This window comes from Aythya ferina (genome assembly GCF_964211825.1).
Source record: "Aythya ferina genome assembly, chromosome: 6".
Classification (NCBI taxonomy): domain Eukaryota; kingdom Metazoa; phylum Chordata; class Aves; order Anseriformes; family Anatidae; genus Aythya; species Aythya ferina.
Genome location: NC_140303.1, coordinates 16,838,715 through 16,910,310, shown reverse-complemented (window position 1 = coordinate 16,910,310; position 71,596 = coordinate 16,838,715). Strand labels below are relative to the sequence as shown.

General features: G+C 40.8%; 1 protein-coding gene across 3 annotated transcripts; it reads left to right on the top strand.

Annotated features, from left to right (window-relative positions):
• Positions 1-28,758: 28,758 nt before the first annotated feature.
• ITPRID2 (ITPR interacting domain containing 2) lies at positions 28,759-70,567 on the top strand. 3 transcript variants are annotated; one of them, XM_084524798.1, is made up of 19 exons: positions 28,759-28,880; positions 29,034-29,306; positions 29,407-29,455; positions 34,688-34,737; positions 35,575-35,631; positions 38,194-38,230; positions 39,460-39,558; positions 40,071-40,279; positions 41,210-41,907; positions 44,987-45,059; positions 51,218-51,309; positions 54,962-56,212; positions 58,610-58,690; positions 59,051-59,178; positions 60,074-60,224; positions 61,343-61,408; positions 62,143-62,553; positions 68,769-68,893; positions 69,308-70,567. In XM_084524798.1, the coding sequence occupies exons 2-18, from the start codon at positions 29,081-29,083 to the stop codon at positions 68,877-68,879; spliced, it is 3,789 nt and encodes a 1,262-aa protein (XP_084380924.1). In that variant the 5' UTR covers positions 28,759-28,880; positions 29,034-29,080; the 3' UTR covers positions 68,880-68,893; positions 69,308-70,567. The 3 variants fall into 3 exon arrangements, with proteins under 3 accessions (XP_084380924.1, XP_084380923.1, XP_084380925.1); XM_084524797.1 differs by having other exon boundaries at positions 51,215-51,309; XM_084524799.1 differs by lacking the exons at positions 28,759-28,880; positions 29,034-29,306; positions 29,407-29,455; positions 34,688-34,737 and adding an exon at positions 35,105-35,269 and having other exon boundaries at positions 51,215-51,309.
• Positions 70,568-71,596: the final 1,029 nt, after the last annotated feature.

Below are 71,596 nucleotides of genomic sequence, written 5' to 3'. Positions count from 1 at the left end.
GGGTGTTTAAGTTTACTCATACCTATGTGCTGGACATCCTGGCACTATAGCAACACTTGTAGAGTAAAGGTACCTGCTTTCTAGTGTGGGCTCTGCTGAGGTGGCCTGGCTGCAGCTGTGACAGCGATGTCTGAGGGACCCCCGCATGGCACCTCGACATACCCCGTCCTGTGTGCCAGTGGTGCCAGCTACTCCAATTACTGTTATGCCTTCAACAAAAATAGTATACAGTCATCTGGCTTTTTGCTATTTAATTCAAAGTCTGTGAGCATTGTACCTTTTTGGTAAGGAGTCCTGTTGAGAGGAAGAAATGTATTTTAAGGAATTAGTGACTTCTGCAGCTCTTGTAGCTCTTCCAGGTATTTCTCTTCAACTCCTATTTCTTCCTCTTCTTGATCCTTTGTTGAACGTTATAATCCTGTGTTTATATCTGTCTGTTGCCATAGAAATAACTCATGTTGCTAACTAAGCTAGAAACTTCCTTGAGGGATAAAGGAAAGGGCTATTCCTTATAATTGTCTCATCTGTGAGAAAATAACAAGTCTCCAGATGGATTTCTCTTCAAAGGTCATGAATTTTAACTCCTCTACCATAATGTGAAAAGTTAGGTCCTTTGGGTGGCATTACACTAGCTTTCTTCAAATTGTTGGTTTAGCAGTGCTTCTGTATCCCGCCTCCCGAATCTGCTTCAGCTCTGCATCAGAAGGACCTAAGGATAGTTCAAGCTTTCTTCCCATCAAAGCTTTGCTTTTTCTGTTGATGCTGTGAATGTCTGTTAGGTATCTGCCTAAAATATCAGTACTCTTTTGGAAGGAGCTAAAGTCAGTGAATGGCAATAGCTCCCCATTGCTGCTGACCCAGTATTTGAAAAAGGGACCTGCCAGCTGATGTCAGGTGTGGTGGCCCCTGCCTGCTCCTGGAAGTCCTTATTTCTGCACTCTCCTGTGCCAGTGTTTTGCCCACACCTTTTAAAGGCAAAACTAAAGTCTTTAGTTTATCTTTGTTCTGCTGGATGAGACAATTTACTGCAAACAACTTCATAGTCTCTAACTTTAAAATAAAATAAAATAAAATAAAATAAAATAAAATAAAATAAAATAAAATAAAATAAAATAAAATAAAATAAAATAAAATAAAATAAAATAAAAACACAACAAAGCATTATATAGAAGGAAGCCACAACAGCACTTACAAATGAAATGTGACTTACAAGGCTTTAAATGTCTTTTTGCCTGAAAAGTAACTTTTTTGCATTTAGATTAAAGGAAACATTAGCATTTAGGAGCAGGGTGGTTTAAGTCTTTTCCACTGTAGGGAGAAACAAAGTGAAGTATCATACAAAACAATGCAAATTTAAGAGGAAGCTTTCGGCCTTCAGGAAGGCTGCTTTACATCCAGTTAGTGTTTGTGTAGCGTGGAAACCATGCTCAGCTTTGGTAGAACAATCTCCTAATTCAGCAACTGCTTTTTAAAGAAGTAGGGCAGCTGTTGCTGTTTGCAGTCTCTGCTCTAACTAATTTTGCATGATCCCTGTCACTTAAAAATAAACTAAGCCCCATCCTGGTGGGCATGGGTGGTTGTATAACCTTTTATCTCACTAGGTTCCAAAGCACCATTTCATCAATCTTTATTTTTCCCTCTTTTTGCCTGCTTTTTCCAAATTCTGCTTGGTATTCTTTTCCTCAGCTGTCAAATGAAGCCCTACCACTTTTACAGTTCACCTCTTCCCAGCCTATTCTATGCTACTTCAGTTCTTGGCATTTATTTTCTTAAAACACTGCAGAATTGGTGATGTAGGTTGAAAACGTTAATATTCATCTGCAGAGCTTGATACTTGTTACAGACAACATTACTGGATTTAAACTTTATGAGCAGTTTGGGAAGTAAATATCCCACATGTGGGTAAACTGAGGTATGGAAGTAAAATTTTTTCAAGGTTGCGAATAATTCAAAAACAAAGAAAAAGAAGCACACACACACACAAGAAAAAAAAAAAAAAAAAAAAAAAAAAAAGATCCTGAACTGACCCTAGGTTTACATTTCACTTCAAGTGTCTGCATTCTAACAACCCACAATGTTCATCATGTGGAAAGAGTAAGTGAAATGAGCAATGTGATACTTCAAGAATCCTTTAAAACTTCACTATTACACTTTGGATGGTCATGAAAATCTGTTTGGATTTCCTGTTTGGTGGTTTGTGTGTTTTTTGTTTTTTGTTTTTTTTTTTTTTTTCCTGAATTGCGTAACTTAACCCCAGAACCTTTAGAATCAGACAGTGGAAGTATTTGATCCCATGTCCCTGCAGTCCTCTAGCCAGGCTCTTGCAATGGGTGCTCCATACTTGGGTCTGGGATGGCAAAGCACCTGAAGGTACAGAAAACCACAGGCACTGGGTTGCCCAAAGTTTCTAAGCACTTCTTTGCTACTGGCACACTCATAATGCTCATGTTTATCTATAAACCCTGCTTGCGAAAACATTTATCTCCAATTGTGGCATCAAATATTTGGGCAATTATAACCTCGATGAAGGCTGAATAGTTTTGAAATCTTCACCACAGCTAGAGGCATCCTTTTTTTTTTCTTTGCCTCACATTTGGGCTGGGGTTAGGAAGAGGGACCTGGGGGTGGAAGAAGGAGAGGTCGGGATGTCTGGAGTGGTGGGGGAAGGATGCAGTGCTTGTCTGGTTCTTTCAGGTCATGTCCAGAGAGGCCCGCCATTCCACGGAGCTCGTATCCACAACCACATACTGACCTTGAAATATCCAGATGTCTCCATATTTCATGGGTTGACCTCTCAACAACAAATGGTGTTGGAAAACACTTGCTTCCTAGCATGTGCTAAAACAACAGTTGCTTTCCATAACTCCAGTTGCAGAGCTTTCTGCTATGTGCATGTTTTTTTTTTTTTTTATTTTATTTTTTACTGTGCCAACCTCTTTAGAAGTAGCAGGATGTTGTGATCCATACTGATTCCTAATTTGACTACCAGCCACCAATTTTTTTTTCAGGAAGTTTTTTGCCAGCTATGTCATAAAGAGAAATCTGCTCTGACTTGATAAAAGAAAAATATCTTGAACAGCAGTGAGCGCAAAATGATGAGAAGCAGAGCCAGCTCGTCTCCAGCTCACCTTCCTGTTTTCCTCATTAATACTCATTTTTGGGTAATGTCTGAATCCAAAGCAACTTGAAAACATCACAGTAGTGCACAAGTCCAACGAGGCCAGGTCTGAATCTAGTCCTGCATCTAGGGAGGGACAGGTTTGTCCTTTCAAAACCTGAGGTAAGTGCAGAATGAGGATATGACTCGGCCTGTCTGTTACTAATGATCTCTCGTAAAGAAAACAGATGTCAAACACAGATTTTCTTGGAAGCATAATATACCAGTAATTTAACAGGCAGGAATTTGGTTATAACATGCTGACCTTTAGCAGTTTTCCCATAATTTCTTGTAACTTTCTTGCTAAAAACTTGTTTTGAATAAAACCTCAAACATTTTTTGTCTAATTTTGAACAGAATACCTCTAAATGAATGCAAAACCTAGTTTTTCTCGATTTTTCCTTTTTAGGCTCACTTTCTCTAAGTAGTTACAGGAAAATCAGAAGCAAGTATTCACTGGAATAATTAAAGCCAGTATTGAAATAGGTAAGGGCAGCAGTCCTATAAAAATATGCAGCTGGAAGCAAAAATAGAGGAAAAAAATATACGTTGCAGGCCATAAAGTGAAATAGCTTCTTCAGCTCTGGAAAGCTCTGGGAGGATGGTGTCTGCCTTGAGGCAGGAAGAACCCAGCCTCCTGCCTTGATCCCACGCTGTCGCTTGTGGGGCTGGGTCCTAGTCCCTGGGCCCTCTTCCCTGGCATGAAGGTTTGTGACTTCTCTTTCAGAGCTTGTTGGTGGATGTTTTAGCTTGTGTTAGAGTATGGTAGGATATTAGATATTTAATATGGTGTGAATATTTTAAAATCTTTTGTGTGGGTCACAAGTACTGTGAAATACCTTAATCTGGGTTTTCACACAGTCAGTGTTGTATCCTGACTGCCCTAGCTGCATTTTAATACTTCAGATTTAAATTCCCCTGTAAGCCTTAATTAATGCACCTCTAAGTCTCAAGGTGATGACTGAAAACGTGTTTCTCAGTCCTTCTCCCCTTGAGGTCAATGGAGAAGGCTGGCTTGATTTCAGTGGCAAGACGTGGCACACTGTGTTTGAGGTGTGCTTGTGGTGGGCTCTGGGGGGCACTTTGCACCCCAGCAACTGTGAGCAGTGCGGCCTTGCCCCATGCAGGGCCTGGCAGTTAGGCTGTTGGTCTCATCACCTCCTGGGGCTCCTGCATGGAGGGGCTGGTGGTGTACATCCCTCAGTCCTCAGCACCTGTCTTCTCTCCTGGAAAGCTGGAGAAGTGTGGTGGAGATGGGAACCCTGCCTTGTTCAGTGGGATGCTTATTCGTAGGGGCACAAACAGTGTTCCTGCAAATGCGCATGGATTTGCACAGACTCCTCTGTGCCAGCTGAGGACACAGGAAGGGGAGGAATTCAAGGTTTGGTATGCTGTTTGTGGTAGGGGCTGTAAAAGGTGCTCCATTCCTTAAGCCTTCTGTTTATCGCAGAAGTACCCCCAGGTGACAGAAGGCTGAAAAAGTGATTTTTGACTTCCTGTGCTTTCAGCAGTGACTTCTAACCCTGACCTACAAATCATAAAGGGAAAGAATCCAAGGAATGTACTCAATGGCTGTGGAGCAAAACCAGCTCATTTTAATGAGAGTGACCAAGTAGCACAAACCTCTCCTCTTCCCTGAGCACAGGCTGAGGGCAGAGACAAGGTCTGAGCAGGTGTTCTCCCCTCCTGGAGCCCACCTCGTCAGCATGGGTCTTCAGCACCATTCTCTGTGAGAATGCTTCTATCTGTTCCACTGAAAAGGGGAGGTGAATTGTTTTCCTGAAGTTTGAAATGTGTTGAAACCCTGACTACAGTTTTGCATTCATTTTGTTGCTACCAAAATTCTTTCAGGCATGTAGGAGTAGTAACTGATGGGAGTTGTGCAGAAATGCTGACTTGGGAGCTGAGAGCTGCTGCAAGGGTTGGGTGCCTTGTCTGCAGGAGAGGAACCTCTGTGCTGGCACAAGGGGCTTACACTATGTGTGATGCTGCCTTGGGATATCTTCTGAGAGCATAGCTTCCTCCTCAGCCTGGTTTTGAAGTCTGTCAGGCACCTGGTCATAGTATAGTAGTGGCCACAAAAAAAAAAAAAATCGTTCTCTTTTGGGGAAAATAAGCAGAAAGCCCTGTGCTCTACAATATTTCATCTCTGCCATGATTTCAGCTGGGTTCCAGTCATTGTTTTCCAGCTCACGCTACACAGCAGGTGTTCATAGTCATTTACCATAGGATAAGCAGCATCTTGTCTCCAAAAATAGTTCACTGTCATGCATAGATCCCTCTTTGCTTTTATTTTGAACTTTGCTTTTTGAGGGATGTTCTCTACCTTCCTGGTTTGAAGCAGAAGACAAAGTTATAAAAGTCTACTCCAGCCTTAAGCATACCGTGTGAGATGAACTAATCACTTCTCTTGGGAATGCTACAGGTTGCTTGCAGTGGAGAATGTCCTGTAATAACATGGGAATTTATATTTAAGAACTTTTAAGCACCTCATTTTCATATCTTAAGATGTAGAAAAATAGATGAACATATGAAAAGCAAACACTTGGGTAATTCGAGTTAGATGGGCGTGCTGCTGGAAACGCTTAGCAGGGGTGGGAATGCTGCGCGGTGGGGGTGAACACAGGAGATGTATGGACTTTGCAAAGTTCAAGTGCAGTAAGCTGGAAAATAGGGATGGGATTTACTCTGTGTGAATAGGGGCAACATGCATCTTGGTGTTGTACATTGGAGCTGAATGTGGTTCACTGAAAAAATTCCAGTAGAACGGAACATTTTAGGCTGATGTCAATTTAATTCTGAGGAGTGCAGTAGCACAAGAAGTACTAAGTAAATTTGCTTGAATTGGAGAATCAGTGTTACAAAAAGCCATATATATTACAGCTACAGCTATTTTTTTACAAGAGCTACCGATTATCTGGTCACAGTATGGGCTTAGTGATATTTGCACTGCTCTCAACCTCAAAAAAGAAATGTAGTTTCATATAGAAATGAGTCTGAGTTAAAAAGTTTAAGTTGTAGTCAAGTCTTGGACTGAGTTGTTCCTGTTGGACTACCTGTGAAATGGCTCTCTAAGCTATAACATTAGGCAGGGGAGTCTCAAAAAAAAAAAAAAAAAAAAAAAAAAAGGGGTAAATGTGTTTAGGCATGGTCCTGCTTCCATGCAGGGATCCAGGTCCCCCTGAACCATTTGCACGGTGTTGGCTTACATCTGAGATCTGCTCTGGAGCAATCTGAACATCTCCGTATAGGCAGAGATGGGCTTTTCTGGTCTGCCTCCAGGTGTGGACAAGAGGATGATGAGCATCAGAAACCAAGTCCCACTTGAACTACAGCTGTGAGCCAGGCTGCACCAGCTCTTTGAGGGATACTGGAGAAGTGAACGGCAAAGCCAGTGTGAACTTCCCCACTGGAGGTTTTGTGTGTTTGCATGTGAGCTGGTACATGCTGGGTGTGCTGGAATGCATCAGAAATTTGAATATTTTTTTCTAGCATACTGACTGTGGGTGCTAAGGCTGTATGCTGCAGGTATAGCACTGACATGGCAGTCAGCGGGGAAGTTGCCCTCATCAGTGGCTGCATCATTACCTTAAATAAACTTGACTGGAAACTCTAGTGTCAAAAAAAAAAACAAAGTGAAGATCTTCATCTGGATTGCTCCCACTAATGTACTTTGCAGCTGTGGGCAAGCCGTGAATCACACAGGAGGAAAACTGTAGTGGTGGAGAGCAAGCTGTCCTGCACAGGCTGCTGTCAGTGGTACAGTGCCAGGTCCTGCACTCGGCTGCTTGGCCATGGCACTGTGGCCTTTCTGCACCTGGTCCTCAGCAGCTGTGAATGAGCAGAGCATTGGGACTTGGAGAGACGAGAAGGGCAAAAGCCTCGTCAAACATGTGGTGTCCATCATAAAGGTGGCAATGCGTTCTGAGACCTGAGAGCTGTGCCATAGCCATAGGTAGAGCCTGGACTGATTTAGTTCTTAGTTCTCCGTAAAGCTGAGGAAATGCCAGAATGTTGTTATTGTATAAAGGAGGATGCTCTAGTTTCTTTAGAGAAATATTCTACTAGAGTGCCTGAGGTCCACACTTGAAGGTTGTCCCTACTTTCTGTCATGTGCCTTATAAACACAGAGTAAGAGCACACACCATATAAAAAGGATTGTGAGGAAGCAAAATGCTATTGATGACTGCCAGCAGTTGCATGGTGCAGGTGACCTGTCTCTGAGCTTGTGCTGCAAAGAGGAATGGGAAGGACAGTTGTCAGGTAGCTCTGTAACTACCTCATCCCAAGTACAGAGACAGCACAGGGAAAACACAATTTTGAGCAGTTGTAAGTTGAGTGAAGGATGGAGCTAACAGAGAATGAGAAAGTAGAAGTTGGAGATGAATCTACAATGTAAGGAGCAGATGAGATAGAGGAGCGCAGGCTCTAGACAGCTTGGCTATAGGATGTCTGTCTTCTGGGTGGCTGTAGTGAAGCACAATGGGCTTTTTCAAGGTGAACAGACATTCTGCTACAGTAAATAAAATGCAGCTGATAGCAGCCTTCATCTGTGTATTTTATCTGTACTGCTGAAGGTCTAGGGGCAGCTAAACCTTCCAAGTAGTTCCTAGGTTCAATCAGATGTTGCTCAGATGTGAAGATGAAAAACACTGAAAATAAGATCTGCATTACATAGCCCATAGTGAGATTTTCTGCAATTTGTTGCTATAAAGCAAGGGCTAGTATCAAACCTTTCTTAATGAGGATTTGCCAGGCTCACCCTGAACTGATGTCCAGATCTCTGTGGGATCTCAAAGCAAGGGAGAGACTAGTTTGGATGGGAAGAGGAAGGTCTGCATAAAGTAACTGTACAAGACCAACTCAGAAATGTGAGTGGATGGGTTGAAAAGACAGGAACAAAGAAACATCTCTTCAGAGAAATGGCAGAATCTTCATATATGGCAATTATTTCTTCATATATAGCAATTATTTAATCAGGCACCAACTGGACAAATTTTTAGACAAACAGAAACAAAGGGGTAGGAATACCTAAACTGAAGGGAAGAAAATACATTTCTTAACAGATTAAAAAATTGGGGGGGGGGGGGAAGGGGGAGAGAGAGAATGCTTTTAGTCTGTTTACCTGTTTCCTCTAGTGCTCCTGTTTCTTCTTGCCTTTTTTTTTTTTTTTTTTTTTTTGGTATTTTGAGCATCAGAATTCTTGCTGTATTCTTGAAGCTTTGAAAGAAAATGGGAAATCACTAGTCCCAACCCTGACCTTATTTCCTGTGCTACAATACAGAGACAACCCAAGGGAACTTTCAGGTTAGTTGGACGTTCCCTATCTTTCTATTTAGATTTTTGTTTTCACTTTCCTTACTTGACCAGCCTCAGTGTTGGCAGCTAGCACAAATTTATTGTGCGATCTTTATCTCTGGCATTGCCCTCTGAATGGTCAGCCCGATATCTCCTATCCTCATAAAGGCAACCTAGCCCTTGTAGATAAAATCTCATGTACTGTGCAGCTCTGGTGTGTCTTTGGGAGTGCTCAGATATACCAGGAACAGCTGAATGGCCTCCTTTCTTCCTCCCTTGATTGCATGGTGGAGGTGCTGCAGCCACTGTCCTGATGGCAAATGTCCTCTGGGAAGAGCACAAAGCAGAGAAGTCTCTTCTGCTAAGGCTGGAAAGTTTCAAAGAGACAGATGAATATCAACGGCCATAAAGGTTTAAACAGATCTCATTAGCTATGTTTCTGCTGGAAAGAAAAATGTGGTGGGAGAGAGGTCTTTGATTCTGTACAACAGCGATCCTAGAGTAGTGTGCAACTGATGTGCTTAATCCCAGTAAAATCAATTGATGGGTAAGGTAGGAAGATGTTATTAGCATACACTTGTGTATTGAACTATAGATTTAGGACAGACTCCTCTGAACTCAATTGAGAATTGACTAGATTCAATTGAATAAACACTTTATCTTCCTTGCTAGCATTATTTTGTGATTTTTCTTAAGCAGAAGAAGAGGTGGTGGTCTTCAGTGCATGCTGCATTTATTGATTGTGGACTTACAAGCAAATCTCTTGATTTCAAACCTTTCAGCTGGTTGAAATTAGTGAAACTCTAAGTGAAACTCTAGGTGAGAGCTTTTTTTTTTTTTTTTAACTTTTAACTGTTGCAAATGAGTTATACTGTTTTATTCAGAAAAGTATATGTTTTTACCAAATGTACTGCTGCCTAATTGGTATCCTATAAGCCTTTCTTTGTGTGTCCTCTGAAACAACCTGTGCAGAGCTTAAACAGATTTTAAAAGTTGCTCACTTAATTATTGTTTGTAGTTTGGATCATTACCTGAAATGTTATCTGTCTGGAATTAAAACATAACATTGGTAATTTGAGAAGTCTATACGGCCTCTTTTGAAATGGCAATTTTTTACTGTTTCTTTTCAAATATCTCTGCTAACAGTCAAACAAATGTACAATTTATGAAGATGCGTTTTAAAGCTCTGCTAATCTACTGGCCAGCTTCAGACTGTAGTTAAAAACATGCCTGGTTGCACCGGAAAAACATCTTCTCAGCAAACTGTCAACTTTCTTCTGGGTTAAAGCTCATAAACATTTTTTATTTATGAAGATTTTAAAAAGTTTGTTTCCTGTTTAGTTTCATAAACCAATCATGACTTAATCTGTTACATACTGCTAAGTAATATGGGTTCAATTAGTTCACTTTTTATGTCAACCCTTTGTCCAGGTCTGCATTTGCAGCTTTGAACTCTTACAGATTTATTTTCATGTATTCAGTTTTTAACTCTGAGACTTGGAAAAACCTAGTGTACAATTTATCACACTAGTAATATTTTTCTCAAAGGTAAAGTAAGACCAAGTAATCTGTTGTATTAACTGTTTCTTTTTAAAGAAAAGGCAATTATGTATTTGCCTGAATTTGACTTATTGAACATGTCTAGGCTGTTATTTCTGGACTGAACAAAGAGTTCTGTGCTGCAGATCTTCAGCTGAACATTGTTTTCGTATAACAACTGAGGTTTCAAGCAAGTAGAGCCTCACTGTGATGTTAACCAGAATATTATCTGTTTGGGTTACAGAATTTTCTTACATAATGTGCTTCACTGTTACTTCCAGGGTTCGGCAGCTGTTAAACAAATATTGCCACAGAGTGTCTGCAGATTTCAGTGTTTAATTTCCTCTGTGCTATTGTTTGTCATTCAACAAAATACAAGTATGTAAAGTTGATCAATAGGGAAAGAAAGTGGCTTTTTTAAGTGGTGTCCTGGAAAAAAACCTATGTATTTCTAATCCATGCATTCTCTAGCTCTTTCTCCAAAAGAGGCAATGTAGGAAGCAATAGTTATTTTTAAGGTACAAATTACTTTTTCCTTGATGGCATGCTAAAAATATCAGGAGGTTCATGGATAGGCCAGCTAGGTAATGATGTCTGTGGTGCTCTGAGGAGCCCAGAATAGGCTCTTCAGGATGGCTTTCCTAGTGGAACACGTGAGTTCCTGTGCCCGAGGCATGATTTACATTTTTTCTTAATGCTATTTACTTGATATTATTTCCTAGTTAAGTAATAGCTTTTGTGTGAATCATAACTACTGTGTTTCAAACTAATAGTGACTGCTTTGTCCCATAAGAATTTAAAAATGGAGTTGATGCATTAAAATAGTAGCAGGCAAAGAAGCTATAGAGGGGAGGCTGAGGGGAAGAAATCCTTCTTGTTGCTAGAAACCCCTGATGGTTCCTTGTAGTTAGAGAAATGTGTTTACAAATTTATTAGGGATTTTTGCCAACTCTTGAACTTAACCTGAAAGGCAAAACTACCACTGCCTTTAGGATTTAAACCTGAAACAATTACACTGATGAAGAGAACTGCCTGTGAATGGAGGACAGGTGTCTGACAGTGGATGGTGGCATTTCACTGGTAAGGGATAAGAGGGAAAAACAAGGAAAAGAAAGTAATACTCTAAAAAAGAGACACTGAAGATGATAGAATGCACTAGCTGGAACAAGCCCTGAACACAAGTTTTTCAAGTAGTGGTCATATTTTAATAGTTTAATAGAAATGAGTAGAAATTCCAACATGCTCAGAATTAATTTGAAAAAATTTCCAAGCATTTCTTTTTCCACAACTCCATAGTAATAGCTGCTATAGGAGGGACATGTAATGAATCTATTGAATCAAGGACTTTAGAAAGGGTATAAATAAAATGTATAGGCTATTTTTTAGACTGCTTTCTAAATGAACAATCTAATCTCTTGTCTGTGTAACTTCATTATCAGTAATTGAAAGGGCTCAAATATTTTTCCTCAGGTTTTAACAGCAGATGTGGACTAGTCCAAGTGCATTGAGACTGTTTTTCCAGTTGCCAAGAGAGTTTTCTTTGAGAATGCCCTGTGTTATGATGGCAGTCTTGGTGCCCTCGAGTTTTCTTAGAGGGTGCAGTCAATGTTCTGGTAACTCTTACCCCTGAGAAGAGTGATGTGAGCTCAGATTCGCTAATGTATGGAGAGCACCAGCAGGCAGCTGCTGATGTTCAAACATGTTGAATGTTAAAAGGCTTTTTTTTTTTTGTTGTTCTGCCAATTACTTTATACCTTCAGGAAAAGGAATTAAGTTTTCATGATGAAAAGAAGATATATTTTATTTGAAGATTGTTTTTTTTTAAAAAAAAAAAAAAAAAAAAGTTTAACAGACTAATAATAAAACCATTCCAAGCTGCCTGCCAGCTACTGTGAACAATTATTTGCTGATGTCGTGAGTGCTGTGGCTGTACTTTAAAAGTTTGCTCCCTGATGCCAGTGATCATGTTGCATTGTTCCTCTCCTATTATTGACATCAGCATGTGGGCCAGGAAATCCTGAGTCTTTGGCTCATTAGTCTTAAGAGTTTAGAATTACGATTAGGTATGAGTTAAGGAGTTGGACTCGATGATCCTTATGGGTCTCTTCCAACTGAAGAGACTTTATGATTCTAAGAATGTTTAATGGAATGATTGATGGATGTTTGATAACCTTTTCTAAGTGGATTACTTTTTTTTAATTTTCTTTACAGTTGTAGGTATTACACTTTGGAACTTAGGTTTTTGTTTTTTAAATCAGTCATCACTTTTGTACATTACTTGTTCCTTCTCTATTCCCAGCTGGCTGCTTCACAAGTGTGACTTGTACATGAGTAAGATGTGGTGATTGCAGTGGGGACGGCAAAAAGCACAGAACTGGCATTGAAGGTTATGGTGGCTTGCAGGAGGCAGCATCATAGGTAAGCTGTGAGCTCACAAAGTAGGCTTGGACTGAAGGTTTGGTCTGTAACTTGTTCTTTGGATGGTGTTAAACTCTGGAGAAGCTTTTCAGGTATTCTCAGTCTTGGATGTTGTGAACCACAGGTGTCAAAGCCTTTCACTGTACAAAGGACATAATCTCTCAGTTCAGGCCTGTGAGTGCTGTTCCTGCAGCTGAGCATCACCTGTACCTTCAAATGGAGCAACTGTCCTACGTGCCTCGGCACAATCTCACAGGCTGTCATCTTCATGCTCAAATAAGCCTTAGTATGAGTTAGGGCTGGAAACAGACACTGTAGTTACCCACTGCACAACAGAAGTGTTCTTGGCACTTTGTAGAGACATATTGTGACTTGCCATTTCTCTGTGAGCAATGATTTTTCTCTGCAAATACCATTATACCTTTTTTTTTTTTTTTTTTTTTTTTTTTCTCTCCATTTTGTGCTGTCAAAGCCTATATCTCTTTCAGAGGTATGGGATACATGGACAGTTCAGCTGAAATTCCATCCTCTCCTCCATATCATCAGACCACAAGTTCACTCTTCAAAAAGTAAATGTGCATCATATTCAGAGTGAGCTATGGGGTCCAGTTACCATGTTTCCTGTGACTCAGACAATCTGACAGAGGAGGCAAAGAGAAATGCACTCTCTGTATTGGTAACAAGTGCTGGCTATCTCTCTATCTAGCTGAAGTCATTAATATAGCCTGCTGCTGGTGCAGGTTCAAGGCATTCATCCTTGAGAATCAGAAATGCTTGCCTTGAATCTACACTAGCTAAATATAAGAAGTGCAATATTCTGTGTTCCTTCACAATGCTGGGAAGAACTCCAAAGGCCTTATTTGAAGACAAGAGATGTGATGTCCATACATGGGGATAAAAATAGCATAAGAGAGTGATTGGAAATAATATATTCAGCCTACAGCCATTAAAGGGAAACAGTAAGTTGAAGCAAATGCCTCTTGATTATTTGCTTATAAGACTTCTCAAAAGTGCTTGTTCTAGCCCTGTCACTCACAATCCATCTTGAAGTTGAGGTTATTAAACCAGGCAAGGGTTAGTCCTTAATGATTCCCTGTCCATCTTTCTTTTAGCTTTGTCCCATGTTTGCCCCAAACTGTAGCTTTCTTAGCAAAACTGCTTATCAAAACTTCTTGAAGAAACATCTTGTTTCTACCAACTCTTTAGTATGAAGCAGCACTTTGATCATTACAAAACCTAACACTAGTCCTGCCACCTCTGTGTGTCTCCCTCCTGCTGCTGTTGTTTTCTCTCTCCAGCTGGAACTCAGCTCCGATTGTTTACCACTGTCCCCCATACATTGCATATACAGTCGTCCTCATCCCTCAGCCAAAGAAAAGCGATTCTGGGGAGGATCTTTTGTATTTTGATCTTCTGAGAGTTTTCTATTGCTGTTAGCTCCTTGACATTTCTCCCTTTACCATGCTTAATTCAAAATGAATAAAATTGCATTTTCTTCAAGTTTTAATACATCCATAAAATGTGAGTGTAACAGGTTACAAAGCTATGAAAGATATCCTGTTGTTAGCTTATTTTTTGTTATTTTGTTTTGTTTTGTTTGAAGGCCATCATATTTCAATTACTACCTTTAGTACAGTCATCGCTCCTCCAAGGTGTGTTATGTGCCACTGTAATGTTTGTGGCAAGAGCTGTCTCAGTAATTAGTGCACAGCAAGCTAATTTTTGTAGTGGTTCTGCAAGTGGTTATAGAGCAGCAGAATGCACACCAGCAAGGAAATACATAACAAACTTTTCACCCATTTCATAACAATGCTGAAAATTACAGGATTCTTATTCTCTCCAAACTTTAAACAAATGACTTTTAGATTTTTTTATTTTTATTTTTTTAATTTTAAGTCATGTCTGAAGGGAACCATATGCTGCAATCTCAAGTCAAATTAACAAGCTGTAGAAAAAGGTTACACAACTATGGGCAAATAGACAGCTGTTTAAGCCACCCAACCAAAGGAGAGCCAAATCTGATAGAAGAATATACCGGAAACTATGCTCATATTTACTCAAAATTCAAATGACCTGAGATTTCTTTTTTCCTTTCTCCCACCCTTTTGCGACCCAGGTAAATTGACTTGGATGCTTTTTGGAGAGAACAAATGGTCCTGAGAACAGCCTGGTTTATGAAGAGGTAAGAGCTGTCTGGAGGGTAGGAGGTGGGGGAAGAAGGCTGGACTGGTGCTTTTCTGCTCAAGATTTGTGTAGAATTGTCCTTGAACTTTTGTTATTTCACATCTTAGCTTTGTCTCAGATTGTGATTATCCAGAAACAAGTGTTGGACACAGCTCATCAATGAATTTGCTGTATCTCATTGCTTTAAGGTTGATATAGGCCTCATGCAAGATGAGTTTGGTGTACAACATGCCTTCTCTAGTAACATCAGTCTGATAGTGACATTTGGTGAATATTCTGTGATGTCCATTTAGCTTTCTTTTCCTAAAATGCTCACTTTGCAGAGAGAAGCAGCAAGAAATATTGTCCTACTGCGAGCAAAAAAAGAGGTTGAAGAAACAATGAGCTCTTGCATTTGTTAGCTCAACTATTGGTTCTTTGTATGTCCACTCACTCAGAGCATAATTGATGGAGCTTGAATCCATGTGCATCTACCACATTCTTCCATCAATCAAAGCTGCACATGTGGCTTTGTACCTGCACTGAGATATGTGCCTGTGATATGTTCCTCAATTGTTTTACTGAAGTAATATGGGAGAATTCAAAACAGATCTCCTGAGGCCAAACTTCAGCCTGAAGAATCATTTCACTAATGCTTGCCCTACTTTTCTTCTCTAAGCCACGCATTAAAATCTGAGGACGCTGTTTTTTTTTTCCAGAGACAGAAAATCAGTTCCTAGTAATTTAATCCCAGTCCTTCATATAAATGCCATAACATCTCTAGGAAAGCAAACAGAATCTGTCTATAAACACTAGAATTGTCCCCAGATCTAAACATTTGTTTGAAAAATATTCATTTGAAAAATCTTGAGACCTTACAGTCTTTTATATAGAGACTGTAAGGTAGTGACACTGATGTTCATTTGCCTTCCACTGGTGTTGATTTTTGTTTTTTCCAAGAGTGCAAAGTATCAAGATTTCTACACCATCTTTTGTGATGATGGCTGAGTTGGATAATTGAAGGGCTAAACAGCTCAGTTCTTCATGCCTTGCATCCTTCACACACTGGTCTAAAGCACAGCAGGACGTTGTTGAGAAGAAATTAAAGTGGGATGGTAGCATTGCTGGAATTTCTTCCTCCAGTCTCCCACTACTTCATTTTATTCTGTTCAAATGCTTATTCCAAATAACCACAGTGTTTCACTCAGACTTTTTCTAGACACATTAAATGTACATTAATGGCTCTTGCATGGATGATGTATTTGTAGCTTTAGGCGGAGGGAAGGCAAGGCCACTTTGATATCAGTTTATGTACCACATAGTTTGCTTCTTGGAAAGCTCTAGGCCATTAAGAGTAGAAACTACACTGGAATATGTTCCATATGGCAGTTTCTCAGGTACTGTGAAAGCTAACCCAAGTTAATGATTAAAATGCATTTCTATCACTCTTTCCTTTTAGATGCAAAAAAAAAGGTTGGAGTTTTCCTTTTAATACTGTCGTCTTTTTTTTCTTTTTTTTTTCTTTTTTTTTTTTTCCTGTGTCACTGTCATCGTTACCACAGCATTCTTGCTTTTTTGTTGTGAAATATTTCATCTCAGTAGACAATAAAATGGGAGGAGGGTGGCTTTGCTCTTTAAGGTACTCTTGTATAAAAATGAGCCCTTGGTGATATCAGTAATTGATGGAGCACTAATAGCACTGGCAGCTTTAAGGTTCCTATCACGGAGTAATACTGGAAAATGCCACATGCTCCCTTCGTCCTTGCTGCACATTTTCCTGCACTGCTGTCTCTCTTTGGGCAGCTGCAAAAGATGCTGTCCTTGTGCTCAGCAGAGTCAGCAACCACTGCACTCACGAAGACCTATTTTGGGATTTGTCCCTGTCAGAGGGACTTTCAGAGGTTGAAGGTGTAGCAGTAACATGGAAGAGAGATTAAGCTCAAAACTCTGTTTTGATACTCTTACATTCTTGGGGGCATTTACTCTCTTCTGTTATAAAGCAGAAGGTTTTAATTTGCCTGCCTGACAGGATGCTCTGACCTCATGACCACTGGATGGTGCATCCTCTGTAATAAGAAGCCTGGAAAGGAACCATCACTATTACAAATATAGGAACCAGGTGTAAACACTCAGAAAAATGAACTTTAAAGATTAATGTACTTCAGGTTTATTTAGTTGTTTTTTTTTTCCCAAAATTGCTCTGACAGGAAAAAAAAAAAAAAAAAAAAAAAAAAGAAAAAAAAATCCACGTATAAACCAGGAGACTTTCCAGTGTCTTTTCCCACTATCACCAAACCAAGGGGAAAAGCTTTGGGCTGGGAGTCACATAAAATGTGGAGAGAAATAAATGCAACTCTCCTCTGCTTGGCAGGGCAGCTCCTCAGCCCCATCTTATGAGATGAGATAAAGCTGTGGACATTTGCTCACCACCAAACTGCAGTTTGTTGGCTCTGATTTGTGACCACCAGAGCTGATATTTACTGAGACCACACAGCCTTGAAAACTTTAAAAAACAATAACAGCAAACTATTTTTCAAAGAACAGGGGTAGGATCAGGTAGAGAGAAGTTCAGGAGCCTTTGCTTGCTGATGCTTTCATGCACTGTCTGGAGTGGGGTCCAGCCTGCTCCCTCTGGCATGTGGGCTGCTTGACTTAACCGTGTGCCAAAGATTTTCTTGTTCTGTGCTTTGTCTAGTGCATGACTCAGATAGCTGTACAGTTCGTGGTGTGATCATTTAGACCTAGTGCAGCTGTGCCTGCTGCTGGAACAGCTACTTTATATCCCAGGCAGGTCACAGCACAAGACAAAGAGCAGCTGTGCTGCCAGCCCATGAGTCAGGAAGCATCTGCATCTTAGAAGAAAACTGTCAATTATACCAACAGATTGGTCACCCTAATCCTCCAAAGTTACTAAAAAGATGCTGATCAGTTCATTTCTGCATGGTATTGTAAAACTGTGTGACTAGAGCTACTGCATAATGCTATAAAGTGGGCAGTACTTTTGAATTAGCATCTACTTTGTGTTTTCACTTTTTAATCTTTTTTGCTAACACTAGAATAAGGAGATGAATTAAACACCTTTGCTGATAAGCATTCATCTGACTTCATGGCTTCAGCAATTCATTTCTGGGGATTTACCAATGGAGCAACTTAATCACAAAAAAAAAAAAAACTAATAAAGGAGAACTGAAAGTTCATGTTTTTCTCAGTGCTGGTTGGTGACAGTATTTTGGCTTGTGATAAAAGGAAACAAATTGTTGGGCTCTGAACATCTTCCTCTTCTCCTGGTACAATTTTTCAGCTATTAAGAAGCAGTTGTTTTTTCCCTCAAATCTTTGAGTGTTTCTGGTCAGAAATGCGTGTTTTGTGCTACAGCCATGTTGTCTTTCTACAAAGACAAATTCCTGAGGCTGGGATACTGGGACTAGTCTGAAAAACATTGCGCATTCTTTCTTCATTTAAATAGAAGAGACACAGAAAACTTGCAGAGGATGGGGGTGGAAGAAAATTTTGCTGTTGACTCTTGTCCAGAAGTGGGTGAGAAATTTAAATACAATCGAAATTTGTATTTTTTTTCAATTTTTCAATTTATTCAATTGAACCATCAATTCAAAATTGATGGTTCAGATGGTCTTTGATGGTACAGATGAAGCTAGATTTATAACTATTTTGTTTCAGTTGTCTTAGCTGTTGAAACCTCATGCAGTCTAGCTAGGGATGAATAGGAGTTCAGCTAAAGTTGCCAAAAGCTTCATATTTGATTTTCCAGCAAGCAGTAAGCTTAATGGATGTGTTTACAGTGTAACTAATACATAAGCATTGATTTTCTAGAACCAATATATCAGGATACCCTTCAACACGCAAGGCTTGCAAGTGGCTACAGTATGGATGCTGTGAAAAAATCATCTATGTTTAGAATAATTTACTTCCTTTTCTAATTGACTTCAGAGGCAGAATTGCTTTATCAGCAATTTGCTGCTGGGAGCGCAAGGGTCTTTTGTGAAGCAAATGGGCTCTGGCCTGGCAGGAGGGGGTGAGGAGGGTGGTCTGGGCCCTGGGCTGCAGGACTTGTGCCGGTCCTTGGCGCTGGATGGGCTCTGCTGCCTTTCAACTCAGACAGAAAACAGGAGCGCAGCGGAGCCACTTCAAAGTGTTTTTTCGGGAACACCACCCTTTGTCAGGCAGCACCAATTCCCTAAGCACCATCAGTGTGTTGGAAATAAACATGAACTCCTCCGCTCTGCTTTTATTAATTGCTAAATGTGCTTTGTGAAAACTAGCTAAAGGGTGTTACCAGCTTACGGCTTTGCCAAGGCAGTAAGGTGGAGTTGCATGTGGGAATGAAGCCTTGTTTAATCAGGTTTTATAATTACAATTTTAGCTAAAGCATGTTGGGTCAAGCAGTTCCTGTTTTAATGTACTTACTGTTTAGTCTTAAGTTTAAAAATTTACCAAACGCCTATTCAATAACCATTCCTTACTATTGTGCATTGATCATCTACAAATATACATGCAATATCCGTATGCTGTATTTTTGTTTCTTCATTTTCACTTCTATAACCAGGTTTAGACATCAAATCCAGTCCACTCAATTTTTTGAATTGGTTTTAATGTTGGTAGCTTGAACTCATAATAAAGATGGGTGATCAGAGAGCAGGAACAGAGCTTTTCCCTCTCTCATACAATGGGTGCAGTTTGGTTTTAGTGTTCTCCTAATTGGCCTGTTAGATAAAGAGCAGGTTTATACCCTCTGTGGTGAGGTGTAGAGAGGAGACACTGTAGAAAAATTAAGAGCAGTGGTCTACAGGTGGTTCATACGCAAGCAGTAATTTAATGTCTTTGCCTAATATGTTTTGAGTCATAAAGTAGAGGGCTAGAAGTGCCCTGATTATAGAAATATGAAAAAACTTCCCAGTCTTAGGAGGAATATTTTCAGATTTGAGACTGAATGACTTATTTTCAAAATTGTGAAAATGTGAAAAGCCCAGCAGAAACTGCTGAAGGCATGAGTGACCAAGCACAGGAGCCAGAGCTGCGGTGCTGCAGAAGCATGCTGGGGATGGTAGCGGGTGAGTCCGTGTGCTCGCACTGGCCCAGCAACTTGCACAGCAGCCACGGAGCTGGTGCCATAAATGTTAGCTATTTATAGGCAATGGGAAGGTTTCTGCTTTGTATTTGTGACTGCAGGTGAGCAAATACATGGAAAAACTGTACATTCATTCATTTGTCATCTTGGCTCAGCTGATAAATCACCGGGTTTCTTCCCCAGTAGCAGACCTGTGCTCTTGATTTCTGGATTTAACATCTCTAACCAAGACATCTGCCAGTAGCTCTGAACGATAAGGTTGGATAGCTGCTTTTGGTTTTGTTATATTTTTTCTAAGGTTTTGAAAACAGCATGTGAAATATTGAGGGTGGGGGATGAGGGGAGGAGGGGGCAGGTGGAAGCAAAACCTTTTCCAAAATCTTTTTTCTCAGAAAGTAACATACAATCAGGAAAAACAAGAAACTCATGTTTGTCAGGAATTAGAGCCTAAAAGGTGGCTTGACATTTTCTTTTTTTTTTTTTTTTCCCAGCTGAAAGCTTCTTTGGAGCCTTAATGCAGGATTAATATTTAAAGTATGTTTGTACTATCATGAAGTTAATCGATGGAGGGTGAGCAATCCTCACTTAAAAGGCACAGACATGGAAATTGGTGCGTTCTCCACAAGAGACTCTTAATGATTTCCTTTCAGAGGCTGTGCACACTATCTTAATTATACAGAAGCCTACGTAAAGGTACCATTGGATTAGATCCAACAAAAGCTAAAGCAAACAATATGACAACGAAAAGGGCACTTGCGTCATTTCACTTTAGCATTTATAATACAAACAATAACTGGCAAATAAAAAGCTTCTAGACTGTGGTGTGCTCAGTAGTGCCAGGATAATTATTCCTTCACATTTAATCATTTAAACAAAGAATGCCATAACTGAAAATACGGGGACAGTCTTTCTTCTGTCATCATTTGTCTGGATGAAAGCAAGACCTTCTTTCAGCAAGGAGGTGTACTTCCTGTAGCTCTTTGCTGCCTAAATGAAGTTAATCACCTCTAAACTTCAGATAAGCCTTTCTGTGTGATCTTGTCCTGTGTGCATGAGTGCACACATCCACCAACAAAAATGTATTGGAAAGGCTGGTCGATAAAGCCTGCAGGGAGATAGAGCTGCTGCAGCTCTCATTCGAGATGCCGTTGCTTTCTGTGAAAGCTAGGTTTTGAGACACCCAGTAATGTTAATTGACATGATCATTGTTCCTGCATGGTAACTCTGGCATTCTGATCAAACCCACCTTGTGAAGCCAAGGCTTTTGGATCCATGAAACTCCAAGCTATTGTTCTGGAGAACTCAGCTTTAAAATGTGACCTTGGCTGTGGCAGTGTGCCATTAATATACTTTGTCTAATAACTGAGGGGGAAAACGTCCAAATCTTTACACACTATTTTCTAAAAGGATACTGATGTGGTATCAAAGTTCAGGCCTCTCCAGACCTTAATTTCTCTGCATCTTTGATTGTTAGGTATATTTCAGTGTTACAAAAAAAAGAAAAAAAAAAAAAAAAAAAGTTATCACAATATTCCTTAGCTCCTTGGAATGGCCAAACCATCTGGATGGTGCTGGGGGCCTTCAGAGGATGGTAGGTAGAGGAGGGGGTCTCCCTCTTCCCTTACCAACATTTCTTACCTTCCTCTGATCACTTTGGTGGCAGTTCCTCAGAAACTTCAACCTTTCGTGGAGGCTGCAATGCAGCACACTGTGGCGGGCTCCACATCCTCAGGCCTTACTCTTGTTATATACGTGGCTCTTTGGCTGTGTACCAGCATGCGTTGAGGAGAGAAGAGCAGCATTTTCTGTGGGAGGGCAGGAGGATGCACAGGCCTCCTCCAGCTTTGTGCACGTTGTAATTTCTGAAAAGGGGCATTTGCAAGATGGGGTTGACACAGACGAGCTCACAGAATTAATGGCTGTCAGTGTGACAGCACTGACACTCCCTACATGTTAGAGGTTAGTGTGCAGCACATGTGGTCCCTACAGCCACCAGGGTATGGGACAGAGGAAGGGAGGACCATATATGACATGCTTCTATATCCAGAACAACTGCCTTCATCCATGGAAGGCTCAAAATTGTTTTAAACATTACTAATGCATTTTGTTTGTTTGTTTGTTTGTTTTTAATATAAAACAAGTTTTCCAATACTGCCAAAGCCTTATATATGAGCAATGTTTGAAAGCTGACTTCTTGCTGGTATCAGGGAACACTGACTGAAAATACTGTGACCCATCCGTCCCCGTGGTGAGGGTAGGAGCCTGCTTAAGAAAGAGCCATGCACCAAAATAAGCTGTCACAGTCTCAAGCATTGTCCTCTAGCAGCAGTGATAAGAGCCTTGGTAAAAGTATGTCATGTTCTTATCCCTTAGGTGTTATGTTGTGCAATATCTGCCCTAATCAAACTAGCTTCTGACTTATTTACACAAATGGCAGAGTCCTTATCTTTAGTAGGGCAGTTTTTTCTCACCCTTCCATATCTACTGCCCACAGTTTTCTGTGTGTGATAATCGGAGCCATTCCTGCAGTAAGTGATTGAGTACTTGGAAAGAGGCACAGATGTTAACGTACGTGCGAGAGCACTCGCTAGCTGCAGGCAAGTGGGAAGTAAGAGCTGCAGAAAGTAAGAGCACTCTGGGATTAACCAGCCTCTTAGGGAGTGTGCAGGCATTGACTATTCCCACTGTAGAGCAAAGAAAAGTTTTCCTCTGGATGTCAGAAAATTTTTGTTTGGGTGTTGTTGTTTTTTGTTTGTTTGTATGTTTTGTTTGGTTGGTTGGTTGGTTTGTTTTTCATACTGCATTCAGACTTTCAGTTAATATTTTAATTTATTAAATGGATGGGAGAATCTCTATCAGAGTTCAGGGACTGGAGACACGTTAGTTTGAATTAATGAATGCTCCCAAAGGCAGTATTAATTTAGTATCTAAAGTGGGCTGAATAGACAAAACCCTCTGATTTAGCACCAGAAGGCTAGAACTTCTATGTAACGGAGCCATTTCTCTGAGCAACACAGGTTCTGTTCCCATTTGTAGGTGGCATCGCTTTCACTACCAACAGTCCTTTCTGTGCTCTTTAATGAGCTATGTTTAAAGTTAATGAGACTTCTGTGCATGAAGAGTTTGCCAGCCAGGACTGTAGACAGCAATGAGGTACCTGATTAGTACAAAATGTGATGCTTTCGTGTCTTGGACTTCTGCCCAGTGAGAGCCACTTCTGTTGGCCACATCAGATAAATTCACATAAGTCACCAAAGAATTGCAGACCAGGAATGGCTGTTGGTTGCTACTGGATCAGACTAGACTCTGACCAGTCAGCTAGGGAAATATCCTGCACTCCAAACACTGGAGGATCCATTTATAAACATTTAAAAATACATGCGACAAGATGGAGCTGTTAGACTGGAATATCCTCTTTAGAATGATACCGCCTGACCATTAAATGTCTATGAAAAAAAGATTTAAATAGCACAGTGACTCACCAAGAAGTTATTGAGCTGGGTAAATAAATCTTTCTTCAGATTTTATTGATCGGTGTGAAAGAGCTCGTGAAGTAAAATATGGCTTTTTCTTTAAGCAGCTTCACAGAGGAATTCTGGCCTTTGCACAGAGTTTTTGTTTTGTTTTGTTTCACTACCCTTAAGTTCAGGAGTAGTTAATTTATGTATAATAGGGGAAAGATGGATTTTTTTCCTTTAATTCAAACGTTGTTTTAATGGGGATAATATACCGATATTTTAAACATATTTTTTTCTTCTGTTTCTTGCCGCAATATTCTTTAATCAACAATCTTTTATTGGCCAAGTGCTAGTCTAAAAGAGCTATGAAGCCTGGACTCCCTCCCTCCCACCCCCCTCTGCCAACGATGGAGTTTATACCGATGGCACTGAGCACTATTGTTTGAACGGATGTCTCAACACCAAGTGGATGTGACTTATACCAAGTAATACAAATACACCAAGACTGCCTAGCCCATCCTAGCTGTGGTTTTACTTGGCAGCTCTCTCTATTCTCAGTTTAGAATTTTATTCTCATGTTTTTTGTCCTACCACTAGTCACAACTATAAGACAACTTGGCCAACGCCTTAAAGTCAATACTATTATCACTCTGGAATTTCTTGTATTTCCCAAGGAAAGGAAATGCATTAATTTTAGAGCTGAGTCAAGCCCATAAATGAATCAGTATATTGCATAGATATATGACAAAACATTTTTGTAAATAACTGGTCTTGCAAACTGGGCTGCTCAGTTCCAGGTGACAATCAAGGGGCATGTCCTCTGTGCTTGCTTATACATATATATTGTGTGGACTTTGGTGATGAGGAATAATCTCAAGTTTATATTTGGTGGGGGTTGTTTTGTTTTATTTAAATTATAAAGAATAACTGTTTATAGAGATTATTTTCCTTTCCTTCTCCAGCCTTAATTTCTGAGCTCACTGACAAATTTCAGCCCAATGCTAGGAGGGAAGAGAACTTAACATTATGTTTCAGTCTGTTTCATAAAGCAGATAGTTGGACAGATAAGTGGCAAAGGCTGCACCATGAAGTCTCTCATCAGACAACAAAAATCTATAGAATAGAGACATTACAAATGCTCCAATGATGGAAGACTCAATGGAAGTAAAATATCTACCCACAAAACCTGAATCCATAGGATACTTGATTGCCTCCATTCTGGAGCTGATGAAACTTCAACTGATACATTGAAAAATAAATAAATCTGTCTGGTGAGTAGAAAATAGTATAGTATGCTGGTCACATCTGGGTATGCTATGCTGATTTGTTTTGCTGTCCTCTGGATCATTGTTAGGCAGTGAACATACTCCATACCTCAATATATGTTAAAAAGTTGAATTATTTAAAATGCAGAGTTCTACCAGTGATTTCAGTGACAGCAAGAATAAGACAAAATATTGGTAGGCTGCTTTTCATTGTGGAGGATAAGATAAACAAATGGCTTTTAAATGCAGGCAAATCTATCTCTTCTCTGTTTTTTGGGTTGTTTCTTTATCAGCCATTTGGAACACAATATTTGAAAAGGATGAGGGAGAACATTATAAGTGAAATGACTGTCTTGCAGTTCTTCAGCTGTAAAAAGAACACAGAACTCTGTAGTATAGGATACATATGCGTAAATGGACACTGTCCTAGAGCCATAGTCTTGTAAGGATGTTGCTCAGGAAGGGAATGATAGTCTCTAAAATTAAAGAAGTCTCTAGAATTAAAGAATTAAAAATTAACAGCATTGAAGGAGAGAATTCAGAGTCAGTTTTAAAATTGAAATGAACCACACTTAATATTCTACATCTGTGGAGTATTTTTCCCTTAGACTGCTTTCTTGGCAAAGATCATATCTTCAAAAATTACAACGGCCCATTGACATAGTTCAGTGATGTGAGTGTGTTTACATCTTGGATGATTTAGAACCACTTTTACTCTCTCCTCTTCTATATGGAGTGGTTTTTTTTTCATACATTTATGTACAGTTGGACTCAACTGCCTCCATCCGATTTGGTGGTGCAGCTGTAATCCTCTTCAGTACAGATATCCGGCTCTTCCTTTAGAAACTTCCTCTTGCTATACTATAGTTCTTGTGAACGCCCTAACGGAAGTGTTTTTTTTCCTCCTTCCTTCTGCTGCAAGAGGTCCTAGAAATACGGGTCACTTTATAAAACAGGTAATATTAAGTTTGAAAAGAGCCCAAAGTGCACTACTATTACAAAAAAAGTCTGTATAGAAACATCATGTATATCACTTATATAAACAAAATGACTGGTAAAGCTATAGACACTGTCTGAACACTTTAATTTATTAGAGTAAAACTGCTAGATGATTTTCCATCCTTTTTATTCCATATGGTTGAGAGAGAACATCTGTCTGGTAACAGTAATGGTTCCAAACCAGTATAGGATTTTCTTCTTTGTAAAGAAAGATACTGGAATGACACTCCAGATGCAATTGCCTTTAACTTGCAACATTTCACTTTAAATACATAATTTAAAAAAAAAAGAAAACATTTTAAAAAATGAAATGCATTATGTTGTTTCATGAGCATCATTTTCATTTAGTATTTTATGGAACATGTGTATTTTATAGGGTGCAAGGAGACTCTCTGTTCTGCCTTAGCAAATTACATTTTCTGTTACTTGATTTAGGTTCCTGCAAGCTTTGATGGTATGAAAAAAAATAAGGTTTCCTTTTGTATGTTAAGAAAATCCTCAAAGGTCTAAAATGGCTGATGCTCCTGGAGTGCTTTGTCAGTATTCTGAGAGAGACAAGGATTTCAAAAGGCTTAACACAATACGATCTTAGAGGTCTTTTCCAACCTTAATGATTCTGTGATTCTAAATAGAGGGTGTCCTATGAGACACAAGAAAATGCTGGTTGATCTTCTGCTCTTGCTAGAAACAGGACAAGGGTGCTGAGATGCACTTGGAGAAGCTAGGAAGTTGCCAAAGCAACTTGAAGAGATATCTGCACCTTCCCAACAGCCATCACCTTGAAGGAGCCTCCAGCCTTTTGCTTTCATTTGCAGATGCATGATATGTATTGGAGAAGTCAGAAGACCAAATTGCCCATCCCTGAAGTGGGCCATCAAACACAGAATATCACAAAAGACAGTACAAGACCTTTCTCCTTTGACACACAATAGCTATTGCTGGTATCTTGCCAGGTTGTCATTTTCATTTATAGTATAACAGAGGCCTAAGTAGACTTTTTTTTTTTTTTTAATAGTCTTGACTCAGAAAGAAATTGCTTAATTTAACACAGTGCATTTACTAAAATGGAGCTGTGGAAACTTTAAAGATGTACATGACACCATGCTATGTGTTTCTTTGCATTCTCTTGCTCTTGAACACACACCCTGCCAAAGCAAATAACTGCACAATATTTATCATAGTTTTGTTACTATGTAGGAATGCTTTTTGTTATGATGTTTGTTAAGGTGAACTATTTGTTAGCTCCTCCTCTCTTCTGTGTGGAAAAAACCAACCACATTGAAATCCAGTTGTAGTCGGGATATATTGCTGACTGGGAACTGCTTGTCCCAAGATCAGACCTACACTAGGCAGCAGCATGAAGTTTCTTCTCTTGTCGAGAGCTGGTTCTCACTGCAATTAGGAAGTCCAATGGAAGTGCTTTTTGTTTGTTTGTTTGTTTGTTTTTTCCTTATAGTATCATTCCTCTAAATGTTCCACCCTTTAAAATTACTCACAGGTCTTCAGTCAAAAGGCATTTAACAGGGTGTTAGCCACAGTATTGGTATGCTCTGAGCTTGTCCTTCAGGGGGATGCTAGGTTCTGCCCTCTGGGAAATAATGAAGGATCCCTTGATGCCCAGATCCAGCAGGAAAGCAGTCTGCTCATGCCCAAAGCATAGGAAAGCATAACTGTAGCACAGCAGGAAAGTGCTACTCATGGTGAACTTGGACACTGGGATGAGTCCCCAGAGGAAGTGGTGGAAGTGCCTTGTTTATGTCTCTTTGAATTATGTAGGAATGATTTTTTTATTTTTTATTTTTTTAGATAATCCTGTATCTGAAATAATCCTCTGCAGGGAAATAAAAAAAAAGAAACCATCTTCAAAGCTTTTTACTCTTTGAAGAACAAAAGACAGTAATTTGATTTAGCAGGATACCTTGGTCTAAATTGTACCTGTGTGTATTCATATATATTTATATACACGTTTATGTATACAGGTCCAATGCCCAGATGACATATGTAAAAGTTTTTTTAATTATTATTATTAATATATTTATGTATTTATTTATTTATTTATTTATATTATGATGCCAAGCAGTACTGGTATGGTGCTATGGTTATAAACCTATTTCAGGAATCTATGCTGTAGTAATTCTTTCTTATCTAGCTACTGCTAATGTATTTTCAATTTTAATAGTTTCAAAAGTAATTTGGAAAAAGCAAGTTGGCCTGTTTTAAGTGACAAGAATTTCTGACAGGATTTTTTTCCCCAGTCACTTATTTCTTTGAAGTACAACTAAGAAATCACCATCTGAAGTGAGAGGAGCTTTCATTACAAAACAAAATCACTTTTTGGTTACAAGTAGAGAAAGAAATGAGAAGCCAGACATTTTCCATAGAAAGAAGACCTACTTAATATGGTGAGTGTGCGATCCTTATCCATATAGAGTCAAAAGGGAACTTTCTGGGACGTGATAAAAAGGTGCAAGTGAGAGCCCACGCCGTATGTGGCAGGCATTGCAGGACTGCATTGTGAAAACCTAGTGGCTGCTGATTACATTTCAAACATTCCTTGAATATGTGTTGTCACAACAGACAAGCAATTATAGGCAATAATGTCAGTAATTTGTGGATTAAGAACTCCTTAAGGATGTATTGGCACAGCAGACAGTAGCCGCTTTTAGCTTGCAACTGTTCAGCCTCAGCTCTTCGCTGTGCCAACGAAACTGTTACTTCCCAGAAGCTATTGTGTTCCCTGAGAAGCAGCAAAACAATCGGATAGTGAAATCTCTCACACTGCTCCTACCACCCACAGGATTCTGCAGCGGCTCTCGCCAAATGTACCAACCTCAAAGATTCATTTTTAACAGATATACCTATGGATGCATATGCATAAAACAGAAATATTGGCTATTAGCTAGAGTAACACTGTGCTAGGCTCTTATGAGCAAACCCAGAAAAATCAGTTTTTAAGACTCCAGGGCTATAAATACACCCGTGTGAAACTTCAGTCGAGCAGGAAGCCACAGCACAGCGTCTGGTGGTGTGGGGCAGGGGCTGGGCCCCTAACTCACCTTGCTGGGAACAGACATGGCTCAGAACATGGCCCAAACTTGATGGGAAAAAAGAAAAATAAAAAATTGTATTGTGTGAGCCTAGTAATTCAGCACCTTTTCCCGAAGCCAGCAGTAAGAGGGACCTGGAAGGCTTCTCTCTCCCAGGTGCCACGGCTGCGGGTGAGCTGGCGGGGCTCAGCGGCAGCCCGCAACCCCCGGGGGTGCGGCGGGGGAGCCCCCGCCCGTCGGCGCGGCGCTGCGCGGTGCTGTGCGGTGCGGAGCGGTGCGGTGCGGCTCCGCACGGCCCCGGCAGGAGGCGAGCTGCCGCCGGCCCCGCTGCCATCACGTGGCCGCCGGGTTTTCTCCCCGCAGCGGTATGAGGAAGTCACAGCCGCCGCCGCCGCCGTCCGCAGCCTCGGCGGGCGCAGCCTCCGCCGCCGCCTCCCCGCCGCGCGATATGTGGGTACCGCGGGTCGGGACGGGACGGGACGGGATGCAATGGGGTGGGGGACAGCGTGTGGGTGCGGGTGGCACGGCACGGCTCGGCTCCTTTCCCCTCCCGCCCCGTCCCATCGCCTCCCCTTCTCTTCCCTTCCCTTCCCTTCCCCGCAGGGTGGCTCCGAGCCGCGGTCGCCTCCCGGCGTGAAGCCGCCGTCGCGATGGAGGAGCCTCCGGCGGCGGAGGAGTGGCAGGGGGCGACCCAGAAGAGGAAGGCCTGGGCCAAGAGCCGGGACTCCTGGCAGGCGTCGGAAGCGGAGGACTTCTCGGCAGCGGCGGCGGAGCTGGCCCGCGGCGAGGAGGAGGAGGAGGAGGAAGACGACGAGGAAGAGGAGGAGGAGGAGGAGGACCACGCCGGCGGCAAGCTGCCGCCGGCCGCAGAAGCAGGTCAGGGCGGGGGGCGGCGGGGCCGGGGACCCCCGAGGGGCCGCCCCCGACGGCCGGGCGGTTGCTGACTGCTGGCTCTTCTCTCCTGCTCTGCCCGCAGGCCACAGCGTGCCCAACGAGAAGATCGCGATATGGCTGAAGGACTGCAGGTGGGTGCTGCCGCTGCTGCTGCTGCTGCTGCTGCGGGGGGCGAACCCACCTCCCTGGGGGGCGTCTGCACCCCGGGATGCAGAGCGGGCTTTGGCAGCGGTGCTGCTGCAGGGCGGGAGGGGGACGAGCTGCCACTGGGCACCTTTACTCTCAGTGTGACATGCAGGGAGGCTGCAGACTTTCTGAAGTCCTCTGGCAGGGGAGCAACTCGGCTCGGGAGAGGAAGGCAGCGTTGTTTTGGAAGCTGCTCAGTGCCCCGCAGAGGGGCTCCAGCTTAATGCCTTGCCTGTTGCCCGGTTCTTGCTCCAGCTTTAAAGAAACTGCTTATGTGGCAGTGGCCTCTGTGCTTAGGGGTCTGCAGGAGCAGTGCAACATAGGCTGGCTGGATTTAGCCAAGTCTCTGTCAGTCTGCTACCGTATGGAGCGACTTCCTTAACTCGAGGTGATTCTGGTGCTGTTACAAAATACGCTGTGGGTGTTTAGAGCAGGCTGACTGCAGTACTTTTTCTTCAGCCTCGGTCACATAAAAGCATAAATGCTACATCCCGTTGCAGCTGCTTCTCTCCTGTCTTTTTCTCCATTCAGTTCTAGCAGCCCTTGGAGCCAGGGCTGGTGAGGAGAAGTGAACAATTAGCTTTACAGTAGTTAACAAAATTTCAAGATCTCCCCTTCTTTTGAGTGCAGCTACTTTAAGATGAAGATTTACCTCTAAGATTAGCTGTGCCTTTATGATCTTTTGATCCAGTAAGCGGCTGAGCTGAGCTTACTTCTGTAACTGAAGTGAGGATTTCATTGTGGTTGGAGTGTCCTCAGTGTAGTTTTCTTCACAATCGCTCCAGGCCGTGCCTTGGGAGGGGGTGTTGGCAGCAAGAGTCTTGAAATCATGCTGTACCCCAAAATCCAATGTTCAAACCAGACAAGCTGTTCTCCCAAAATGCAAAAATGGGAGAAGATTTTTCTGAATTTACCTGAAATTAGACCTAAAGAAGTATATCCTTGAAAGTCTAATGAAGCATGTCCATAAATTTTATAGATTTGGTGCTTTATGAAAACTATTTTTTGAGTTGGGAGAGGAAAAAACGAAGGACCAAAGGGGGAAGAGGCCCTTGAGGGAGAAATGCTTGCTAATGTGGCTGTGGCGCTTTTCTCAGTATCTGCAGGATTTTTGTCTAGAACCTTCCCTGGCACTGTAGTCCTTTCCGTTTTGGTACATAATTTAAGGAATAGCACACTATTGCAAATGTGCAGAACAAACAGCTAATTGATGGTCACAAATCTTGAATAATAATACAGAGTTTGCTCTTTTATTCGTGTCCTCTAGCAATCTGTTGTTAAAACCAGCTCCCAGCGCTTCAGTGGAATGTGTATGCATTGCTCGCAGTTGATTCACGAAATGTGGGAATCTTATTTTACACTCAAATTCTGTATCTTAGCCTTTTGCTGATATAGAGACACAAGCTTTAGCTAATGCTTCTCTGTGAAACCCTTTGTGGCCCTTTCACAGAAGTCTTTTAAAGTGTAGTTATACTGTTGTAAATATTTTCAGAAGAATCTTATGTCTCATCAGAAAGATAACATTTGAATTGTTTTTTTTAAAAGATCTCTTAAACCAAAATATCTGAGCTGGAGTCAGCCTCTGAGTCTGTAGCATGCAGAGGGCACGCAGATACTGCTCATATCATATGAGAGGTACGATCTCAGCTGCCTGAAGTAGCACACAGTTCCTTGTGTTTTAAAATCACAGAGTGGGTTAGTTTCTATGTATATGGTATACATGGGAGCAGTAGTAGCTAGATACGTGCAGGAAAATGATTATTCAACTTACATTGTTATAACATGACTGTATGTACAGAAACCCTGAACTGCTTGACTCCTGATAACAATGTATGTATGAAAAGAGGAAAGTGTAAAAGGTGTCAGAACAGCCCTATAGATACTATGCTATTGTTTATAAAAAGAATACTTGAAAACAACAGTTGTGAAAACTTATGATTGTTTTCAACCAAGATAATTATTATTTAATAACACTGCTTTTGCCGTGGAGCTTTGTTTGCTACAAAGTGTGGGGAATGTATGCAAACTGATCTGTTTCTGGTCTATCACACAACTGCTTTCTTACAAGTTAGCCCTGCTACAAAAATATAACCATTACTATAAACAAGCATTCATTTACTAAAATAAAGTATTTTCTCTGTTACATATTTTCTAAAAAGTCATTCCCATTTTGTCTGAGTTTATATCAGCTTTTGTGAAAAGTACATTAGAATAAAATTGGCACATTTCAAATCCCATTTTCTGGTTTGAGTTGGCAGTAGCACAAAAAAATTATTATCAACCCACTGCATAAACAGATCTGCTTATAAGATTTACTCCTTCGTTTGTTTCCAAAAGCATCAATGGTGTTATAAGTTAGATAAAAAGAGTTACTATTTGTCCTGTGTTAAACCTGTTAGCAGTTTGGAGCTCATGTTGCTTGGCATATCTGTTTCACATCTGCTTTGGAGGAGAGATGAGTGTTACTTGTATCCCATGCTTTTTAACTTTGTTAAAGAAAAAAAATACTAATAAAAGAAAAAGGCAGCAAAACAAGAAAAGCAAGCATGTATCACACTGTGATAAGAATTACAGAGGCTTCAGAAATGTCAGATGTTACCCAAAGTTTCCGGTTTGCTCATGTTTTGGGAATCGCGTGCCTTTGAAAAAGGGACTTTTCTCTCCTCCAGAAGCTTGACAAGGCATTTTGAAGCAATGAGAAAGCTTGCAAAAACTTCCAGTTTTAACTCCTGTTGAACTAAGATGGGAAGAGAAAGTGTTTGTATTACACTGATAGAAAAGGAGAAATGTCTGTCAGCTGTGCGGTGGTGTGTGTTACTTTAATTCCGTAAGTTTAAACTCCTCCAGTAGCACAGGGGGTGTCGGAGGTATTTAGGAACTATCTCCTGTAGATACACAGGAAATGAGTTCTTGAAATGCCTCAGAAAGAAGAGGTTTTGGTTTTTTTGCTTCAATTTTAAAATAAACACTGCTCCTACTCAAGTAAGGCTGCAAAAGCGGAGGTTTAAATGGCATTTCCAGCACCGTGCAAAACCCTCGTACTGCTCATGCAGGCGGCCTGCCACCAGTGGCAGCTGAGGCTGCAGGACTGGGGAGAGCCCCAGGCCCTACGCAGGCCCTGCACAGCGCCCTCTTACCTGTGTCCCGGGACACAGTGGGATGAACCTCCCACTCCTGCATACACCGCCGCTGGAATTAAGTCATTGGTACAATATGGTAATAAATGTGTGACTCATCCACGTGGGAATGCAAATGAAAAATTGCAGGGCTCCTTGGCCCAAGTGGCCCCTGACTCCAGCCTTTCCCAATGCTGGGGTGCTCCCAGGCCCCTCCATTCTCTCCCCCGTGTCCCCACATGAAGGTGGCAGGGCCTGTGGCTGTGCCTCTGGAGCTCCTTCACATGGAGTGGCCTCCAAACCATCCCTGTCACAGGGTGCCTGGGGACAAGCTCTGGGGAGCTGGCTCAAGGGTGCTGCCACTGGAAAACAGTCCTACACCAAGAAGCAGAGCTGCTCCTGCTGTTGTTCACAAGGATTTTGGTGTGGGTGCTTGTCCCTTGTTTAAATTTGTGCCTCACCTGCTTCTTAAATGCAGATTTTCCAAAGGAAGGGGATGCAGTGCAGCTGTATGTGTGTGCAGGAGCGTGAGCAGGGAAGCAGACGGACAGAGCTGCTTTTTCTGTAGCCACCAATATGCTGCAGCGCTGACGGGCTTGACTTCTGAAAGAAATGCCAGCTTCAGTGGTTGTTTTCACTGCTTTCTGCCAGTTGGTTCATGCAGCCCTGAGCTTGACCAGCAGCACATTTCTGTATGGAAAAGACGGAGGTGCTGGAGTAGCCACCAGGGAACAGGAGGGAGAAGGAGAAGGTGCCTGTTATAGCCACAGTGCGAGCAGGGGGCTCGGTTGTAACCACAGAGCACAGGGCTGGCTGGAGTGTGAAGGGCCTAGACGGCCTGCCCTAACTTCTTTGAAACCCTGACACAAAACCTACACAGAAATCCAGGAGACTGAGTCTCTGTGGACCTTGTCCTGTCACCTGCAACACATTGGTGCACCTAGCTGCTTCTGCTGTTTGAGTTGGCCTCTTGCTGCAGTGCCTTTTCTTTGCTTTTCAAAAGACACATCAAAGTGAGCTTGCTTCCTATCAGCGCGCTGCATGGGGAAACTGAACTATTTTCGGGGCGGGGGGAGAGTTGTAAAGTATAAGGTCTGTTACAAAGCAGATGCAAACTTCTGTTGCTTAATTTGGCCATGACACCAAAACAAATACTGTATCAGAGCACTGTTTGCCTCAAGTTCCTTGGGCAGGTTTATGTATTTGTCTAATTAAAAACCCAAATGAAACATACATAATATAGGCACATAAATCATCCGCTTTTTCCTTCTTTATGAGTGTTATATTTCTGAATTTGTTTTGGACTTTGAGTATTATGCTGCACTACTTAACAGTGACAGGTCTTTTTAGTTAGAAATCTCTCAGAGACAAGACAAAGAAATACCCAGATAAAGTAAATAAATTTAATGAGAGTGCAGAAAGGGATTGGACCTGTTACTTGCATGGTTTCTGCTGCTAATTTTGGACACAGTGGGATTTGAAAAATCTACTGCCTTTCAAGGAATAGCCATATCAGATATCATGTAAATAAGAGCTAATATAAAGAGTCAATAAAATGCCATCACTGGCAAGTGACAGCTGACATAGCTATCTACGTTTTTATCTTCTTTTTGATCAGTAAATGCAGTTTTTCACCCCTCTCTCCAAAGCTTGAGGTAAATCTATGGTAAGAAGTTTTAAATTTGTAGAAAATGGGTAAGGTTTTTATCATATAAATGAGATTGTGTTAGTCCATTCAAACCCCATGCTTGGTTTTTGGGTGTTTTGCTCAGAATTCTATGATTTTCCTTGAGAGAGGGCTGCTGGCCCTGAAGCTTTGACACCAGCTCGTGCCTTAGTACTGCAGTCGTTATCAACCTGTTTTGTTGTTTTTCCCTACAAAGCCTATTTGTTCAGAGGGCTGGGGATTGCTTAGGAAGTTATTGCCAGTCCTCATATGTTTGTGCTTTCTGGGGGCGGAGGGAGGGACAACCGCTGCTATCACAAGCTTGTTGCACGCTGTAAGGAAGGACATGAAGCAGCAAGTTTTTAAGTTGGTATTAATCTCTTCTGTGGTTTCAGAACGCCTCTGGGAGCCTCCCTGGATGAGCAGAGCAATCCTCTGTTGAAGGGTAAGGAAAGGTTTTACCTACTGAGATCTTTTTTTCTGAGAAGCAAGCTCTTGTGTATGTTCACCCGAGACCTCGGCAATTTAACAGTGGCACAAATGACAGTCTAGTTGGCCTTGCTGAATTATTCTCACTTAGAAGCAGTTGTGCCTAAGAAACTCAGGAAAGGAGGGTAAAGATCCCTGTTCAGTCTTTCTGGAGAGTTTAGTAAGCCTTTTAAAAAAAAAAAAGCAGAATGAGGAGTTTTATCTCTGAGCTGGCGAGCATTTGGTAGTCTCCGCATCTAATAGGTCAGGTCGCCACACCTGAAAATTTTACTATCTGAGCAGGTCCGAATACTAAAGTTCAAAGTACAGTGAGAATTTGCAGGTAGTGACACAGCATAGACGAGTTACTGGCTGTCTCTGGAGTCTTTGCTTGAACTCTTAATCTGGGATAGGGAGAGAGAGAGGGGAATGCCTAACCTGGACTCAAACTTTGGATCCCCCTGGTAAGAGGTCTGGAGGCTAATGTAGCAGCAGAAGGAACAGATATGGTGGGTAATACTCCTAGGTTTGTACTTGCAATTAATTTGCTTGCAATCTGATTTGGGGATGTTTCTGGGCATAAAGTTAAAACAGTGCTGTAGTTGTTTTCTTTCTTTCTTTTTTTTTTTTTTTATGTTCTCAAATGTAACTTCTTTGTGCATTTTTAGTGTATGACTAATGCAGGGATTGCAAATATGGTCTAGTTATATCCTGTTGTATCAACTGAAGTGTTTTGCTAACACCTTTAGTTAAGCTGTTAAAAAGAAAACACTGCAGCATTACAGTTGTTGAACTGCTAACTGTACATTTTCAGGCATGCTGGTGAGAAATGGAGGAAGTTTTGAAGATGACTTATCCCTGGGAGCCGAAGGTGGGTGTGGCAGGATTATGACTTTTTCTATCAAAAAAAGAATCATGTTCAGTCATCTGATTTTTATTTTGAAAGATAGCATTTCCTTTTAGGTTAAAGTAAAGCTGACTAGAAAACCAGCACATAACACATAGGAGAATGCAAGTAGATACGCTTTCTGAGTTTATAAGAATATTGTGTTTGTTAAACATCCTGGTCTAACCTGAAGGTCAGAGTCAGCCCTGAGTTCCTTCTGCCCTCACATGCTAAAGCCCACAGCTGCAGCACAGCCCAGAGTACTTGCTGGAGCTGTGTGAAAGTGTTTTCCCCTACGTGTTGTTCTTGTCCATGGGTTCCTCTTGACAGTTGTGCATGCCCCACTTCCACTGAAACTCTTGGGAGTGGCAAGTGCAGGCTTTTGAAAGGAGAAATGAAATTCTGTCAGCCACAAGGCAAACTCATTAAGAGCTAAATGCTTTTAAAAATGAAAAATGTCAAAGCTGAGTAAGTAATTTGGATCAGGCATATTATATATTCTGCCATTGTTAGATGCCTTCCTTTTCTTTCTCTTTCCCTTTTTAAAGGGAAGGAGATGTGGCTAGTCTTGGTTGGTTTAGCCTCCCTCCATAGCTTCCTCTGTTCATCGTGGGGTAGAGGTGTCCACAAACCAACTAACAGAAAACTTCTAACAGTAGATCCTGAAATAAAATAGCACAAAATAGTTTCTCAAACTGGGTGCCAGTGGTATCTTCAGGATAGGAGCTCTAAGATTGTATCTGTTATCGGTCAAATAAATTTGAAAAACAACCTTCATCTTTCAGTGTTTCTTCAACTACAGCTTTTAGAAAATGTTAGAACTTGTGTAGTAGACAGCCGCTTTATCCACAGCTGCCTTGCTAGTGATTTTGAAGTATTGGGACACAGCCTGGAGAAGGAAGTATCTTTAATATTTAAAGACTCAAGACTTCTGAGGAAAACAGTTGATCTGATAATGATGGAGAAGCAGTAACTTACTCACTTACTGCAATAGATTAAACAGGATTAATTTTATTTTTTTCTGTCAGTCTTTTCCGCTTGTTAGATTGCCAGCAGTGTGAAGATTTCATAGAAAAAGTTTCTTTTTAACAATCATCCAAGATCTGAGCATGTGACTAAGAATATGGGAGTCAGCACATTTTAGAAAATCATGTCACTTTTTTTTTTTTTTTTTTTTAAATTTCAATTTTTCCCCTCATCATTCTCAAGGATTTCTGCTCTTGGGGAGCAGAGAGTCGTTTCCCTCCTTTTCAGATGAACATGGTCTCAGTGCTAGAATTGCTGGTTCATTTCCATGTGCAAGGACAGGGGTGTTTCTGTGGGGCTTTGCTTCTGTGAGAGAACAACGGGACAACAGAGCTGCCTGGAGCAGCGCTGCGTGCCCTGTCATACAGAGAGCCTGGCTGCTGGAAGCCAGAGCCCTGTAAGAATGGCGTGGAGGGCACTGGACAGAGTTCCGTAAGCCCAGCACCCTGCTGAGCTGTTAAAATCCATGGTCCAGCAGCTAGAACTAGTCAACAATTAATCCATGTAGATAGGCTTGCTTTCATATTATATGCAAGGATATTTAAAAAAATGCATGTTCTGCATTTTGTATATATTTAAATTCCTTCGTTATGTCTCTGAAAAGGGAGGTGGTGAGGTTTCCATGTTTTACTCCCCGTTGCTGACATTTCCCTTGGAGGCACAGCGAGTTTAGATGCAGGGTTTTCCTGGCAGCATTTGACATACCTTTGCTCTTTCCATAGCTGATTCCGAGGGTTGCTATGACATATGTGCGCTCCTTGCCTCTCTTCTGTGGCAAGTTTGTTAATATTGAGTCGCCTCTTTGGGGGAACTCATAATTTAAGGCTGGGACTCAGCTCTCTTCTTTGACAGGGTGTTGATGTTGTAGGAGAATAATGCTGCCTGGGGTGCTGACGTGTGGAGCTGAGCTGCTGCAGCTTCAGAAAGGGCCGGGTTCCCCGCAGGGGGGCTGGTGACCAGGTGCCTGGCATCTGGTGGCTGGCCTCCTCAAGAGTCCCTTCTTGGTGTAGCTTTGGTTTATGCATTGCACAGCTTGGAGAGCCAGGGCCCGGCCCCCACCAAGAGTTAACTGTATTGGTTTAAGGACACGCACACAGTCTCTGTACCTGGCCATGGGCACCAGCTGCTCTTCTCTTCTAGCTGAGCAATCTTCACATGACTGCATCTCCTCCTCCTCCCCCTTCAGCTGGTAATCATGTCTTCAACTGCAAAGCAATAAATTGTCTGTTTATATAACAATTGCCAACTTAATGCATGTAAAACTTCAAGTTAATATGATTCATTACGGCAAGTAAACATGAGTCCGTGTGAGATTTTATTTTAGACAAAGCCTGAATAAACCAGATTGTCTTTATATCAGCTGTAAACTAGGAACACTTGACAATCATATTTATATGGAAAGAAAAATCTGGCACATGCAGGAGTATTCATAGAAGCGCTTGTTGGCTACTTTTTCATGTCACTTGTGGGTAGTGTAATTGTGAGGAGCTTTGTGCATAACAACTTCTTGTTTCTCTACAGCTAATCATCTACGAAGTGATACCCAAATGGAAACATGGTAAATGTCCCTTTTTTTATTTCTTTACTTCAGAGAAATATTTATTATTTACTTCAGAGAAATATTATTGAAGGGAGAGGTGGAGAGGGTGCAGTGGATGTCGTGAAGGCTACCCCAGAGCTAAAGCTCTTCTGGTCCTGCCAGTCTATGTGAGAAGGAAAGAGAAAATCTAGATAGCACAGAAATAGTCAATATGAAATGCAGAAAAAAAAAAAGCAGATTTTAATTATTCCAGCAGACGTGAAGTAGTTTTGGGGGATGACAGGGGATGGGAATGACACAGAGAAACAAGATCTGAGTAACTGTGGTATGATTTACCTTCTTTAGCTCACTGATCCCTCACCATTTCTGTTTTTGCCTGTCAGATCAGGTGTCCTTTGGGAGTAGGGAAAAAGACTTAGAGAGGAGAAGCTCCTGCTTTATGGGGATAGCTTCTGAATTAAATGTACTGTAAATAAAACCCCTGCTGGGACTCCAGCAAACACTGGCACAGCCTCGCTGCTCCTCCTTAGCTGGGCTCTGTAAATGTGCTCTCAGGTGAATCCTCTCACCTTTGGTTTCTTTGTGGTTGTTCTGCTGTGTGCGCAGTACGATTTGCATGGTAAAATTCCCCCTTGGCAGGTTTGTCCCTAAGAGTACGTAACAGTACGTCTGAGCCCGAGGTACCAGCTAACACTGAGCAGGCTTCTCCAGACACAGGAAGGAAATAGCTTGGGATTGGGAAAGAAACTGGCCCGCACTCCCTCTTGGAGCTCATCTTGCTCCGTTTCCTCCAGCCTGGAGCCTCTTTGCTTTCCTCAGGAGCCTGCCGGGTGCAGCCAAGGGTGAGGGAGGGCGGCAGCAGGGCCGGGTGGTCCTGCCTGAGGAGGCAGCAGGCTGGGCAGGGGCAGGCTGGGCAGGGCAGGGCAGCTTGCCCGAGGCTGGGCTTCCTCGCTGGAGGAGGGTGGGATCGGGGAGGGTGGGGCAGCCAGGGGAGATCGGGGTTTGTTTTCTCAGCTTGCATTTGCCTTCAAATACTTAGAGTCTACATACGTTTTTACTGAGGCGTCCCAGGGCTCGCTTTTGTTATTGTATTTCAATAAGTGACATGGCTAATATAAACCAGATAACGCTGAACGGGGAAAGAGAAATTCAGCAGCATTGGAGACTTAGCTCCACTCTGAGACGGAGAATCAAATCCCCGAACAAAAGGGGTTTATCACAGTGGTCCTGTCCATTTGTGTTGACAGCAATGGTATGCTGGCGAAGGAGAGGAGGCTTCAGTTCCACCAGAAGGGGAGAAGTATGAACTCCACCGGCTCTGGAAAAAGCAGTGCAACTGTTTCAAGGTAAAAGAGTGCTATGCTTTGAAGGTCATGGCGCAGTTCAGTGGAATTTGGCTCTGTTTTGCTGGCAAAACTTACTTCTTCTGTTCCTAAGTTAAACGGACTTGGCTTGATTTATATGCATTGTTGCATTTAGTAGCCGAGAAGGGAATTTTCATTTGGTTGCTTGAAAAACTGCTATTTGTTTTCAGTTGTGGTTTGCAGTAAATACTTACGGATAGTCCTAAGCTTTAGAAATGTTTGAAATCTTAAATGGCACTTCAAAATTGGAGCTCTGCAGAGGAAGGGCTGACTTTATAAATAACAGTATCGGATCTGAGATGTGTTGGGGCTGATGTCTCTGGTGGTGTGAACCAAAACTTCAGATGCAGATATCTCCAAAATTATTTCCTAAAGTAGTCTGAGCTTTAGGAGTCAAAAGTTCAATAGACAAAGCTTGCTAGTGGACTGAACTAGTAGTTGGACAGAAGGCACTGTGTCAGACATAGACAGTAAACATCTTGTCATTTGTCTAGTGTTTCTGAATTACTGGAGCTTTATGAGGAAGATCCTGAAGAAGTGCTCTATAACCTTGGATTTGGAAGAGATGAACCAGATATTGCTTCAAAAATTCCAGCAAGATTTTTTAATTCATCGTCATTTGCCAGAGGGATAGATATCAAAGTGTTTTTGAATGCCCAGATGCAGCGCATGGAAGTGGAAAATCCAAATTTTGCTTTGACGAGTAAGTATGTTTTTGAAGCAAGGTTTATTTTTATTTTTTTCTAACTGTGTAAACAATCTCAAAAGAAGGTCTTATATCTAGTGTTCTGGCAAAACCCCCGTACAGTTTAAAAGCCAAATTCCATTCAGAAGCTGTAATGACTTTCTAGCTTGGTTTTAAATGTGGTAAGAGGTGACCATCAGTGTATGACACCTTGGGACGAAGGAAAGAGATCTATAGTTGGGAAAAGAAATGAAGGGTATCCCGTAGAATGTATATTGCCTTCTGTTTTGTTTCATTCCCGTCTCTTTCTTCCAAGTTTGTCTTCTGTTGTAGATTTAGAGCACCAAAACAAATAGCTATACCCGTCTTTTTCTTGTGTTCTTCAGTATCCATGTGGTATTTTTGAAAGCTGGCGGCAGTGACCTACTTCTATGGTTGGTGAAATCTGTCAGTATTGCTATTGACTTGGACAGGAGCTTTGTTAGGTCAGGAATGAGCATTTCTGAAATGAGGGCATAGCTGAAATGTCCTGTTGTCTTTGTAGATGGACGGAGCAATCCAAGTAACACTTTTCCTGCCAGCACTCTGTAAACTAGCTTGCAGTTGTGTACCCATGTCTCTTTTTTACTTTGTGAAGACTTTCCATGCTGTTCTCCTTCTGCATTTACCAAACAGTCTTGCAAAATTTTTCTTCCACTTCTTTTTACTGTGTGGTATCACTTTCAGCTTACTGGACTAGACAGTGTTCAGTCCATCCCTGGGACTCTTGATATAAATAGGTATTTGTTGGGGTGGGTGAATGCAGGTTGTGATGAAAATTCCCTCTTCAGATATGAAGAAAAGAGCTATCACTGCCAGTTTGTACAATGATGTAAAGATCAGCAATTCTGAGCTGTGATGACACCAAAGGTCCTCTTAAGCTCTGCCTTACGTTATGTTCTTGTGCAGGTCGTTTTCGCCAGATTGAAGTGCTTACTACTGTGGCCAACGCTTTTTCCTCCTTGTATTCTCAAGTCTCTGGGACTCCTTTGCAGAAAATTGGTAGTATGAACTCAGTGTCTTCCAGCAAAGAAGCTTCCAGCCCTCCCCCTCTAAATCGCAGCAATACAGCCAGTCGGTTAATGAAGACTTTGTCTAAGCTCAATCTGTGCAGTGCACAGCAGGCCGATAGTAGTGGCTGTCCTATAGCTTCACCTGTTGAAAAAGGGAAAAGTCCAGCTGAACTAGGGAGTGAGGAAAATGATGCTAAAAATGAATCTAAGTTACAAAAACACTCTAAGAAGAAAGACTCTCCCTCTTTTCTGGCTACTGTAAAGGAGGAGATAGCCAGTAGTCTGATGAATGCTACAGATGCTCACAAACCTGCAAGCCTGCCTGCTGGAACTGATGATAAGCAAGAGAATACTGTGCCTGCGGCAGATGTGCAAAATAGCAGGCTGGCAAACCCCCAGGACAGACTGTGTGAAGAATCCAGTCTTTTGGACTCTTCCAACCTCAGCAGCAGTTCCAACACGTCCAACAGCAGCACGTCCGAAAGCAGCGCCCCGACACAAAGGCCTCCTGTGGCATCACCCTGTGTTCCCCTTGCAAACCCCTCCATAATGAATCTCATGCTTCAGCAGAAAGACTCCTTTGAGATGGAAGAGGTAGGTGGAAATATATGACTTTGTTTTCACATACAGTTTACATAACTTGCTGGCTGCCAGCAGAGGAATGTTCCCTCCTGTGCAGTTGACAGTGTTTTCTCCAGGAATGCTTTACATTCTCTGGATGATAGGACAGTTGTCACTTTCTCTTGGTAGGCTGTGCTAATTGATACTCTTATTGAAATAATGCTGTTGACGATGATGTTGTTTCTGAAAGTCAGAGTGAATGTTCTCATTCTTCTTTTCATCAGGCGCAGGTAACTACAGTCACTGGCAAAACCTATTAAAAACTTTTCCATTCTTAACACGATCTTTTCTTGTGGAAATAGACCTAGGTTAGACTCAATATATAAAAAAGCCTTTGTAGATTGCTAACTGTTAATCTTTATTTATTGTTACCTAAAAGTAAACTCAATATGTTTGTGGATTGAGCAAGACAGTGAAAAGTGCTGTCATGTAGGGTAAGGTGCTCATCCCACGGTTTTGGTTTTGATGGCAATCTACTGTATGTGGTTGTGTTTGTTCTCTAGAAATTAATATGATGAAACTCGCTGTTCGATGCACCTTTGGCAGTGGCTCAGATAAAAAATTCTTACTAGCTGCCTTTTAACTTCGTAAATGCATTTATCCTTTTTTTTTTTTTTGATTGATCATTATCCCAAAGGGATTCTAATACCCAGATTCCTCTAAGTAATTCACTTATTAGGCTAGTAAACGTGCAGCCTACAAATTAAAAAATTCATTTTTTATTTTTTATTTTTGCATAGACTCACACTTTGTATTACAAGAGCTCTCTTAAATTAGCAGATGGTTTTGTGGACACATTTTGAAGTGTCTGATGTTAACAATCCATAAGTCAACTTTTTCATTTATGTGAAATGGATATGTAAAATGAAGGGTGGTGATTTCTGTGCTGAAATGGGTGAAGAAAACAGTCCAATAGAAAGCTTTAGATTTTTACAGTGAATGGCAAAGTGATAATTTAGCAGATATTGCCTAGTGCAGTGTTTGCACTGCAGACTTTTGATCAACTTCTAGATCAACTGATGTTGTAGTTGAAGACACATAATTGAACAGAAAGAGGTAATCTAGCCTCTTGTAGTTCTTGCCGTTTGTTGAGCCTGTGTGCCATCACCCCCTTGTTGTGTAGCCATCTACGGAATGAGAACAAAAGATTGATCCAGCTGAAGGGAGGAAAAGAAACTTGGTGTATTTTGATTTATTCAAATAATTCCTGGCTTACTTTTCAGCTGCATAATTTTCTTGATCCAGTTTGTTGTGTACAGATGTTTGTGCTGGCAAAATGGGAGGAGTGTGAGTGGTGATGGCTTTTTGCTGCATTCTCAATTGTTGGACTAGTTTTATATATCTCAGAGGAGAAAACTGGATTTTGGCACTTTTAGGTGAAGTTGAAACAACTTTAAAAGCAAAACAAAAAACACAGAATTTTCTTTCAGGGTAAGTTAGACTATAAGGGGTTATGGAAGGAAGAAGGCTTACCAAACTCTGCACAAGCCAGATGCAATGCATTTGCAGAGTTTTGGTTGACACACTTTGCAGTCATGCCAGTACATAAACACAGCTGTTTTGGCATGAAGACATGTGGTGTGGGATGGAGTTGTGGTGAATTTCGTTTACGCAATCTAATATATACATATCAACTGCCTTCAGATCCCTGGCAGGAGGGATTCAGCTTTAATAATGAAACTTTAGAACAATACCTGGCAGCTTGATTTTATTTTTGTTCATCTCTAAGCAGGGTCTAATGAACAATAAACTGTACTAGAAACAGTGAAAATAACTCCTCCCACCCTCTTCTCTTGATTTGGAGTGCATTCATATGCCTAAGAAAGATGACAGATATATCAAGGAAGCTGTTTGCATGCCGACAAATGCCTTGGTGGTTTGAGTGCCCTTAGGAAGTCTGTCGCTGTGAAGATAGCTGCTGTGGGGGTGAGTCAGGGCAGGATTTCCCCCAGAGTCCCTCTCCTGAAATGGCCAATTAGAACCACGAAGGTCATTTACCAGCATTGATATTGGCTGAAGGGACGGGAGGAGAGGGGAGTGCTTCTGCGCGCTCATCTAGTGGTGCCACTGATACGGCCGGGGTGCTGTCTCCTAGCCAAGGACAGAAGGTGGAAGGTATTTAGGTGAGAAGAGGCTTGGTGGTTTGGAAGAAGCAAATTTAGCCATCGGAAACTGGGAGGCTTAAGGAAATCAAGACATCTTTCCTGGAAGGCCGATGTGATCAAAGGGCTTGTAAGATTACTTGCTGTTCCTGTTTGTTGTTGTTGTTGTTTGTTTTGATTTTTAATTTGGTAAGCCCCTTCTGTGCTCCCCTGCATTTGGGCAAAATAATCATTTACCTCTGAAAAACAGCCTTTGTCTCCTAAAGGATAAGTCTTCCAATTTATTGTGTAAGAGTAATGCTGTTTGCTTATTAATGGTGAAAAGTTCAGGCCAAGTACTTCTCAAAATCCCTCTAATTGAGAAAATGCACTCTTGTGGCTGCTATACATATGATATCAATGCAGACAGAGTATCTTCTTTAGCCAAATGCTAATTTGGGCTTTAAACTATTACTATGCTGATTTTGCATTTTTAATTTAATTGAAATTAGAAACAAAAATGTCATTGTCTTGTAATTTTGAAACTAGGCAGGCAGCCCATTAGAGAGGATTGTTAGGGGGTAGTTGCATTGGGGGTTTTGTGCATGTAGACTTGCATGTGAACCATGAGGTTTCCGTTTGTTGCCCCAAAATAAAATGCATTATAGCTTTTGAACTAAACAAAGGCCTTCCTGTTGAGATTTTAGGCATATTCTTTTCATCATTTGAGAAGTTGTCTATGAACTGCCTTCTTAATAAGGCTGTTTCACAAAGTGATTAAGTAAGAGGATTAATTTTCATTTAGTTTTAAGTTTCCCAGTTGAAATCTACATGTCTTTGCATACATTATCTTCCTGTTTTGTGGAAGACACAACAGAAGTATTTCCAGAAGTAGTACCCTGGTGAAGTCTGGAGTAGCACAGGAACATATTCCAGTTGACCTGACGATATTCATCTTCTGTTCCCTATAGATCCAGAGTACAGAGGGAGATCTACCACACGTTCCAGCTTCCCACCAGCTGGCAGTGACCAAGCCAAGGAAAGGTGAGTAGACAGCAGCGTGCTGAGACTGCTTCCCTTTCTGAAATGCTGAAATCTGAGACTTCTAAAGTTTCTCTTCTCTTTAGAAAGATGTGTGCTTCCATTTCAGTTAAATCACAGAACGTTACTGCAAAGTGGCAACCAAATTACAGGCAGGATGACAGCGCTGTAACCTCACTGCCTGTTTTCACTTTTGTGCCATTGATGATAGCTCAGTGAAACTGAAACGTTAATTTAAATTGTATGGGATTTTTTTTCCCCCTAGAAAATCCTGTAATTTAAGGTACCTATTTAAACTAAAATTACATTGTTTTAAACCTAAATTGCATGGTATGACTAGCGTTTGCCTATGTGCTACTGCTTCATCTGAGGGCTGGCTGCAGAGAAGACTAGTGTCTCTGCACCCACATGGGAGTCATATTCCTTGGTGTGACAAAATGCACTGGCTCTTGAGGCTCAGGTAGTCTGTGCTTTCATCTCAAATCATTATTTATATTTTAAAGCTCGGGAGAGGTACAAGGCAGATAAATTTTGTGATTGTTACTGGCCTTTGCCCAAAGTTGGAAAATTAAGTTTGTTCTCTAACTGTTATGTGTAATTAATGAACTAGATCTTGTTGCATTTAGCTACATGCCTAGCTTTGATGCAGTATCTTGGTGAAACATGACTAGCTATCTATATAAAATGCTAAAGAGAGGCACACAAACCTGTCTTAAGACACAGAGATCATCTTTTTTGCCTTTCCATAAATGAACTGACAGTCTTGTGAACTGTCAGCTGAATTACATTAGTATGGTTGAGCATGCTCTGAACCTGCTGAAGGTTAATGACTGGCTATTAGGGATAGCTTGTGCTACAAATTCAGCAGTGTTTTGTACAACACAGCATTGCACTTGTAAGTATTCTTTTCAGAGAAAGGTGACTTATGGAACTAGCAGCTGCAGTCAGGGAGTAGAAAAAATATGGGTATATTTTTCTTCTTCTAAAAAGCTAGTTTTGTGGCTTCGGTCCCCTGTAGATACACTACCCTCTTTCTCCATGCAAGCAAAAAAAAATTAGATGATCATGTGTGTATGTGCTGAAAGGCACCTAGCAGTTCTAGCAGCGGGTCTCTAGTGTGGCAGGAGTAGTGCGTGCTGGTTTGTGTCTCCCAGCTAGTATATCCCACCTGTTTCTGAATACACTTGGCAAAGAGAATCAATGGCAGTTTGCCCTTGTTCCAGTATTGACTAGAGTTCTCAGGTAAACTGTGTTACGTGCATGTCAATGCTGATGGCAAGCCTGCATGTTTGCTAAAAATTAGTTTGGGACCAATTTTTTATTTCACCTGGAAGATGTAGAAAGTGTACAATGTTGTCATATACAGGTCACAGTAAAATTACCCAGAAGTAAAGTATTTGGTGCAAACTTACCTGAAACTTTGAAATAGTCATTTTTTTTTGCAGGTTGTTCAACACAACCGGTGTATAGTTTTGCTTTCTCAGGAAGCAGGTGTTTGCCAAATTGGAAGACATCCAGTGTCAGTGGTCACTTTGAAAATGCTGTTTGTTGTGTCTGAATGTCTAATTCTGCTCTTACAAGCAATCACTAGAGGTGGGATCAGCTTGACACTGGAGCACTGGTCTTCTGTTACAGTGCTATTTTAGCTGATGATTCTCATGGAGACTCACCACTTTCAGTGGTGTTGGCTGTGCTGTACATAAGCACCCATATATGAAAATTTGTTCCAGATATTTCCTCTGTTGGAATAAGTTAATACTTTTTTTTCTTTTTTTTTCTTCCTGTAGGGGTATTTCTGTGTTAATTAGCAGGGTTAGTGCCGTTCAATACAGAATGTTACAAACCTTGCAGTGTCATTTTACTTCTACAGAGAGCTGTGGATGCTTTCTCTGACATTTACAGCAGTTGGGAAGGCATTTGAAGAGGGTCTATAATAAGATATGAAGTATTTAAATCAAAAAATGTCTTCACTACTGAAGTAGCCTGGAGAGTAATAACATATGTTTGAAAAGCACTGAGGGTGCTGTAGCTTAGGCTCCCCATTACTGCATGTTTCACATTTCAGATTAGCTTTGCTTATAAGTGGTAAGCATATTTTTTCAAAGTGGCTTCCAAATGATTCTTTTGCTGCAGTAGTGTCTTTGTGAAACATGTCATAAGGGAGACAAAAAATTCTGGATGATGTAGTCTTCAGGTTATGAAATCTAAACTTGGTGAACTAATTCACCCATTATGCCCCAAAATGGCATTCTGTTCTTTGCTGTTGCAAACCTCAAATGTAGATATCTTTTTGCTCATGGATTTTTATTTTTATTTTTATTTTTTATTTTTATTTTTATTTTTATTTTTATTTTTATTTTTATTTTTATTTTTATTTTTATTTTTTTTAAGGAACAAGTAAGCTTCAGTTGCTTTGCACTGTAAACGTACAGTGCTATTAAATGTCCGCTATTAAAAACAAAATAAACATTACAAAACAAAAGCATCCAGAAAAAAAAAACACCTTTTACTAAGTTATCTGGAAGGAAAGTTCATTAGTTAAAAAACAAAATTCTTCCTGACATTTATACAGCAGTACCTTCCATTCCAAAAATGCCCAACAAACAGGACAAATATAGGTACAACATGTACAGAACAAAGTATTCTCAGGGCTTTGTCAATTGTGTTTGGTTGCTGCCATCAGCAGCTTTGTGAAATTTTGAATAGCCCCAGACCTCTTTCTTTTGTGGTATCTGACACAGATATTCAAAAACAGTAACTAGTTCTGAAAATTTAGTCCTTGAAAGCGAAGAAAGCACATCAGCAGCACTTCCTGTCCTTAGCATACATGTATTATTGTATTTATGGCTCTTAGTGGGTACAGCTCCACTGTAGACAGGAGATGGGGGAGTGAGAAGAAAACATTTGGAACAGATTTAGAATTCACAGGAATCTGTGTTCGTATATCCAGAAGCTAAGAAATCCCTGGGGACTCTTTGAAGAGTTTCCGCGGGAGTGCTTCCTACAGGACTGGTTTCACTAGTGCTGGGGTGCCATGTGTGATCAATATGGGAAAACGGGGCAGCAAGTCTTTAATCCCAGAATGGAATACTTCATAACTAAGTTGGGGAGTGTCAATTTATCAATAACCTCATGAAAAACAAAGTGCTTTACCAATACTGCAAATAAAAGAAGCATAGATGTTACTGGAGCTTCACAGGCAGTTTCTGTGCATTTCTTCTCCTCTTCTGCATCAGCAGTAGAGTGACGCAGAACACGTAAGACAATTATTTGATAGGACTGTTTGGATCTGTGAGACTGTCAGTCCATTGGTAGTTGAGTATTATTTTACAAAAAAATGAAGTATTTCATTGTTTGATAATGATTCTCTAAGTAATGTTTTTATTTTTTGTAAACCACAGACATGTTTCTTCATCATCTATTTCTGTGAACTATGATAGCTTATTTTCTATATTTCTGAATACCTGCATTTTTTTGGCATGTATTCCATGTATTCTAAAAGTATTTAAATATTTTGTACAACTTAAAGCAATCATCCAAGGGACATTTTCATTTGTGCTCAGTTTAACTGGGACATGAGTTTGATTGTTCCTTCTCTTTTTGTTCATCTTGGATGGTTCCTTTTCCCACACTTTCCTTACACTTTTAGAGAAAAGTATATAATAATATATCAGCCTTTGATGCTGAGTTTTCTGTATTCAGTGTAAAGAGAGGGGAGCCATGTCTGATCAGCATCTCTTTGTCTTAAGACTCAGTGTTGCCAAGAGGCATTTTAACCAAGATCTAAATGTAACTTGGTAGCTTTTTTTTTTTTTTTTGCTTCCCCCTAATCTGCTTGGATCTGAGAGACATCCAGGTGCTGTGGAGCAGGTTGTAATCTGGATCAGCAGTTGACAAGAAGGGTGGATACCATTACATACCAGCATAGCCCAATGTAATGGTTGATATTTCTAATCTTTACAGAGCCAAACCTTACCATTTCATGACCAAAGTAGTAAAGATTCCTGTTTGTTAAAACTTTTTACTGCATTTACATGGTAGTGGTATAGAGGAGAATTCTGAGAATGTGCAAGAGACAAAGGTAGGTTATGGTAGAAGACCACTAATCATACTTACAAAATGTCTTCTCTGATTTGCTTTAAAATGTTCAGAAAACATCCTGGTAACTTTGCAACAGGCATGGATGGCTACATTAAGGAATATATCTTTAGGTGGCACTACGGCAGTTTGAATCTGTTCATACAGCACTAATCTCTTGCCATGGATAAAGATAATGAGGCAGGTATGAGTGGGCTAGGTTGACCACTTAACTGGCAGTATCTGTCATGCAAGGCTGTCAAAGCCTGTACATCTATGTCCATATATATGTATGACTGAAAAGGAAATAGAAAGGCAGGTCAATATTTTTCTTGAGCAGTGATAAATTCCATGCAAATGAAACCAGATGCCAATACACACACCAGTAAATTCCTTTATCTGAACTATTTGGTATCTCTCTCCTGTAGCTAAGGCTTTCAGGGCTAGTGGTGTTTGTTGTTTTTTGTGTTTTTTTTTTTTTTCCTTTTTTTTCTCTTTTAAATTAAAATTCACCAAATGGGAAAAGAAACATAGGAGGCCAAAATCTGTGACTATTCACCTCAGAGAAGGTGGCAGCTTTCCACCAGACCCAGATGTAGTGGCAACCTGCAGTGGCAACCGTGCTTCTTCAGCAGTGTAGATTGTATTGTGTGCTTGCTATGAGCCAGGTCTGGTCTAAGTGAAGTAATCCCTATTGTCTTCACTGGGAGCTGGGTGGGGATGTCTGCCTTGTGGTAAAAAAAAAGTTGTTTATCATTGCAGGATATTGTGGCTACCATGATAACAGAGTAGCAGCACAATTTGAAAGGCACTCCCTAAAAGCTGTATGAAATCCTCGATGAAGAAGTTTAAAAGGCAGTTTCCCTATCCTGTTGTTCACCAGCTTCTGTGCCTATGCAGGCTTTTAATTCTGCATTAGCGAAATGTTCATCAAACTTAATATAAAAAAATAATTAGTTTTGAATATCCAGCAGTTTCAAAACAGTTTTCATAATGCATTCCAATGCATTGAGCTGTGAACTGGGATTAATTATATGATGACAGTTAAGTGGAAGAAGGAATGCGGGGCAAAATTCTGTGTTCAGCTGCCGAGAGCAGAGCAGCAAGCTTCTGCACCAGGGCGGGGGGGTAGCAGGGTGCAGGGGCTAAAGGCTGATGGGGTCTTATCCCATACCCAAGCTCTTACAGGTCTGCTGAGGACTAGAGGAGACGTGGTTGTTGCTCAGGCTGCCATGGTCATGGGGTGTGAGGTAGACCCTGAACGTGAGAAGTGCCTCCTGTGTACAGTGGAGAAGAATGCACTGTCACACAGCACCATGCTGCAGAGCTTACTGAGATCTCCTGGACGAGCTCTGTGGTGTAGAGCTTGCACCAGAGGACACCACTCCTGGGTAGCAGTGAGGATTTTGGAGTCTCTCTAAGCTACTTAAACACTTAACCTAACATGAGTAGAAAGGAGTAAGAAGGAGGATTTTATCTCTGGAGTACAAAATGAATGCTGGGAATGTGCTTTGGCAGGCTGCCAGTCAGTGTGTTAGGGATGTGTTGTGTTTGTCCACCAAACCAGTAAGGGACCATCTCTAGCAGTTCTCCATCCTGGGCACTGCTCATCTAGTTCTGCTCCACTGGATGCATGGGACGGTGTGGGCTGGCAGGAGACGCCTGAACGCCTTTATCGCTCTGATCAGGAGGGCTGGCAAACCTGTACGTGTCAATACAAAAGCAGCTGTGGCACTGAATGCATGTGAATTAACCAGTGATTCAGTTTTGTGGAAGGAAAACTGCAGCAGTGGCAACATCAGCACACTTTTTTCCACATCACAGAAAAAAAAAAAAAAAGTTTCTCTTCCACTTCTGCTTGAAGTTTCACAAGTAGAGTTTTGCATGAGGAAAGGTTTTGCACTTCATATGATTGAAACAAACAGGTTGTTTTTCTGAATTGTTCAAAGGGGAGCATGAAAAGGAATTGTGCTATCTACTTTTGTTACTTTGATGTAAAAGAAAAGCATGTACTGAGTGTGACTGGGCTTAAGCAGTTATGATCTGTAAATGATTACAGTTGGGTTTTGCTTTGTTTTAAGCAGATCAGCTGTTACGGACTGCTAGTCAGCACTCGGATAGTAGTGGCTTTGCTGAGGATTCTTCCACAGACTGCTCTCCATTTAATCAGCTTCAGGTGAGTTTCCCATATTGAGGTTGAAATGTTACCTCTAAGTATGGTACAGCAGAGAACTGGAGAGGGAAGGAGGGATACTGATGTTTGACCTTGATCATGGGTGTCAGTCCTGGTCCTGATAAAACTTTTCATTTTCTGAACTGGATCTGCTGAGTTATTTACACTGTGTTAAAATTTTAAAGCCTTTCTGATAGGAGAATCTGAGTATACATGGGCCTGGAATAAGCTCTAAATTCATTATTTCCTGTGTGCTGTTCATAGGACAGCTTGGGTCGGAAGGGACCTTAAAGATTCCAACCCCCTGCCATGGGCAGGAATGCCAGCCACTAGATCAGGTTGCCTAGGGCCTCATCCAGCCTGGTCTTGACCACCTCCAGGGATGGGGCATCCACAGCTTCTCTGGGCAACCTGTTCCAGTGCCTCACCACCCTCTGAGTGAAGAATTTCCTCCTAACATCTAATCTAAATCTCCTCTCTTTCAGTTTAAAACCATTTCCCCTCATTCTTTCATTATCTGTCCAAGCAAAAAGTTGTTCTCCATCTATTTTAAGTATTGAAAAGCTGCAATGAGGTCTTCCCAGTGCCTTCTCTTGTCCAGGCTGAACATCCCCAACTCTCTCAGCCTGTCTTCATAGCAGAGGTGCTCCAGCCCTCTGACCATCTTTGTGGCCCTCCTCTGGACCCTCTCTAACAGCCCCACATCCTTCTAGTGCTGGGGGCCCCAGGCCTGGATGCAGCAGTCCCAGTGGGGCCTCACCAGGGTAGAGCAGCAGGGGCACAATCCCCTCCCTCCATCTGCTGGCCACTCCACTGGTAATGCAGTCCAAGACGCACTTGGCTTTCTGGACTGTTCATGGCATATCTTTTGTCACTGGCTCATGCTCCAGAATTGCAGTCCATTCCTCTCATAACTGCAGTGATCAGATTTAAGGTAACGAAAGACTTAGCTTTTCTGGTGATCATTTAATTTCTTGCATCGTTTTTGCCTTACCACTCATTTTTAAATGCTTTTCTATTTATTTATTTTTAGCTAGCAGCAGAAAGAATGTGAAAACAATTTCATACTAATTTTACTGTGAAGGTATACTAATATTTAGTCAGTCTTAAGCTCCCACATTCTTTCCTGTTCCAGTTGCTTTGATCTCGGTCCTGGAATTTGCAGTGACGCTGACCAGAGCTCTCAGGACGTAAGGGAGGGATGCTTTTGTTTAGCCAGGTGCTTATGAGACTGCCCAGTACATACATATGCTCAACATTATACCTGATACCTAGGAGAGGTGGTCTCTGCCTCTCGTTAAGTCATTCACACAGTATTAACCATAGTTTGGTTGGCCTGTCAATCAGCCTGAGAAAACTCTGGAATGGGTCCTGGTCTCAAGGCCATTGGATAGCTGTCTGGGACCTAAACCACAGTCAAGAGAATACAACAATGGAAGCTTGGGTATCACCAGTAATGTCATTTCTGTGGCTTTCAGCTACTGAGCTTTTTTACACTACAGTAACTTTCCTTGTGGCACACCAAACACATTTTAAAAGCCATTTTGCTCTTACTAGGAGGAGGTTCCCATCCTCCCCATCCACCAAAGTTTGCTTTTCAGTTTTGGTACTGGTATTCTGTCCTTTTCCGTTTAGTACTTTGCCATCTGAGTACTAAAATGGAAGACAAGACAGGTTAGTCCTTGTGTCTCCAATAAACATAAATTTACACTTACCAAGAGCAACAGAGAGAAGAAAGGAAATCATGAGCATGAGTTTCTGTAATGAGCATAGTAATCTGAGATACTGGTTCTACTCTGTACTAAACTGGGGCTACACTGAAATTGGCAGGCATTTTAGAAGGAGTCTCAGACTAGAATTGGTCACTCCTGATCATTGTATTGGTTACAACCTGATAAAGAGTCCATTAAAAGTGTGTTACAACTAAATGCCTCTTCACTGGAAGGCTAGTGGAGTTTGTTTGCGTTGGTTGCAAAGTGATGAGATTTTTCTGCTTTCTATTATGCTGTTTTGAAAAGATAAATTGAGACTGCATGAGATCTGTGCCATGGAGTTGCTAGGCTTTCTTCTGCCACTGTCACTGCTTTATTCAGACCAAGTACTGAGCTGAATTTAGAAAATATGGATGAATAATGAGACTAGGGAATAAGAGAACTTGGCAGCTAGTGAAGAGAACCTATGAAAAGAAGATGAAGGGGATACAGAGGAGTGTATGGTAAGTTAGTGCCATCTACTGTTAAATAATTGACTCTAGCAGCCATAGCATTCCTCTGGAACTCATGAGAAAACTGACAAACTGGAATCATATTTCCTTTCTTCCTTGACAGCCAAAAAAAGATTTCTAGGGGATATTTTGGTTTCAGGGTAGGATATTCTTCCGGGGAGTTTCATGTTACCAAAGAAGTTAGAAAAAATTCTCCATCCAAGTACTTGAATTTTTGTTTGCTTGGCTTGTAAGTAAACAATGTGATGGAGAATTAGAGAGACAGATACATGTGCTTGTAGCACACCTAATTTCACCTAGACATTACAGTCTTTTGTTCTTGTCATACCTTTGACTCGAACAGTATCTGAACCTGTACAGTCTTTAATACTAATTTGTGGCTGTGTCAGTGAGTGCAATGCTAAGCACATATTTAGAATGATGACCTTTGTGAATGAAATTCTCCTTTAGGTTGTTGGAGACAGAAGTATTGTGCAATGTATACCATAAATATTCTCTCTAGAAGGAACTAATAGTATCCTAACAACAGAGAGAACTGCAAAAGTTAGAGATAGTAAAGCTTCTCTAAATTTCTAGTTTATGTGACCACATATCTTATGAAAAATTTGTGCCCACATCTAAATATACCTGTCAATCAGACTGGCCTAAGGAATATGCTTTGCAATCCATAGACTTTTCCTGCCATTTTTTCCCTATTAAATTAACAGCTGTCTAATACTGATGCTCTGATCAAGTATATAGGGAAATGCATCCTTCTGCAATAAGGAATTTAAAATGTAGTTTATAATAAGAAGGGAAAGATGTATTAGGAAAAAGGAATGGAGAATAGGGTAAATGTGCTGGATTGTCTTCAATGGAGATGAGCAGCTGAATATTATATTCCCAGAATCAAACAATTCTGTGACTTAAAACGGGCTGTGTATATAGGCAGACTGTTTTTTCCCATTCTTGGTACAGGAGAATCCGTGATTCTCCTCACTTCTCTGTGTGCATTCCCTAACACAACCCTTGGTTTCAGTGCTGAGTGTGAACTTTTATATATGGCACATGCCACAGTACCTTCACCCTGATATCCCTTTGTCATTGCTACCTAAAATACTAGAATTTTACTGCTGCCACTTCTGTTCTAGTAATAAAGAGTTTATTGTCAAATCAAGAAAATGTGTGAATAGTTTGCTTTTTTTTCTTTTTTTTCTTTTTTTTCCCCAAACCATCTCCTTTATGTGCCATACTTCAGTATGCTTCTCACATACCTGATATTATGGTTTCTTTGTTCTCTTTCACTGTTTCTCCTGCACGTGAAAATCATTTTGAATTATTCTACCATAATGCCTAATGGATATGGACTTAGACTCTTAGTCTGACTTCCTGAGAAGGCAGTAGACGAGTCTCCAGTATGTTCACCCATTTGCTGGTTTGAATCTTTCCTAGGTCCAGGAGTCTTTGCAAGGCATGGGAAGCAGTGCTGACAGCTGTGACAGTGAGACAACCGTGACATCACATAGTGAGGAACAGAAGACACCAATAGCCAAGGAACTGCCCTGTTTCAATAAGTTTGAGGAGGAGGAAGAAGATGAAGAGGAAGAAGAGGAGGATGATGAAGATGAAGAGGATGATATCTCTCAGGTAGAGAAAGGAAAGGTAGAGGCACATTCTGAAAGCAGAAGTAGAGATGATAAAAAAATCTATGACTATGAAACTGAACAAAATGGAGGAGAAAGCAAGTCATCTTATGTGTTGAAGACAGTTGCAGGAGAGGTCAGCTCTAAAGAGGAACATGTTTCCAGTGAGCAAAAAGAATTGGAGCTGCTGGAGGAAGGCAGTGATGAAAGTGATGTTGACAAAGACAATGTATTTGAGTTTCCTCAGTATCAAACGCACCATATCCTCAAGTCACTGGAGTCTCTGGAAGGTGGCAGCTCCTCCCCATCATCTGTGGACAGGGTTCATGTTGCTTTGCAAAGAGCCCAGATGAGGATCATCAGCACATCTGATTCCAGGGCCGGACGCGCTTTCCTTAAGTCAAAAGATCTCCTGAGAAAGCAGAGACAATGGCTTGCTGAATCGGGCTATCCTCTAAGGCGGTCTCAGTCTCTCCCAACTGCATTACTGAATCCAGTGAAAGTGGTGTCCTCTGTGAACGTCCAGTTAGCTCCTGGAAAAGAGACTCTGTGTGGTCCTCCTTCTTTCACCTACAAGTACACACGTGTGGAGGAAGATGAGAAACTAACGTCCGAGGATGACAAACAGGAGGGCAAGGCAGCTGCCAGCCAGCCTGTGTGCAAATCTACGCTGTTCATTGCGCCTTCGTCCTCCAAAAAAGAAGTTCCCCAGGCTGGGCCCCGCAGGCGGTCTGAGGAGCCCAGTCCCACCAGGGGACAGAGCTGCCCACTGCACACGCCAGCACACATGTCCCAGTCAACATGCTCCCTCCACTCCCTTCCCACTGAGTGGCAGGACAGACCACTCTGTGAGCACGTCAGGACGCTGAGCACCCACAGTGTCCCGAGCATCTCCGGTTCTTCCTTCAGCTCCTTGCTTTCCCCCTTCGGCTGTCCCTTCTCTCCAAGGCACTCTGGATATCCTCATCGACCTCATGCTATCAACCCGCCCTCCACCGTGGAGATGCAACTGCGCCGAGTCCTACACGACATCCGAAACTCCCTGCAGAACCTCTCACAGGTAAGAGGAAGAAAAAATTTCTCCTGGCAAAGAGGTTTCGTAGTTTATTCTTATCAAACCAAAATGTTAGCCTGAATATACTTTTGTGTAGTGTGGGAGATCAGGAAAACAAGGACGTTTTGTGCAAGTTTGGTTTGCTGCTTCTTTCAAGAGCTTCTGTTTAATGTGTCAAATGATCATCACTCCAGTGCTCCACTGTTTTTGTATTGATTTTTTTTTCTGGTTACAGTTGAATTTTGGGTGGGGGAGAGGAGCAATGTATGCTTCATCAGCTATTAGTTTAAGTTGATAGTCATTAGCTTTAGATTTGAAAATACATATTGCCTTTAATGGTACTTTAATCTGTCTCTTCTGTGAATGATTTTTTTTTCATTGCGAGTCCCATGGCTTCAGTAATAATGTCAGTGAGGACTGTTTGTTCCATGCATATGTCTGTGCTGTTTCTTGCCAACCTTATGGATGTTCAACTCTGGGTGTTCATCTAGTCAACATGAAGTCATCAGCCTTTTATAAAGAATCAGTATTGTCACAATGTCTGAAATTTTGGCCATCTTACCTGTCAGAGAAGTGCTTTAAAATGAAGCACATATTTTTTTACTGGTTTCTGTGACACCTTCTGCTCTTTCCCTCCTGATTACCAACTGTCCCCTCTCCGCCACCTCTGTACTGCTATTCAATGAGTTCATGATCCAACTTAGGAGTCTGCAAGCTGCTGCAGGTGGCTATATAGGCAGTGCACTTGCACACCCTGCTTGTTGATATATGAATGCATGAAGAATATGCAGTGGTAGAGCTTCAGTGTCTTCTGTGGGTTTTATCTAAGTACAAACATCTGCTTCTCTGCTCCTTATTGGAGGTGGTGGGCTGTGGTGTTCTTTTTTAGATCCCTTTGGTATTGTGACACAGCACTGCAGTGGAAAGCTGCAGGCAAAGGGGTTTCAAGTCAGCCATTGTTCAAGGTGTGCCTGAGAGTGAGCATCTTCAGAATTTGATCTTCTTTGTAAAATTACCTTGTGTGAATGAACTGCAGCCTTGCTATGGGGTCAGGGTATAGTGTCACTACTTAATACCATGCTAACTAAAGCTGCTGGAGAAGAAACCTCTGAATTACACCCACAATTTATGTTCACACTGATTTAAATAATAATAATAATAACAATAATAATAATAACAACAACAATAATAATAATATAAACAACAACAACAAAAAAAAACAGTTTCAGAGGGGATAATAACATCTCCTAGCCCACTCGTCCTCCTTCCAGAGTAATTTGTCTAGACTAGTTCCATTTTGGAGAGTTTGGTCCTTCTCACTACAGATATTTTTATGAAAAGCTATTGTTTCCAATACATAGTTTCCTTGTGCTGCTTTTCTCTGCAGACAAGATTGAGTTTGGCACACAGCATATTCCACATACAGTCTACTATAGAAAATATTGAGATGTTTCAAATATATGGTTCTGTTATTAAGAAGGAAAAAAGAGGAGTAGATAAGTTCCCAACAGAACAGGGAATAGAGAAAACTGGGAGAGGAAAAACAAAACATCCATCCCCTTAATGTGATCATGTTTGAGCAAAGCTCCTCTAGGTAAATGGACATGCTTCAAATTTTCCGTGGCGTGTCAATAGTCCTTTGAATTCTTTCAAAATTATATTGGACAAGCTGTCTTTTTCATGTTTGAAAAGGTAAATGTTTTCACTGTTTCCACTGTTCTTTGCTGTGCCGTGTCTCTACATGTAACAGCCCCTGAATTTTAACTGCTTGCTGCAGACATTGAAGCAAGATGCAAATAGAAATTCTTCAACAATTCTGTTTACATGAGAGATCATTGGTATGCAGGGATCTTTGAATGTAGGCAATATGGTGAAATTAAAAAACGACAAGAATAAAATCAGCACACACACGCGCACACACACACACAACTGAGGAAAATCCCACAACAAATGTGACTGTGATCACGATTTGAAAATGAGACACGTTAATTTACTCAATTCTGTTTTTTGTGTTGTTCTCTTTGTCTTTAGCTAAGACAATTGCAACTACTGAGTTTTCACTAATCTGCACTAGGCATTTTCTGGACCCATGTCTGGTGCAGAAAACTTAGCTTTTATCCCTACTTATTGTGTCAGACAGGATTAATTTTTTATTCCTTTTTTCAACTTCAACACATTTGCATTACAGAGCTTTGGTGCACATGCTTCAGTTACGAGCTGGTTCTTCCATTTTGTAAAATTTCCTTTTCCTGTTACAATATTTACTTTGGTGGTGGAAATAACAGTGCCAGAAAGACTGTGTTTTAACATTGGCTGCTTTTGGAGAATCTGACCATTTGAGAAGATGAGTTCATAAATGGGGTTGTTGACATTCCTCTTTCAAATTGTTAATTTCTTCCCTAGTACCCAGTGATGAGGGGTCAGGATTCTTCAGCTGCCACCGGTTACACTACTCAGAGATCATCTATTCTACCTCTTTATGAAGTAAGTGCCCCTGTTCACACAATGATACTTAGTCAAAATAAAATAAAAAGAAACATCCTATAAGTGTCACAGACTGTGCTATGCATGGTCTTTGCTCTGAAGTGATAACATGACTCTATCCTAAATGTCGAAAAGGAATTAGCCTAAATACATGGAAGTAATTTCATGTGTTTGTATGGTGCAACTGAAAATGTTTTCTTGAATTATTGCTAGCTCGTAACATGCAATTTCTGTAGTATTTTGAAGTTGTTGAGCTTCTGCTTGACTTAAAGAGCACACATAGTCAAATACAGTTTATTTAATTATTTTTTTCACCTTTTCTTTTTTTTTTTTCTTTTCCTCTTTATTTATTTATTTTAGAATACTTTCCAGGAGCTGCAAGTTGTAAGGCGAAATCTAAATTTATTTAGAACCCAAATGATGGATTTGGAATTGGCTATGTTACGTCAACAGACAACAGTTTATCAGCACATGACAGAAGAGGAAAGGTAAAATGATTTTATTTTTAAAAGAGAGAAAGCACTTTGGCACTACAAGAAATGAGCTGCTGCCTGTGAAATCAGAGCAAAAAAAAAAAATCTATTAGTTTCAATCTGAACAAGGCTGGAGCTGAATTGTGGCCAAAATAGTTGTTTACTCTCATCTGTGTATGTCTTCATTCTAGAGGATCTTTTTTCTTTTTTTTTTTTTTCTAATTCTTATTTCTCATTAATTGATGATTATTTTTTTTCTCCTTTCTGGAAAGTGATTTTACAACTGTGGATTTTAAGGACTTTATCATAGGATATTGGAGAGGAAAAATCTTAAAGATTTTCAGTTTAGATTTCCCCCATCCCTTTCTGTATAAATGTAAATAAAAAATAAAAATAGCATTCAGATGCTACAATTCCAACTCACAGTAGCCACTCAACAAGTCACAGATGGCATTCATTATTCTGGCTCTGTGTGTTTGCTCACCATGGGTTGCAGGAACCGCTGATGTGAAACAATTTTTTTGCTGATTTATTTACTTTATTTCAATTAACTCTTCACTAACTCACTTTAAAAGTAAATATGTTTTAAATCAGTTGGCCTACTTTGGCAGTGGTGTCTAGGCCAAAACGCAGTTGCTACTGTAAAGCTAAGAACTGTGATACTCCCTGTTTAGTTTTCAGCATGGAGCGATATATTTTCTCCAAGCTTCCTTTCCATAAGTGTAGCAAGACCTTAGTTCCTTTTCAGACTTTCAGGTGATTTTTAGTGAAAGAAGAAACCTGTGTTCCACCTTGAAATCCCTTGCATGGAGTCCTTTGCTCGTGGGATTGTCATGCCCAATTCCTCCTTTGCGATGTGCAGCTGAGTGCAGTGAATGCCACTGTTCTTTTTGTAATGGATTTTGTATAGATATGAAGCCGATCAGCTGCAGAGCTTAAGAAAGTCTGTCCGCATGGAGCTTCAGGAGTTAGAGATGCAGTTAGAGGAACGTCTACTTGCTTTAGAAGACCAGCTGAGAAGTCTGCACATGTCTTCCCCTTACAGACCTCAAACACATGTAGTAAGTATTACTTTTTCAACATCATTATATGTTTTCTCAGTGTAATGTGCATCGGTTTAATGTTAATAAACCACTACTGTTAAAACTCTTATAAAGGGATGACATCTGGGGAATCTAATGACAATGTGTCTATTATCAGGGGTCATTTTATTGTTTTGTGTCTGCATCTTAGGGAAAAGATGTAGAATTAGAGGGTCTTTCTTGCTATTAATGCATGTCAGGACATATTTTGGGGGATTTCAGTGCTTTCTTCTTTTTCTTCTTCATGACCCTGGGAATTTTGAGTTCTGGTAGGTAGTGCTCATGTCTGAAATCCTTGTGGGGTGATGATGATCTTTCTGGAATTTCTCTGCACTGATTTCCTTCCTTGTGAAAGGAGGGTATAGAGACAAGGCACTGTGTTTCTCTCCCAAGAATCAGCGTATGGTTCCCTCCAGCTCTCCATGGAACAAAAAAGAGGAAAATCCAGTAGTCATCTTCAGGTTACTTTTTCCACTTCTTTTTGTAGCTCCTTCAGATGATCATGTTGACTCCCTACCAAACACAGGGAGAGGCTCTGCTTGCACAGACACTCTCCCAGAAGCTCAAGAGCAGTGGGGGAAAGGACACTGGTGTCTGTTTATTGGTGGTGTGGCTATATCCTTTCTCTTCTTTTTTGCTCAGCAGAAGACTGTTCCTCTATTTCCTGCTGCAACTCTGTCATCAGCCAAACAAAAGAAGCGGAGACAGAAAGTATTATATGTTCTTCCTGGGTTTCATTCCTCTTTCTTAGCCAATCCTCTTCTACAGAAGAAGCACTGGCCACATCTTCCACTTTAGTATTTTGTCATGGGAAAAAAATTGAAACCCAAGAACAGGAAAATATGGTATTACTGTGATCCCAAGCCAAGCTTGCATTCTTTGAAACATATAAATATCTCTTCTTTTTTGTAAATCCTTTTATAGAAGAGGGCTAGCTTTAAAAATGACTGAAATAAACTTTCTCCAACCCATTTTGCTTCCTGGTTCCAAGTTTCTGCTTCTACCGAAAGTTGTCTGAGACACTATGTGTTTATAATGTTAGATTCTGGCAGCTCTAAAAAAAATCCTCAATGCATTAACTTATCTTAATTTTTCAGGGTATGTATGGTAGCAGAAGTGCTGACAATCTATCATGCCCTTCTCCACTGAATGTCATTGAACCAGTAAGTAGCATGCTGTATGTTTTGCTAAGAAAAATAAATAAATAAATAACAGGAAGGAATTTATTAAAAAAAAATAAAAATAAAAGATCACAGGAGATTCATTTGTCACACAGTCCTGGAAATAGTTTACTCACTTCAGTAGTTCTGTTGAAAATAGTTGCATTTTCCCTTAAGCAAAGTTAACCATAGGTGTAAGCAGCTGTAAAGTCTTGTTTATTTTTAAGAGGAATATGCAGAAGTGAGATGTTGTTGCATTTATTGACTAATGATGGTGAGTTTTCCAGGGAAAATTATTTCTTATTTTTCTATGAAGATTATGCTAGGAGTCCAGAGTAAGCTCCTGAACCACTGAAGTGGTAGGAGTTCAAAGACTGCAGGAAAAAAAAAAAAAAAAAAAAAAAAAGAACTTGAATTGTTTTAGCAAAGAAAAATAAAATCAAGCTTTTACGTGTGCCTCTGTCAATTGCTCTGGCAGGGTGCATCTGTATTGCAAAAGTCAGTGGTTTGAGGAACTGCCACAGTTCTTATTTTTGTTGGCTTTCAAAAGAGCCCATTCCTTTTTATGGTCCTCTTTGTTGCAGTCATAAAGGCAAAGCATATATTTATTTTATAGCCATATTTGTTACATGGAGGGAATGAGTAAGTGATTGAATAAATAACAAGAAAGCATGGCTGTGTCTGTATTTGACTTTTTTATATGCTTATTCAGGCCTGTTTCTTTTCTGAATCTTTAGGTCTCAGAACTTATGCGAGAGCAGTCATTTCTGAAGTCTGAACTGGGTTTGGGACTGGGAGATCTTGGACTGGAAACTCTACCAGCAGAGGGTACAGAGTCCGTATTCTCCCATGGAAACTCTGATTCCTCCTCAGTGTGCTCCACTGCAAGTAGAAAAGCTGGTGCTGGATCTTCTGAGCTAACGGGAAAGTCTAAAAGTCAGAGCAAGAAGTTGTACCGAGCCTCTGTTGCCTTAACACCAGCACCCCCAGTGAGAGCAGGCACTGGACAACAGGTGGAAAGCTCTGAGGAGCTTGCAGACTCCAAGCTGGAGGTGGATCAGAAACTTGAAAAAGTCCCTCGAATGCCTTCGGTTGATGAAATCCACAAAAGCGTGGAGCAGGAAGAACTGCAGCAAGTTATACGAGAGGTGAGGAGAGAGGGGTTGAGATCTAAGATGTTCAGTTTTTTTCTGAAAATTAAAGCCAAATTACATGTAACTCTTTGCCACCAGGTTTTTATTCCCTCTCAAGCCAAGTCTCCTTACTATTACTGTCCTATTTCTAAAGACTCACAGTGTGTCATGAGACGTCAAGCCATGTTTTTTTCTCAAGCAAAGCAGTAGATGTTTTTCAGTGATAGTGGTTAGCACACAAATTAATAGCTAGTTGCTACTATGAGTCTAAGTGAGAAAGAATTTACCATCTCTACTTCTTGGTTATGCATCAGTATTTCAGATTCCCAAGTGAAAATTTCTCTGTCATGTTTGCTTGCTAAAATGCCAGTTTGGATTTCATTTGATTGATGAAACACTGTATCTAAAACAACTTGTAGTAAATGTTAAAATGTTAAAAATACTTGCCCAGTCCCTCTACCCCAAACCACTAACAACTTGAGGAGAGTAAGTAAAGCAAGCTGAAGTCAGATGAGAAATTACTTCAGACATCAAGACTGAGGTTGGACCAATGCTGTTGGACTAGTTTCACTGGCAGTCAATGAAACTGAAGGGTGCTTGGATATTTATCCTGTGGTCCAGGTTAAAAAACAGCACTAAAATTACATGCTTGCTTTTTCAGTGACGTGACAAAAAGATTTATGGCAAGTAGTATAAATGGGAAAAAGAAACTTTTTTTTCAAAAGCAGTGCCTATGAGAAAGTGGTGCTCTTCCTGCTCTGAGTACAGATATGGGAATTGAGAACTTGTGGGTTTTATTCCCTCTCTTTCACCGGAGAGGGACCACTTAGCCTTTAGCTAGGGGTCATTGAATCCTTACCCTTTAGCACATCCTTTGAAGCTTTAGTATGGTGCTGTCATAATCCACTGTAAAGGCCAACAGAGGTGCCATGCTCAAGAATATGCAACAGGCCAGGTTGTAATGCTGAGGTGCCACCCAGGTCTGTTTGGTTTCAGGCAGTGAATAACTGGAACCAGCTTTGTCTTTAAAACAGATGAGAGACAGGCTTCTCCTGTAATAAAACAGGAGCTGTGATTCCAGAGGGATCTTTTGCCACTCCTTTAGCCCCTTTCTTCCAGTGCAGAAACAGGCAGAATGTACTGGACTATAAAGTATCCTTTTACTCATTGTGTGACCACAAGACTGCTGTGTCTGTCTCTGCAAGTGGAGATGTTCTCTTGGCTGACTCACTGTGGGCTTTGCTATGTGTAGGCACTTAACTCTTGCACAGTGAGATCTGTGAAGCAGAAAAGCATTACTAAGGAATGTTCTGATTGAAGATAATAGCTGGAAGTACATGAAGATATTTACTTTGCTTAGCTTTGGGTAACTCCATATATAATCAGAGCTGAGACTGCAAAGAATGATGCTTAGCCACAAGCATTAACAGTCAGAAAACTGCTGGTGTTAAAATAGGATACAGTTTGGCAGTGAGGTGAGGTGGATGCCAGCTTTCAATAAGTGCCCTCATGGTACTGAATAATACCTTGCCCCATCGGTAGCCCCATTAGAGTCAGTGGGATGAGTTATAGACAGAGGCATTATCTTGTGGAAGGAAGGGTACTGTAGTCAGCTCATGGTGATATACTACTGGACCTACAACCTCGTCATTACTGTGCTTAGCATTTGGAACTGAACACCCTCTGGCCATCATTGATACTTACAGTGGAGCCTGTGACGCTACAGTTTTAAACTTCTACTTTGAATGCAAATGAATGAACATGGCAGGGTGGCAAGCATTTATGTTCCAAATGTCTTCCTGCCACCCTGCCTCCCTCCTGCTGCTATCTTCTATGTGCTGGAGTTGGAAGAAGTCTTGGGAAAGGCCTTGTTTTAGGAGATGTCATAAAATACTCCTGAAGTTCCCAATTTCTCTCTTCCTGGTCCATTTGCTTTCTTTTCATCCATTTTTAAAAAGATTCCTTGCCTAGCATTCAGAGAATATTTGCACATGTACTTATCATGCCTTGCACTTTACTGCTGATTCTGAGCTGAAACCAAAATATTTCTTTTGTGTTGTGTCCAACAGTTCTATAGAAATCTGCATTTCACAGGTCATGGTGGGATGCTGCTAAAGGAGAAAAAGAGAGGAAGGAGAGAGCTGTAATTCAAATGTATTGTAAGAACAACAGAGACGATAATGGGAGCTGGAGTCAGAGTACAGAGTTATTTCAGTCAGTATTTTCTCTGAGGTTATCCTATGTGAAGATTCCTTTTTAACTTTATTAATTGATAACAAAAAAATAAAATGTGTACTCTGCATAGAGAATGTTCTTTGGGTTGTGTGGCACTAGGGACTTAGTAATGCTAAAAGCATCTGTGCTGAACTGCAAGACTAGTATTCAGATACGAGTAGTCAGCAAATAGCTGAGCTTGACTCACTTTGTAAATGTTTGAGCACACAGAGAGATTGTCCGTCAGTTTGGCTGCATTGGCAGCTTGTTTTGGATCATCTCTGATTCAGAACATGAGAAGTTTTGCATTGGTTCATAGCACATGGTAGTTTTTGCAGAGCAAGAATGTACTATTAAATATTGGTCAGGAAAATCTCTTATATTTCGTTAGAGCTAAAACATAGCACAAATTGAAATGTGTCTTCCTTAAGTAGCCCTATTGTTAGCGAAGGAGTTCTGTTCTTGTTGTCAAAAGAAAGAAGTCTATTAGTATGCATTCTTGATATATGCACTCACAAATGTTAAACCATTGCTTATTCCTCCCATTCTCTGTAGCTGCCTGACCTTGTGTTGGGGAAAGAGAAGTCAGGCAGTGTTACAGAATTTGCCTGGGTGGGTTGCAACGTATGTGAGCTTTGACCCACAACTATGTGCTGGCATTAAAAAAAAAACAACCCCTTGGTGTTAACTTTTAGCATTAATGGACTAACTCCCACAGAAAAGCATTTAACAATGCGAAATGTTAAATGTCAAACAGTGGCCTCCTTGTTTTCTTGAAAATACAGCCTGATCTCCTCTGGAGTATCACATGAGGTACTTACTACTTGACATGTAGGTCATAGTGTGACTAGGAGTGTAACCAGGCCATCTCACTCTGCTCTTCTGCAGTTCAGAAGATGGGATAATATGAAAAACTTTCTGTTTAAGAGTAATGTGTTTTTTTGTTGTTGTTGTTTTTTTGTTTGTTTGCTTTTGCTAACAGTCCTCCATCATAAATGACATTTTAAAGTTGTCCTTTAAAAAAAATGTACAATTTTCAAGTCAACAGGTTTGAGGAGATTGTGATAGACTTTTAAGGATGGACAGATGGCTGGATAGAGAATCTTCACTCTTCCATTTCCATTTAAAGCCATGTTAGCTCAGCATTGACCAAAATTTTAATGTCTGTTGGTCGTCTTTCCCTTGGGCAGGTCATTTAGTTCCTCATTTTACAAGCATGCAAACTCATCAGTGCTGCCATGAAGAAGTGGCACAAGAAGAAATCTGACTAGAAGATAATTCTTTTAATTCTAGAAAACATACCTCAGATGAAGAATGAGAGGACAGTGAAAAGCCTTATGCCTGTTTTCCATCAACAGCTGCAGAAGGCCTACCTCCAGAATTGCCACTAAGACACATTTCACTGTCACGGAGTTCATTATATAGCAGCAACATAAGATTGTGGTAATGGCAGTTCTTTCATAGTGAGAAAGATTACTGGTTTACTGTAGTGAAACTATCTGTGAATGTGGAACTGTGTTATTAATGCAATATTAAATATTAGCATTGTATTAATGTAGTATAAATATCATAACTTATCTCCTCTTGTGGAGTGGGTTCTCTCCTCTTTCAAATGTTTAATTTTTCATTCAGCTGCTAAAAATATGGATGGAGCGTGCATTGACTGCCTTCTGTCCTTCCTACAGAGGAAGCCTGGGCATAGTGCTGTGCCCTGTGCAGAGTAAATGGAAGGTGCACCTTGCCCTAAATTGCTTGTGATGAAAAAGACAAATATTGGCAAATGTCATGACAGGCACACGAGACTGAGTCAGTGCAGGAATCGATACCATGCTCACCATGGAGGAATGACCTTGATGGGTCTCAAAAGGAGTGAGGAAGCAGCGGCAGTGAAAAGCAGCAGCAGAGGGTGGCCTTGTGTTCTGAGCAGAAAGGTGAGAGGCAGAAGGCTCAAGTGAATTAGCAAGGTCGAGTGAGAAGCTGTTGGAAGAGCTGAGAACAGAGCAGGAGCTGCTTTCCTCCCAGTCTCTGCCTCATCACAAGACTGTCATAGTAGACCATTTACTTGCTAATTTGGGAAGCTTTTATTAGCTTACTTTGGAAAGTGATGTTTATTTTTGTCTATCCTGAGAGGAGGGCACAGAGTGCCTGCTTTTTAGTGTCCTCAGAGACCCAGCCCTTGTGATGCTGAGAATAACACTGCAAAGAGGTGAGCAGAGCTCTGCTACAGCAGGGACCTGCTGGATAGCCAGGCTGCTGTGTGGCGTGGGCTCTCACAAAACTCATGCTTCCTGCTGCATCTGTCAAGTCTGCATGGTGTCTTTCCATCTGCCAGAGTTTCTAAATCCAGGAGGCACTTACTGAATTGACATTGGTCCTAAAGCTTTGTACATATGCATGCATGCATCAGCATAGATATTCACAGGACTTTTGGCAGTCAGTAAAATGGGTCCTGTTGAGCGCTGGCTTTTCTTTTGTCTATTAAACAGCAAGCAATGCAGCTGAAAACCTGTTTCCGAGTAATATTGTAGTCTGTGAATTTCTGCTTGATGCAAAGTAGTAATGAAACAAGGAACTTTGCCGCTAATGGTTTAGGGATTGAATTGCTTGCCAATGAGGACAAGGGATAAATAACCCGTTGCGAATTCTGCTGCCACCCTTCTGACGTTGTTGCTTAATCCTTTTGACGCACCAGGAAAAGGGGAGACTTACAAGAATAATTGCAAGATGTTCACAGGGATGAAAAGAGGGCTATTCAAACATGGCAAGGCCTTTAGGAAGGCTAAATCTGAGTAAATACTAATCCCGTGGTATTGGTGGGGCATCAGAACACGAACAGATTTTTTATTGGCAAAACCAGGGTAAGAAATAAGGGCTTTTTTTTCTGGCATTTAGTCTCACATTCATTACAGCTACTCGGGCACTTGAAAGCTATTTCTGAAGTGATGCTGAAAGGTATTTTGTAAGGAAAAGAAAACGACACTGCCTAGCTGGTCTAATCAGTGTTAACGTAACTGACCATGGTTGCCATGCTCTGTTTCTCACCTGCCTACATTCTTCCACCGTCATTGTCCTCACCTGTCCCTATAACCACATCTCACTTGTTACTGGTTCCTGAAGTGAAGACTGTCCAAAAATGAATCGGTGCCCAAGATTTCTTTTACTTGTGAACAGCCCATATTATTTTTCTGTATTGTGTCTAGGTTTCTCCTTTCCAGCACAATATGCTATTATAGAACTGTTTTTTTACCTTATTTGCTCTTTCTTTTCTTTTACTGTAGCTACCAATGCTCTGTCCCTTCTTTGTCCTGGCCTCACTCACAGTTAGGTGCCTACTAGGTGTAGTTTCTGTTTTTAACTATAAACTATATTTCCTTTAATTAAACTTAATGGGTAAATGTTTTGTCACAATAGTGTGAAAAACAGTCTTTGCTGGCACAGACAATATCCCGTTGGTCAACAGATGATGTGAGGAACTGTTGAAGTTCTCTGTTTGTCTTTGCTGCTGAGAATATGATTAGGATTATCTTCCTCTTGATTTATATGAAGAGAGCAGCTCATCTTCATAGACTTAGACCTTTCCTACTGCATAATGCATCTGTGAGGTAGATAGATACTGCCCTCCTTTTCAAAATATAACTAATGTTAAAAAAAGGTGCATTTGGGGTGCTTTTGTTGTGTATATCTTGAAATGCTATTTTCAGAACTTTGCATACTTGAAATATATTTTTTCTTACCATAAAACCAGCAATCCTGAGTAGAAAATGCAGATATACTTACCATCTGGAAAAATAAAACTACTTTGCTTTGCATTTATATGATTTGTAAGAACTTTAAAATTACTTACAGTTATTTTTTCCAATGGAAACCCTCTTATATTTATCTATTTGAAAGTTGATTTTTTTTGGTGTTTTATGCTTTCATATGTTGATAATGTCAAACATGTCTGCAATATCACTTAGTTTTAGTCATTGGTTGTATAACTTACTGAGCTTAAAAATTCCTCTAATCCCTTTCAGATCAAGGAATCTATTGTTGGTGAAATAAGGCGAGAAATAGTAAGTGGATTGTTAGCAGCCGTATCACCCCAAAGCAGATCTGCAACTACAAAACAAGATGCACAGCCATGAAATGGGTACTACAGGTAATCTTTGTCAATCTGCCAGAACCATTCAGTAGCTCGCTGAAGGTATTTTTTTATCATGTGAAATATCATTGTTAACTTAAATCTTGCTTGTTTCCCCCCTGAAATACAAGTGATCAGAACTGAGGTTCATTAAACACAAAGGTTATTGATATCCTGGACAGCTTTGGAAAATCAGCTGTTTTATAGTTTGGCCCATCCTACTGTCAGTTTTCATGTAGTGGTCCTTGATTTTTTTATTTGTTTCTTTTAGTGTCCTCCGTGGTGACTTCACATATGAATGCATAATGCATGAAGATTTCCTTAGTATGCCTGCATTAGACACAAATGTTAACAAAATACATGCTTAAACACAGAAAGCAGACTTCCAGAAATCTAATTTAGCTATTTTTCTTGCTTTCTCTTTTCTGCAAGGTTGAATGTAGCCCGAAATGCTGTGGAATTCTGCTTTGGGTGGCATACACTGGCAAGTGTCAAGTTGTTTTTGCTTCAGGAGATGTTAAAGCTGCTGAGATAGGCTACTGTATTCGACGCTTGGTTCTATGATGTGTGCCTTTCCTTGAGTTCCTATCTAAAGACTTAGACACTTTAACTAGTTTATTACTTTCCATAAAGCATCAACAAAACTGTGGCTCTCTGAAAGGTTTTGTATTTATTTGTATGTCCTTGTTGTAAATTTTTGTGTAGCTAATTTCTTTTAGTGATGCATCATGAAACTTGAAAATTTGCAAACTTAACCAATTTATAAATAACACGCTCATGTTCAGCCTACTTTTTTTAAAAAAAAAAAAAAGAAAAAGAAAAAGAAAAAACAAACAAACAAACAAACAAAAAACACTGACCTCTATGAGGTATTTATTGTGCAATAACTGATCCACTTTGAGAGCTTGAAACAACCAATAATTGTTTCCACTGCTGTTACTTAGTGCCACTTCAAAAGAAGGAAAATATCCTGTTGAAAAAAATTGCTGTTAATTCTTGGGGCGGTTACTATTAGCAGAGTGGTTGAATGACATGAGGTTACTTAAAACTACTTAAAGTTCTGACACTGAAAGCCTTATCTTTGTGTAGAAGACAACTTTTAACTAATTTTATTTGCTTCCTTACTGTTTGTTTGCCCATCCCTCTGTAGAAAAGTGCCTTATTTTAAGCACTGTTTTTGTCTTTGTGTTGACTGCTCTTAGTCATTCCAAGAACAGGTCTCTTCTGATTTATATTAACAAAATGCAATAAAAGTACTGATATTCTGAAAGCAATTAGGATGTGCAACTTGGAATGGATGAATGACCTTGCTTGTATTATGGGGAAAATGGAAAAAAAAAAAATCTTTTCCTTCCCTATCCTTCACTGATTCTATTTTCAGTTAGATTAGTGAACATGCATTTGTTCCAGTGGAGAAAATTGGAAGTCATTGGAGGTTTTATGTGGTCAAATAGACACTTAGTGGATATGTAACATCCCATTTTGCTGTGCTTGGAATCTCTTTACTCCTTTGCCATTTCCAGCAACTAAAACTCTTTACTGTGTCAAGGTCTTTAATCAGAAATAGTTTCAAATGTAACAATATTAGAAGAAAAAGTTTCTAAGATTTTTAATTGTGTTAGGAAGACACACGAGGGCTGATTTCTTTTAAAAAAAGTGTATATTAAACCAATAAAATATTTATTTTGCCTATGATCTGTGTCAGTGTTTTTTTACACTTCCCTGTGCATGTTTTACTCTTAAGCAAAATAAGTTATGTAGATTTGGGCCCATAGTGCACAGAATGGAGAATGGCAGGAAAGCTTGGAACTTGGGTTTCAAAAAGCTTTCAGATGTTCAATGTATCCAATACACTTTGGAAATGTGAGATATTATTTTGAGAGAAATGTTGGCACTTAAAAGCAAACTCTTAAGGTTGTTGGCTCCTCTTGCAGCTCTCAAGAATTTGGTTGGGCTCAACCTCTCCTCAGAATTTGTCCCTGTGAGTAGAGCCAGAGCTTTCTTGAAAACCTCATCTTGCATGCTTAGAAGCTGAAATATAAACTCCAACATCACTTGTGCGTGGAAATTTGTATGAGGTTGCAAGCTGCAGTAGGTTTCTCCTTTCCTTTGCAGCTTGCGTGAGTACGTAGTTCCACTGCAAAATGTCACCCAGAGAACACACAGCCAGACCCGAGTGCTACAACCTCCGGTTGTGAATGCGCAAAGCCAAAGCTTACCCAAATAACTGGAGCAGCAGATGCTCCCCTTGTCCCCCAGCCAGATTAATTAGCATGCCCTGTCGTTAATGTAAATCCTGTGCCCGTGTGCTACCCAAAGTGGTGTTCCAAGAAAGGTGACAACTATGGCTCTGATGGAGTGATGGAGGAAAACACCCCGGGAGCTGGCGGCCGTCAAACAGGGGCTGCCAGCAGCATCCTCCGCGGGTGCGGCAGCCTGGCCACACTCCGCCTTGGCGAGAAAAGTCACTTGTATACGAGGTCCCAGAGTATCTGGGGCTCGTTAGCTTGGAGTTTATAAGACTATTTGATCTCAGCAACTTCGAGTCTAATGTTTAATATATCCTGAGAAGTGAGAGAAAGAATGCCAACTTTTCATTCAGTTGATGGAAGGCAGATTTGCGAGCTTCCGGCATAATATAAAATAAAGGCATTTCAAGACAATATTTCTAAAAGCTATACTGAAACTAATGAATATACAAGCACATAATTTTCTGTAATC

What these genes read in the sequence shown, in the direction of transcription:
- ITPRID2 (XM_084524797.1), top strand. Translation starts at nt 29,081, where the DNA reads ATGGAGGAGCCTCCGGCGGCGGAGGAGTGGCAGGGGGCGACCCAGAAG. An exon ending in ATATGGCTGAAGGACTGCAG is followed by an intron (nt 29,456 to 34,687) that starts GTGGGTGCTGCC and finishes CTGTGGTTTCAG; the next exon opens with AACGCCTCTGGGAGCCTCCC. An exon ending in TGCAGCAAGTTATACGAGAG is followed by an intron (nt 62,554 to 68,768) that starts GTGAGGAGAGAG and finishes AATCCCTTTCAG; the next exon opens with ATCAAGGAATCTATTGTTGG.